The 62,261-nt window shown below is 28.6% G+C and overlaps 2 protein-coding genes and 1 pseudogene across 2 annotated transcripts; 1 reads left to right on the top strand and 2 right to left on the bottom strand.

Annotated features, from left to right (window-relative positions):
• The first annotated feature begins 6,632 nt into the window (after positions 1–6,632).
• LOC129295869 (glucan endo-1,3-beta-glucosidase-like) lies at positions 6,633–10,124 on the top strand (annotated as a pseudogene).
• Positions 10,125–27,038: 16,914 nt separating this feature from the next.
• On the bottom strand, positions 27,039–28,760 carry LOC129295870 (uclacyanin-3-like). Its single transcript, XM_054934458.1, is given in 3 exon segments — positions 27,039–27,354; positions 27,356–27,611; positions 28,474–28,760. Coding segments are annotated over 3 exon segments (552 nt in total). The 5' UTR covers positions 28,637–28,760; the 3' UTR covers positions 27,039–27,221.
• Positions 28,761–47,685: 18,925 nt separating this feature from the next.
• LOC129295868 (probable dolichyl pyrophosphate Glc1Man9GlcNAc2 alpha-1,3-glucosyltransferase) lies at positions 47,686–57,753 on the bottom strand. Its single transcript, XM_054934457.1, has 4 exons — positions 56,713–57,753; positions 54,133–54,339; positions 52,011–52,248; positions 47,686–48,269 (listed from the first exon to the last, which is right to left on the bottom strand). The coding sequence occupies exons 1-4, from the start codon at positions 57,463–57,465 to the stop codon at positions 47,851–47,853; spliced, it is 1,617 nt and encodes a 538-aa protein (XP_054790432.1). The 5' UTR covers positions 57,466–57,753; the 3' UTR covers positions 47,686–47,850.
• Positions 57,754–62,261: the final 4,508 nt, after the last annotated feature.

A 62,261-nucleotide genomic window follows, 5' to 3' on the forward strand; every position in this document is an offset into this window, starting at 1 on the left:
TATAAGCTTAGCAAACTATTAGCGATTAGCCTGCTTCAAACCATAAAGAGACTTTTAAAGTTTGCAAACAATATTGGGTGATGGAGAAACAAAACCAGGAGGAAGAGCCATATAAACCTCCTTATCCAAAGTATCATGAAGGAAGGCATTATTGACATCTAACTGCTCTAAGAGCTAAGAGTTGGTAGCTGCTAATGCCAAAACTAAACAAATTATGGTTAGTTTAGCTACAAGTGAAAGTGTCAAAGTAGTCAATCCCCTCAATTTATGTATAACCTTTAGTGACCAAACAGGCTTTATACTTGTCAAGAGAACTATCATCCTTAAACTTCTTTTAAACACCCATTTACAACCAATGGGATGTTTGCCTATGGGAGTTCAATCAGGATCCATATACTATTTTGCTTGAAGGAAAAAATTTCAACCAGCATAGCTTTCCTCCATTCAAGATATTTCACTACTTGATTATATATCTTGGGCTCAAAGGAAGCAAAAACAAAGAGAACAAAGTGTTTGTAAGAATGAACAAGTAAGAGGACAAAAGATAAGGGATAATAGACAATTAGACTAAAGGAAGAAGATGGTGTTGAGGCAAGGAGTGAACAATGATAATTATGCAAGTAGGAAAGAGGGTTATGGGATAGAGAAGAGTGACGTAAAGGTAATGAAGAAGGGACATCAGCAAAAGAATGATCCACAAAGGTAGGAAAAATGTGAGTTGAAGAATTTAGAGTGACAAAAATAAAAAAAGTAGAGAAGGATTGAATGTAAAAAGATCAAGATAATCAAGTAAAGGTGTACATTGTGGCAAAGAAAAGTCAGCAAAAGGAGATGAAAAGTGGAAGATGGAGAAAAAGGAAATTTGGCTTCATAGAAAATGACATGCCAAGTAATAAAAATATCGAAAGAATGTAAATCAAGATATACAAAACCCTTGTGCTAAGGTGAAAGCAAGAAAAATGCATTTCCTAGCTCAGTGATAAAATTTAGCGCGATGAGAGACAGAAGTAAAAGCAAAACAAAGAGAATCAAAGACATAAAAATTAGAACAATCAGTGAACGCATTATGAAAAAGTTCAAAAGGTGTTTGCTGTCACAAAACAGGGGTGGGAAGATGATTAATGATGTGAACCGCATGTAAAATGGCATAAGACTAATAAGCTAAAGGTAAATGACTTTGAAACAATAAAGCTCGAGCAACATTAATAATATGCTGGTGTTTACATTCCACAACACTATTTTGTTCAGGCATTTTAACACAAGTTATTTGATGAAAAATGCCTTTTGAATTAAAGAAGAATTTATGAGGAATTCAGGACCACTATCTAAGCAAATTATTTTTACAACAAAAGAAAATTGATTTTCCACAAAATAGAATGAGGTGCTCCAAATAAATTCTAGTTTTAAATTTTAATTTCATTAAAATGACCCAAGGAGAGAGAGAGAGAGAGTAATCATTAAAAACAGTCAAAAAATAATGATGGCTATAAATAGAAGTGATATCAAATAGACCCTAAATATCAAAACATGTAAAAGTTCAAGAGGACGAGTAGTATGGGAAACACTAACAGGAAATGGCAATTTCTTTGTTGGGCAAAATGATACATCGCAACTTTTATTTAAGGTAGGTTAAAAGGGATTGAGGATGATTTCTAACCTAGAATACTAATAGTAGCAGAGGAGGCATGTCCTAACCTAAGATGCCACAAATCAGAAAAATATACAGATTTAGAATGTAAAGTAACAAAGAAAACTGAAGAAGGTGGATGAGAACCTACTGCATGATCTTGAAGAACATAAAGACCATTCTAAACCTCAGCTATACCAATCATTCTTCCAAGAGACCAAGACTTGAATGAAACAAAGAGTGCTATTAAGGATTAAGAGAAACAGTGAAGGTGAAAAATAAGTTTAGAAAGAGAAATCAAATGATAGTCAATTTGAGAAATAAACAAAACATTAGTAAGATAAAAAATAAGAGAAAAGATAAATGGTTATAGAATGAAACATAAAAATAAGAAATCAAATGATCGGTCATGCTACTATTAATGATCCAGGCAGATGGAAGGCATTTAGAGGAAAGTATGTGAGATATACATGGTGTAATGTTGTAAAAGAAGCATTGAGAGAAGGAGTGGAAGGAGAGGCAGCACAACATTAACTTGTGCCAAAGGAGTTGATGAAAGTAGTAGGTGCAAGGGTTTTCACAAGAGTGAGAAGCTTGTTGTATTGATCTCAAGTGAACGTCAAAGAAGCAAAAGAAGATGAAGACTGAGCAGTTCTATTAGTAGGTACAAAAGCATCTAGAGTAGTCATAATGGTAGAAGGCAAAACAATGGGTTCAAGTGCCATAAGGTTCCAAAGGCACCAAATAAAGCAAAGAGGGAAGATAATAACAAAGATATTTCACTGGCTCTAACAGCATAATACAATTTATGAAAATAATGACTTATATTATTAATTTCAATGAGATATATTTATATAAAGGAAAAGGATCTATCAAGGTCTATCAGAAAATAAAACAAAGATCTATAAAAAATAATAAGAGAAAATAAAATAGTTATGAACACTATATTTTATCCATACATATTTTACATTTAAAAAAAAAAATTATAAAATCAACCAAAAAATGAACTTTTAATAACAAAAAATCTTTGTTTAATAGGGTTTAATTTTCTTCTTTGTTAGTTAGGATTTTGTTTCTTAGAGTTTGTTAAAAAACAACCAAAAATATAAAAATACAAAAAACAAAATCAATCTTTTTAGGATTATATTTTGAAAAAAATTAATAATAACATAAAGAAGATAAATAAATTTAATTGGTCTTCAAAAAAAAATTAAAAAAAATCTTTCTTAAATCTTGAAAAATATCTTCCAAATTATTCCAACCAATCAAAAATATTGAGAATCAACTTTTGAGATCTAACTATTTTCAAATTTCTCTCCTTAAATCTTATTGTTTTCCATTTAAAAATATATAAATATTTGTTTAAATCCAAAATTAGATTTTTAAATCCCTTAATCTAATTTTAAAAAAGTAATTAATAAAAAATAATAATAAGTATAATGGGCTGTGGTGAAATACTGTATAATAAGTATAATGGGCTGGATAAAACACACAGCATTTCACCACAGCCCAAAAGGGGTCTTTGGCCAGAGCAGAGCAGTAAGGAAAAAGAGCAGACCAGAGGCACGATGAGAAGACATAAAGAGCAACCCTAAAGGGGCTTTTCGACTAGACACAGATGAAGAAAAAGGAGAAGAGAGAAATGAGAGAGAGAGAGAGCAGACGCAGCACATGAGTAAGGTGAGCCACACATGAAAGCAAATGAAGGTAGAAGGAGAAACCCAGGACAAAAAGCAGAAAGCAAACATAGAGCAAGCAACACATGACAGAGAGACACACACACGACAGTCACACAAGTAGAGGAAGGAAGAGTAAACACGACGATACAGCAGAGAAGAAGGAAAAAAGCACAAGATAGAGATAGATATCAAACATTGAAGCATGTGGAGCGAAATTAGGTGAATCGGTGAGTAATCATAACCATCCTTTCTACTCTATATAAAAAGACTGAACCGAGAGCTTAAAGGGAGGGAGAGCTTTGAAGATTTTTTGACTAGTATGGAAGAGAGACAGAGGGTCTGAGAACAAGAACGGATTCAAAGGGAAAGAGAGACCGAGAGCTAGAGGGGAAAGATCTAAAAAATTTATAGGGGAGAGACAAGAGCTTGAGAGGATTTGGGAACCGAAAGGATGATTTCTGAGAGAAGACCAAAAGTTTAAAGAAAATCATTTGCTTCTGAGATTTGAGAGTGATATGGGCTGAAGCAGAGGAGGCAACCTAAGGCTGATCAAATCAAGAGTTTGAAAGTGAAAAAGATACCCATTTTGATATAGTTATTTTAATGTTCATCAAAGTTTTATTGTGGCATTGCTTCTAGCTTACTGTTGTATGAACAAGGATGGATCATATGCTCTATTTGTATGATCCGATTGCCTTGCTATGTGGTAGATGAAATTTAACCTCTAATTATGTTTCTGATTATGATTAAGGGATTATTTCATAGTCCAATAGCTAGTAAGTTGTTGAAGAGCTTCTAAAATTTCAATTAAAAGTGTTGCCTAGAATTGCCTAACTTTGCGTTATTGTGTGGTTGAATGTGCAGTCTAGAGGAAATCATCTCTAGTTTAGATGCTGTGTATTTAGGTTCTTGTTGCAGTATGTAGTTTGACACTAAATATTGAATTTTGTTACTTTATTTTTTTAAAAAAATTGAATGGCTTCTTTTGTTTAGTTTGATAGAACTTTTTGTTTTAGATCATGATATAGGTTAATCTTGATGATGGTGAGAATTATATGTGATTGTTTGAATAATAGAGACTCAAAGCTATCATAGGTTTGGCTGTGTTTCAAGATCTTGTTTGGGGCTGTTTATTTAAACATCTTAAATATGCTCCAACATGTATTTATTTGCTTACACAAATGAGATTGATTTAGTTATGATACTTTTCCATAATGTTTTTGGTTCTAACATTTGTAAAATTGTTGAGATTGTTAGGCTAAGTGATAAGTTAGATTAAGTTTGTCTTTTAGCATAAAGGAATATTGATCAATCTAAGTCTGATTTCTATTTCTTTTGTTCTCAAAATCATACACTATTTTGCGTTTAATTTTCATTTGAGATTAACTGAGTAATTGTTGAAGATAATTTTAGTTTTAAATAACATCATTTTCATATTGATTTTAAATGTGTGGCTTAAATGAACAATTTTTTATTATTTTTCAAATATAATTATAATCAATTAAAAATTTGAATGGTATCATGAGAGATTTAAAGAAACTATGTAGATATTCAGCTTAATTGCCTCATTATGAAGGATAATAAGTCCTCACAGATGTCGTGGTTATTAACTTTATAATAAGTAAATAAATGAATGTTGTAAATAATAATATAATAAATGCTTGTTTTTCTTTAATTGTTAATTAATTAAATTAAAGTATTTAAATTAAATTATACTTAGATGGTTAGATCCTCTTGTCACGTGAGATTAAACAAAAATTTCCACAAACATTTAGAATAATCATTTTATCGTGAGAGTTAATAAGACTCTGCTAGTATAATAATAATAATTTTTTATCATACTTTTTGTCATGAGTGATAAAAGTCCTTGTTGGCACATTGACTAAATTTTAATGTATAAAAAATTTAAAATAAAATATTTTGTAAATAATTTAAGATTTCATATCGTAAGAAAAATATAGATTTTTAAAAGGTATTAAGGTCATTCAAATGTTTATGAGTGACCATAAGTCTCCATAGGCACATTGAAAACTTTCTTTTTAAAAAAAAAAATACTCTTCCATGTTGACAAAGTGAATCTTCAAAATAAAAAAAAGGTATAATAACGAAAACATTTTTAAAATATAAAAAATGGGAGCAAGAAAGTAAAACTAAATTATCTTTACAAATTAAAACACACCAACCTGTATTTTAGGAAATTGATTTATTTGCAATTGATAAGTTATTTTTAAAAAAGAATGACTTTGATCCCTATAAAAAGGTACTTAGGCCTCAAAAGTTAATTTGAATCAAGTCCCCTTGTAATTAAATAAATATTTTCTTTATTTGCATTTTATACACAATTGAATAGGAGTTAAAATAAATGACCATATGATTTTCACACAACAAGTTTAAGGTAATCGCTCTCACAAACGGATATTGTGGGATGCCTAACACCTTCCTTACATATAATCGACCCCTAAACCCATATCATTTTTCACAAACCATCCTTTTGATCATTTTCTTTTAAAGGTTTCTCAAAATTTTTCCTTAAAATTTTGGTGGCGACTCCTTTAATTCCTTGCAGCTCACATGTGCCATTCGCGTCCCATTTTCAAGTGCGACAATAATTATAACTATCCTAACTATAACTATATAGAATAATATATATAATCAAAAATGTAATATTGCCCTTTGTTATCTTACTCTTGTTATTTTACTTATTTTTTATAATAATAAAATTAAAAGTAGAAATTATTTGAAGTGTTGATGAATAAAAAATAGTATTTAATTTTTTAAAAATAAGAAAATAACATATAAAATATGAACCATGCAAATTAAAGTTAGATAATAATATAAATTTCATAACAATCAGCTTCTAATTTAAACTTGTTTCCTTTTTTTAATCCTTGAGTAGTTGTATGTCACAAATCACAGTTATACAAAGTATAATAACCAAAAGTAAATTTATGGTATGCGCACAAGGAAGTTTGAAAATATATTAATGCATATTATAATTTTAACAAAAAACAAACAAACAATTATCAGGCATTTATTTAAATAGTAACATGGTCTTAACTCTATCTTTGTGGGTATGTGTTATTTTTGTTCCATATCATATCATATTAAGGTCTTTATTTTTCAGCAGACTATTTAATGCCATTATTGTGACACTAATTAATCCTCCCTCTCTTGAAAAACAATGGAATTTAATGCGTATTAGTCAACAGTCAACTAATCTTGTGTGTTTGTGTGTATAGACACCCATATCATCAAAGCCAAAGTGAGAAAACGGATCGCAAAGTGTGCTTATTTTATTGCTGAAAGAAAAAATGAACTCAATGATCATGGATTCATATTGGGGGATCGGATTCATGTTTGTAACAGCAGCTTCACTCTTTGCAATTCTTATGCCTATCTCTGTTGGTAAGTTTCATTAACACACACACACACACACATTCTATATTCCATCTGAACCACAATATAAGGAATCTTCTAAAAACATTATTTCTGCTTCAAAATATAGGATATTGGTAACTTTTATAATTATTTTTTTGAATATACTCTTACATTATTTACTACTTTTTTTGAAAAAAATGATGCATTGAAATTTTAATACTACTTCCTCCATTTCAAATTATAGGGCACTTTTAAAGGAATTTTTTCATCTTTAAAATGTAAAACACTTTGCATAAATTAAAATTTTATTAAATGCACTAATTTTAATATTACCGTTTCTCTATTTATAATTAATTTCTATCCCTTCTCTTTTCAATATATTAAATGATGAATATTTTTTAAAGTTTATATTTTTATTTTGGAAAAATAAGGCCGTTAAATGTATTTAATGAGGTTTTGATATGTGAGATTTTGCCTAAAAGTATCTTATAATTTGAGACGGAGAGAATATTATCAAAGCATTTATAAATTATGTAATTTTTTTTAGGAGATTAAGATTTTAACTAACATTTTTTGATAATGGTGAATTAGTTACTAATGCCTTATATTTTGGTTCAGAGAAGTGTGTGTGTTTCTCGAACTAATATTATTATTTATTAATCTCGATCATTCATACCCATAGATTGTATGCCAGTTTGGTTTAGTTTAAAAATGTAAGAAAGTTCTATGAAATTTGACCTAGATGATATGATTTTCTTCACGATAAAACAACCATCATATAGTTAATTCATGTATTTTTCCTGGTGAGACATATAGTATGCCAGTGACGACATAATTTCGGGTGTATAATTTCTTTAAATTTTGAATTATATGCTGATAATAACTTAAAATCATATGTGTACGTTTTTTAATCGAAAACAAGGTAAGGCCAAAACAATATTTCTATTAGAAATAATACGAGGGGATAATAATTTTTTTTAACCAAAAGGGGATAATAAATATTTAAAGTATGGGAAAATGATATTAAAATTTCTTTGAATTATCTAAATAACATTTTGATGCCTCAAAATGCTATAATTTTCTTGAAGTTTTTAGAAACTTTTTTATCATTAAGGAAGTAATATAAAAGACCAAATTGCCCTTGATTGAAATAAAAATCTCAAGCCTTAGAACAAACACTTGTCAATTACTATTGAATTCTTACAATTTTAGAAAGAAAGTTGTGAATATTAGAATAAAATGTGTGAATGATAATTGACATTTGCAACATTTACAGGAATATCAAAATTTTAGATGCAAACTTGCAAATTGATGTTAAATTCTTGCAAATTTAATAGAAAAAGTTGTGAATCTTAAAACAAAACTTGCGAATGAAAATTCATATTTGTAACACTTGAAGAATATCAGAAGTTCAAATACAAACTTACAAATTGCTGGTAAATTCTTGTGATTTTAAGAAGAAAAATTGTCAATTTTAGAACAAAACTTGCAAGTCAAGAGTGCAACGTATCTGTTTCAAGGCTTAGGGTTTTTATTTAAATCAAGATCAATTTAATTTTTTATATTAATTATTTAATGACAAAAAAGTCCCTATAGATTTTAAAGGAATTATGACATTTTAAGGAATTAAAATATCATTTATATAATCCTTAAAGTATCTCAATACAACCAGTTTAGGAGCTCATGAGGAGGCTCCAAACTGAAACAATGCATCTCTGATTTGTGCATGTCATCCATGCGTAGGGGCCATGCCAATCTCTGATATCGCTCAATACCATGACCAGCACCTATATTTCACATGTTGTTAGCAAAATAATAGATGATAGGTTAATTTGTGCCAGGAAGTTATGTGCGAGTTTAAATAAGGGTATTCAATATCAAGTCTCCAAGTTTTAATAATGTTTGTGTGCAATTAAGTTTATACAAACATGCATCCTAATTAATGAGCACAAATTTTTTCTTCTCTTTCAATTAATGAAATGTGTATTTCCTCTTATTTACTTTTAATTTAAATACCATTAAATGAGACACATTTGTTCTCTAATTCAAATTAATTAAACACAAGGTGGCATCGGCGTAAATTATGGTCGTGTAGCAGACAATCTTCCACCTCCAGCACAAGTGATAGCCCTTTACAAGAGATGTGGCATTCAATCAATTCGTCTCTTTGATCCAAGCCATGAAGTAATGGAAGCCCTAAGAGGCTCAAACCTTAGAGTAAGCCTCGGAGTTCCAAATGATGACCTTCAACTCCTAGCTTCAAGCCTAGCAGCGGCCAAGCAATGGGTGAGCGTCAACGTGGCACCATACAAAAATGATGTCAGCATCCAGTGGATTACCGTAGGGAATGAGATCATCCCAGGACCTCAAGCCACATTAGTCACCCAAGCCATGCAAAACCTCCACAATGCCTTGATCTCCTTAATAGGCCCAACAAGCGATATCAGAGTTACCACAGCAATCTCCATGGCTGGTCTCAGAAATGGATACCCTCCATCAAACGGTGTGTTTGCAGATGAGATTGTGGAAGTGATGAGAAGCGTATCAAGTTTTCTCGCTCAAACAGGTTAAACTTTTTTTATATTAATATACTTTACTAAAATAGCTAAAATCATTTAGTTACACATACCCTAAGTTTTATACTTCCTCCATTCTAAATTATAAAACACTTTTAGAGAAGATTGAATATCCAAAAGATTAGGCATTTTTCCAATAATGATGCTTTTTCAATATCACTCTTTTCCTTATATTCCATCTCTTTAATATTCTTTCATAAATGAAGTATTAAATGAAAGATTTCTTTAAAAGTTTATATTTTCCTTTTGAAAAAAATCAAGTTATAAAGTATATATATTTAATGAGTATTATTGATATGCGTGATTTTGTGTAAAGTATTTTATAATTTGAAATGGAAGGAGTATATTCTTAATTAATCCATCTACTAATTTTTAGATGTGAGACTTCTTTGACTTCTTTCTCTCTAATAAAACAGGCTCTCCTCTTATGATAAACACGTATCCTTACATGGCTTATGTATCAGACCCACAGCATATTTCCTTTGAGTATGCAACTTTTCAATCCTCAAGTCCTGTGGTGGATGGAAACCTGCAGTATTTTAGTTTGTTTGAAGCTATGGTTGATGTAATTAATGCAGCAATGGAGAAGATAGGATTTGGGAATGTGCCTATTTGGTGGGTGAGACAGGATGGCCTACAAAAGGGAATGAGCCATTTACAAGTATAGAGAAAGCTCAAATATATAACCAGAAGCTTTTAGGGTTTGTGCAGAGTGGCAAGGGTACACCAAGAAAGCTAGGACAAGGCGTGGATGCATTCATATTTGCCATGTTTAATGAGGACAAGAAGGAAGGCATTGTGGAGCAAAATTGGGGAATTTTTAATCCAAATATGAGTCCTATTTATCAGCTTTTTGGTTGTTGATTAGCATCTTGATCCATCATGATGAAATGATAAAGAAAGTTAAGTTTTTAGATTTTTTTTTTGTAGATTGTGTTATAACAACATAAACTATATTCTATAATCATCAATGTTGCATGCATTGACATTAAATTTGTCTTGGGACTAATTTTAAATTCAAATTGCGTAAGGGAAAAGAAAACAAAATCAGATAAATATGGATATTAAACTATTAATTTTTAATTTTTAAAATCAATTTTAAATTCACATATTTGGACTCAAGAATTTTGATAACATATAATTCATGTAAAATAAAACTCATAACCAGCTGCTTGATTATCCTAAGGATCATCCTTCCTTAACATTATCAGCATCATTGATATTAACAATATTCACTACCATCGTTGATATTAACAAGCCACCAATTCCTTACTTGCCAATTTTTATAATCATGATATATAACTCACTATACGAGAATCTTCGCTGAGCGAAAAACTAAGAACTATCTCTATGAAACCTCCTCTATGATTTATATATATATATATATATATATGATGTATTGTTCATTTTACATATATTGTGTTGGGGGCTTTTTGTTGGCTTAAGGTTTGTGAAGAAATCACTTCTGATTTGATTGTATAGAAATATTAGATGTTGTGTTTTTGGGCATCTTTGAATTTTTAGCCTGGTATGAGATTGGTGTGTGCGTGTATGATGTAATATTCATTATATATACAGAATGGACCATTTTTTTTCTTGTTATTAAATAATATGATGATTATTAAGTATGGGCTTCATATTTTTTAATCTTTTTGACATGGTATCAAAGTCAAGTTATTTCTTTTGCAATTCCAAAATGATTTTTAGAATGGATAATTCAAGTAGATCGAGTTCAATTCGAGCTAGCTCAAATAGACCTAAATTTATAGAAAAAGGTCGAAAGGCTAAGCTTAGCCCTAACTGCTTCAAGCTTCAAGCCTATTGAAGGCAAAGCATATTGAGAAGATAAAAAGGTATCTGTACTCGAATTCAAGTTTCATGTAGCAGAGGAATTGAACAATTATATTGGACTTCCAAATTCCAATACCAAGTGCACATATATCCTCTTTTGTTCTCTCTTTCTACATTCGCACCCTCAATTATTTGCCTTTGAGATTTGAATCTGAAGGAGGTAGAGCCTTAGAGAGGAGGCTGGGTCGTTAGCTGTAGATGAAAGGAAATGAACAAGGAAGATAGAGATTCAAATCTGATATGAGCTCGTGATTGTGGATTCTTTGTTCTTGTCTTCTTGATCTTATTTAAACGAAACATGGCTATGTGCATGGGTCTAATGCCAAGCAAAGAAGAAGGAAGAAAAACAACGACGAAGCTCGAATCTGAAGGAAGGTCAAGTTTGCCAAGAAAGAGCAAAAAGAAGAATGAAAGCAAAGTGACTATGAACTGTCATGTGAATGGATTGAGCGAAGAGTGACTACGTGTGTGAAGTGCGATGAAGGTTAAAACTTGAAACCATGACAAGTATGAACCAAGGTTCCCTCTTAGTTCCTTTCCTTTTCATTAATTATATTTTTTAAAAAGAGTATTCAGCCTTATTCGGGCAACCTGAATCAACCCAAAGTATCAAGAATTTCTTAAATTTTTAAGCTCAGCTTTAAAATTTTTCAAGTTAATCCAAATTGATTAACTAATAATGTTGTGGAGTCAAAGATGGGTTTCTTCGGGAGTATGCTTCTAGGGCTTAGTCCCCAATTGATTAACTAATATCTTTTATCATTATGAAGAAAATGTTCAAGGAGAAATTGTTGTTTCCTCAAGTTTCCCCTGATTCAGATGATTGACCTTCTAATTGAGAATGTAGAGAAAGGTGCTTTAATTAGGCTAGAACATATCATAGTGGAGCAAAACATTTCTGAGTTGGCGAAGTCAAATATCAAACTACAAGTGCATCCGAGGGTCATGGAAGATTTAAATGACCAAGCTCTTTTAAAATTTCAAGGATGATTGTGTAAGAATTGAAAAGAGATGTATCAGTCGAATATCAATTTGCCACGAACAAGGTGTGGATGATCATTATTAAATGATATGATGCATCTTAAGTATGTGCTTCATATCATTTAGTCTTTTTCACATATTGTTAAAGCCAAGTTCCTTCTCTTACAGTTCCAAAAAATAAAAATTCATATTGTTGTGGAGTCAAAGACTGGGTGACGACAGTTTCTTTAGGAGCATGCTTCTAGGGCTCAGTCCCTAGTTGATTAAATAATATTTTTTTTATTGTACATATGTTCACGGAGAAATGATTTTTTTTTCTTAGATTTCACTAGCTAGCAAAAACATCAACACATCCCCTGATTTAAATGACTAACACTCTTACTCCTTCTCTGTCAGTGGCCTAACAAGGTTTGGTTTGCCTCAACACTTGGCCTAAAATTTGATAGCTCCAATGTGCTATGCCTTGATTAATAGTTCCTTGATTTTTGTTCAAATCCTATGACTAATGATTGGCACTCAGCTCCTTTTGTTATGACCTGCAGGTATATTTGGAAAAATAAGTGTGCTCATTACTTTGATAAAGTCCCTCTTCGGCCTCTAGAAACTTCCAAACATGCTAAGGATGCTCTTCTTGAATTTTGGTCCGTCAATGGTTGGTGCAATGCTACTAAACGAGATCACAGCCAATGCATGGAAGTGGTTCGAAAGGAAAACTAGAAACCACCTAATATAGGTATAGTGATATGCAACTTTGATGCGTCTTACCATGCTGATTCTAGCACTATAGGTATTCGGATCATTTTCAAAAACTATCATTGTATTCTTCTTGCTATATCCAGAGAAAGAATTTGTGCCACTTCACCATCCATGAGTGAAGTTTTTGCACTTTCCAAAGCTCTTTCCCTTGCTGGACAATATGGTTTCCAGATAATTACATTTGAATCAGATTATAAAGTCCTAGTAGATGCAATCAATTTTGGTCACACTTGCCTAGAATGGCCTTGTGCTATCCTTTTTGTTCAAGGCTTCCTTTTGGATAATAATACTTGGTCCATTTTTTGGATCCCTAAAACTGCTAATTTAGCTAGTAATTGGTTAGCTAAAGAATGTTTCAAGAAGTGTACCCTTTCGGGTGGAATTTTTCTCTCCCTCCCCCTTTTTCTGACTTGCTTTCTTTAGACTCTATGACTTGTTCTAATGTAATTACTTAATCTTTAATGAATTTTCTTTCTAGTCAAAAAAAAAAAAATGACTGACCCTCTTTATTGAAAATGAAAACAAAGACGCTTTGATTAGTCAAATTTTTTATTTAAAATATCTAGGACAATTGCCAAAATTTAGTAGAAAAGTAGATTATCATTAATGGCAAATAGGTTTCTATAATGACCCTAAATTTTAAATTTAAATTAAATTAAATTTTTTCTCAATTAATATTTTATTTAAATTAGTTTTATAGCAAGTGGAGGAGTGGTAGTTTAGAAAAACTTATGCTAATAACTTGCTTGAAGGTCTAGACTTAGAATTTCACTGAACAAAAGTTTGATTTTATTTTGTCTTAAATTATAAAAAAACTTTGTGTCTTTTCTTGTAATTTTTTCTTGTGTCATTTCTTGTAGTTTTCCCAATTTTTCTTTTTGTTCAGATCTATTGCGTGAAACAGAGCATTCCCTTTCGGTTTATTTTCTTCATTCTCTTCACCGACATAAGCTCATTTGATTCTTCACCGTTGGTCTGCGTTTCTGTTCCTCACTGTCAACTGCCCTTTTCACTGTCATGAATCATCCGCCACCTTTCTCCCGCCAGCGTCGATCTGCCTTGGTGAAGTGGAGTTGTTGGATTTTCTGTTCTTGCTTGCCCTTGCTTCATTTATGATCTTCTCTTGCTTCATCGTCGGCATGTATGGTGTCTGAGTGTGTGAGCTTCAATTTCTTTTCCTTCCTAGCTGCTGGAAGTTGCATGGGTGTATGTGGTAAGCTTATTCTTTTCCTCACTTGACGGATGCATTCTTTTTCCTCTTTGAGCTGCTGTGATTGTTGAAGGAGGGAGCTGTAATTTTATTTTAATTGTTTCAGCTGGCTGTTAGTGAAGGAAGAAGCTTGTTGAATGAGTCTATATATATTTAAATTTTTAATTGAAGATGTTCATTTTAGTGTGCGTTTGGTTTTCAGTTTATTAAAAGTTCATTTGATGAAAATTCATTTGGTGAAAGTCAGTTTAGTGAAAGTCAATTATTGTAACGAAATTTGTGTTTGGATATATTTTTTCAAAAGTTAGTTTGATGCATTGAAAGTTGTTTGGTTTATAATAGTGAAATGTGCTTTTGAATGTACAGTTACCAAAAAGGACATTAATTTATAATTTTTATTATACATATGTAATACATTTAAAATATTTAAAAAATGTAATAAATATTTTAAATAACATAAATTTTGATCTATAATGCTAAAAATTTAATTTCTAGTTATTTGTATTTTTTAATTTGTACTTTTAAAAGATGTAATAAAGATTTATAATTTTTATTATACATTAATGCTAAAAATTAACATGATTAAGTACTCAATTTATAATACTAAAAAAATTAATATCTAATTATTATTATTAAAATAAGAATTATATTTTTAATGAATTAACTATTTTTTTAAATAAAAGAATAAGAGATTAAACTTAGGGTAGTATAGTCAAATAATATATTACTTTTTAAATTCACTTTTCAAAAGTTTCAAATAGTTATGTTTTAGAAATTCACTTTCAGTTACTGTTTGAATATACTTTCAAGATGTGCTTTTCTGTAAAATATTCTACACAAACAACTTTCAACTTTCTGAAAGTAAAATTTTGCTCTCTGAACGTGAAACGGAGGAAAACCAAACAGATCTTTAATTGCTCTCAAGTGTGATTCAAACGTTTGATTGGTATTTATTTTGAGATATTTTATGTTTTTAATAATGCTTGAGTAGTGTTTGAAAGTTTGACTTAGGAATTTACTGATGATGAAAAGTTGAAATGGATATATGTGAATTGATTTTGTGGTGAGCAAATGAAAATGCTCTATTTGTTTAATGTTTATGAGAAGAGTGATATATTAATCAATTAACATAATTTAATTTGAAATTTACTAATGGGAAGGAGGAAATTATATTCAGAACTAAGAGATTTTGTTAATGTTAAAAAAAACTTTAAGAAATTACATTTGAGTTTGAAAGTGAGGTTATTCATTTTATATCAAGGTGCTTGTTTCTTAACTTCACTTGGAATGTCTGTGGAGTGTTCATTGAAATAATTAAGAAAGATCTTTTATTATTTTAGTTGGGTTATTGTTAAGTTAATAATATGATAAGGAAGTTGTTAGTTGAACATGTATAGTTGTGATATTATTTGAAATTAATTTGAATGTCAATAATTGTTTGAAAACTTGTTAGAGTAAAAAGAACTTTGTTAATCGTTGATGATTAGGATATTAAAACACTTACTTATTTATATTAAGAAAAGAATGAATAAGTAATTTTTGAATTGTGATTAATTTATTAGGAAAATTAATGGCACCCTTGTAAGTGAGAAATTGAAGTGAAGCAAGTTTTAGAGTTATTGAAAAAAAATTCAGGTAAGTGGGTAGTGTTCCAAATAATTTCTTGCAATGTGTTTATAAAAATTTTTTATTTAAATTTTTATGTTATTTCTTTATAAATTGTATAAATTCTTTGGTTAATCCTATTTTTATTATATATACTATTCTTCTTACTTACCTCACTTTTATATTAATTGGTTCATTATAAAATATGTTTTATATTTATTAAGAATTATGCTATTGTTAAGGAATATTTGAATCCAGTACATCATTAATCGATTATTTATTCTAAGTATTTTTTGTGGTTTAAATTTTATAATTTATATGGCAGTGGTTAACACGATGACTCGTGCATGGAAAAAAATTAAAAATAAAATTTGATAGTTGAGTATTATATTTTAAAAGAAATGATTTTAAATGAATATCTCAACTCCATGCACGCTTGATTTAATTATGGAGATTGAGTTCAAAATGCTGGATGTTAACGACAGTTTCGTTAGCTCTTAGCACATCATGATACATCTAACTAGCAAGGTGCATTGAAGATGCTAGTCTCGTGTGCTGGCCAACACACGTAGAATAGAGGATGTAGTTTCATGGATATAATCCACACTTGTTATTCGTGAGCTTTATGCTTGTACTTATTTTTCGTGATTTCTTACCACGCCAGATATGTTACTTACCATCGTAGATTGTGTGTTCACGTTTATTAATCATTTTGATTAAGTCTTGCTGAAGAAGAGATTTTGAAAATATTTTCTTTAAATTTGATCTCAGGAAGCAAATTGCTATTTTTTTTTTTTACTATGTGAATTTTATATTGAGTGATACACACACACCAAGATCTTTAAGCATGTGTAAAGATTTAATAATTTAGAATTTAAAATTTTAATAATTTTATTTGTATTTATGTATTTTTTTGTTTATACTATTTTCAATTGATTATTTTAATAAATTTATAATTAGTTTATTGATTGTTTTTCCATTGTTTCCTTTGACTATGAATTGCGATGCCACTCACTAGAAAAATTTTCTTTGGTCTTAGATATTGAAATTGACCATACACCTCCTACTGATCACTGAGCGACACAATTTTTAAAAAAAAAACCGTGAAAGTATGTATTAGTTACTTTTGATGTAAATATTTTTTTATTATTAGATGTTAAGTTAGCACTCCACATATATTGTAGTTAGATCCTAGTCTTATTTTATTATTAGAAAATATGCTGGTATGGAGCTAAGCTCCTTTCTGGTTTGGTTGACAGGTTTTATCATTGTAGAAATATTCAGTGGTCCTAATTACAGGAAAAATTTTACCAAAATTTCTACAGAATGGTTAAAACTTTATAAATTTTAAATTTGGATGTAAATTTATATTGTTATTTTGAATTAATTAGTTAATTATAACTTATAAAATGTGAGTCTATCTCATATTTCGTGCCGGTCACACCCTCAATATCGGGATGTGACAAATTCCTTTCAAACCTTTACCAATTTGCAATGAACAAGGCATGGGTTATCATTATTAAACAATATGATATATATTAAGTATGAGCTTCATATTTTTTTTTAGTCTTTTTGACATGGCATTAGTCAGGTTCATTCTTTTACAATTCCAAATTTTATGTTCATATTGCTATAGAGTCAAAGATGGGGTGATGGTAATTTCTTTAGAAGCATACTTCTAGACTCAATCCCCAATTGATTAACAAATACTTTTATCTTAATCAGAAGGAGTGAATGGAGAACATGTTCATAGAGAAATGGTTGTTTCCTCAGGTTTCACTAATGAAATCATCGGCCCACCCCCTGATTCAGATGATTGACCTTCTAATTGAGGATGCAGACAAAGGTGCTTTGATTAGGCTAGAATATATCATAATGGAGCAAAACATTTCTGAGATGGCATAGTCTAATGCCTAACAACAAGCGTGTTTTAGGGTCATGGATTGAGTAGAGAGGTAGATCAACTATATGTTACTTAATAAACTAGAAGGCTTACTAATTACTTAGAAGTCAACAATAACCTACTATTTCAATATCATCTACAGAAGATGTGTAATATCCACCTTAATATTGTCAAATAATCACCACAATTTAACATACAATAGTAATTAGGAGTCATTAAGTTCATAAACTTACCTTAATAATAGCACGATTTAATAATATAACATAAAATCTTTGAAAATATTTGAAATTCCTAAAACCCTTAAAAATTATATTCAAACTCAAAACAATAAGTTTTTATGCACAATGAAAGCAATTGAGAATGTAAAATTATAATACATAAGAAAATAAGGGGTAAAAAGTTCTTTGTCATAAGACATCTTTTGGAACGATTGATAATATTCAATATAAAACATTTGATGATATATTATGGGTAAAATTTGAACTTATTAATGTAATATTTTCTTTGATATACTCTTCTTATTTAAACTCATTAACTATGAGAGAGAAATAATACAAATTTAAAATTTTTCTTAAATATGAGTAAAATTAAAAGTTTAGTCTATTTAATGACTTAACCACATTTTATTAATTTCAATAAGTAGTTAGATTTGTCATATAATAAAAACTAGATATGGAATATTTTGCAAAATATAAGATTTTTTTTTTGTTATCTACAAATATCCTCCTGTTAAAACTAATCTTCTTAAAAACATTATTGGATAAAATATAAGATTTAGGACTAAGGAATTTGGGCCCAACATGATGTTACCTACTTAGCTCTCCAAAAGAAAAAAATCGAAAAAGAAGTATGGGCTTAGTCTATCTCAACCATTAAGCCCTAGGATGGCTGGCCCTATTTAAAAAGAAAAAGAAAAAGACAAGAAAGAAAGAAAGAAATAGAAAAGAAAAGTTTAAAGTTTCAAACCCTAAATCCAATTTTCCTCTCTGCCCCCTTCCCCTATCTCAACAATGCTTGGTGAAACTAAATTTGGGAAAAATTATTGATGGAAAAAAAAATCCTATTCATGATGTTTTTTGGTTGCAAGGGTGTGCCAAAGGAATACATCCTCAAAAGGTGAGATGTTTTTAACTTCTAAATCAAATAGTGAGTTTTTTGAGTCCTTTATCACAATTTTTCTAAATACAAGTGCTTAAAAGTAAAGGAAATGAAAGACTAAAAATGGGAAAACATGCAAGACTTGCATGACAAGAGTAGCTATGTTATTGATAACAATAAAAAGGAAATTACAACAAAAACAAAAGATGGAAAATTGAAAGGAAAAGTGCTAACGCTATTGTTACTATTATGTTAGGAGCTGGTGCTCTATAGATTGCTAGAGAACTTTAGCGCTCTCTATTGGATGAATGGTTCGCTAAGGGCATTGTGTCGAATTTACTAAATGATAAAAGGAATTGCGCTAGGCAAAGTAAAGAATGACATCAATGTTTTTATACTAAGCAAGTAGACTTTAACTTGTTTAAAGAAATTGTCTGAAGAAATATGTGTAGAGTTGTGTGTAGAGTTGTATGTAGAAACATATGTGTTATGATTTTCCTTTTATAGGTATAAAGTGACAGTTTTCTTCATATTTCATATTTCACTTTTTTAGGATCATTAGTTGTTGTTTTCTCCATGACTTCCTTAGCTCTTACTTTTTTGAAATGGTGCATTGTTTGACCAAATGTTCCCTCCAACCACATTTTTTTTAGAAGCTTTAGGTTAGCTTTAGGCCAAAATACACTTTTTAGTCCAAATAGTTAGGCTTGATACCAAGATTAGATTTTATCCCAAACAATTCTTTTTGCCTCAAGTTATAAAATATTTTTTTGATAAAGTTTCACATACCAATAAATATTATTAAATACATTTGAGAGCGATAAATGTTGATTAGCCTTGCTTGTAAAATGGAGGGCTAATTTTCTGGGTGACAAATATGATTATTGAAGGGAAAGTTTGCAAACTCCGATTTGTTAGTGTGATTTGCATCACAAGTATTTCAACCATTTTGAGGTCTATGTTATGGAGATTGACAGTTAAGTATCAAAATATTAATAACAGTTAAATTAGATTTTGGTAATTTTTTTTAAAAGTAAGTTAAAAATATTAATCTAAATAATTGTAAATTTAAGAGCTTTAATCATAAATAAATATGTAAGTATCAAATATAATTCTTATATTGTAACATAAATTTTTATTTATAACTATTTAAATTGATATTTATGAATCATGTTTTAGAAAAAAATTTTAAATGTTTAACTATCATTAATTTAATTTTTTAAAATCTAGCTGTGATTCTCCCTATATGGTTGGACTTATGACTTATGAATTAATAGGGTTGGACGTAATTTTTTATGATTATTCTAAGCATAATTTTTCTTATTATATTTCAATTAAAATATTATAAACATATAATTTAATTAACAAGTATTTAGTTACATGTAGGAATTATATATAGTTATATTTATCATGCTTTGGTTAAAGAAATAATATATTTATAATGTATTAAAAAATATATAAAATGTACTTTCTGCCTCAATTTATAAAATTTTTTTACAGAGATTCGATGTCCTTAAATATAGATACTTTTGTCAAAAATAATTTCTTATTAATGATATTTTTTTAATATTATCATTAATATATATTCTCTCACTTTAATATCCTTTCATAAATAAAGTATTAAATAAATAAAATTTTTAAAAGCTTATATTTTATTTTTAAAAAATAAGATTATAAATTATATTTAATAAATTTTATTTGTACGTTTGATTTTATTTAAAAATATAAGAATGAGATAGTATCATTTTTATTTGTATAGTGTTAGAGATTCTATTGATTTATTTAAGTGAAATTATGATGGGGAATGTGGGTTGGCCCTCAAAACTTACCACGAGAAAATCTCAACCCAACAAAAAAATTACTAGCCCAACCCAGTGTAATTTTCTTCAGCTTGAGGTGGGCTAACCTATATAGGTCATGTTGACTTACAGTTTCAGCTTTATATAAAATCCTGAAATCGCATAATAGTATTGCATTAATGGATTAGTTTCTATTAAGTAATAATTAATGTTGCTATTGATATTGCATTAATGGACTAGCCCTCATAAGTCACAATTCAGCACACTTATGAATTATGATGCTGCTATTAAGTACTCCCTCTGTTCCAAATTACTATAAGATAACTTTGATTTATTATCTCAAAATATAAGATAATTTTACAAAAATAAAGTTTCATTAATTATATTTTTCTAATATTATTTTTCAAATAAAGGGAGATAATTGAGATGATTGTAGTTTAATGATTAAGAGCATCTTTGATTTCTATTTTCAAAAACTGTTTTCTGCTTTTAAAAACAAAATTTAAAAAAAAAACTTGTTTTGGATTAGTGTTTTTAGATTAATTGTTTTCAAAAATGTTCTCTTTTTTGTTTTAAAAATAAAAAATGAAAACATCTCAAATTTATTTTTATTTTTTTCCAAAATGCACTACATTTAATTTTTTTAAAACTATTGTTAGCTTGATCAATTTTAAACATAAATCACCACCATTAATCGCCAACTACAATCACGATCAATGTATTTTTTTTAATTCTAAAACTGTCATTACTTTTATTTTTTTATTTGAAAAACAATTATGAAACTGTATTAAAATACAGCTTTTAAAAATAAAAAATAAAAAAAACCAAATAGGCCTTAAGAGTGTTTGTGAAAATTTAAATTGATAATAATAATTATAATAATGGAATTGCTCTGAAACTTTTTAGGGGAAAAAAAAAAAGTCTTCAACTTTCTCTATGTGTAATAGTTTGTATCGTGAAATTGTTATAATTATTAAAAATATTTCGTTAGTTATCTCATGTCATTCCGAAAGTATTAAAAGTACCAAAAAAGTTTTTTTATTTTTTTAAAAAAAGCAAAACAAAAGGGCACTATATAAATATCCAAACAAAGAAGTCTTGTGAAATCTCATTTCCATTGTGGCACTTCATGGGACAATTGCACCAAAGACTCCTAGTTTTTTGAAAAAAAAAAAAAATCATACCTAAAGTCAAATACATTTTGAATTGTTCATGCAGGCGGAGCATGTTTCCTCTTGAAAAGATCTATTTTTTTTAAGTATACAAATTTTTCATGTATATATACAATACAATATTCATAAAAAAAACATAACAAGGTCTATAAACCATACAATATCCATTTATTATACATAATTCATATGCTTAAGTTGAATAATAATATATAAATTTTTTAGATGTATATATACCATAATATCCATAAAGGAAATTACAAACTCCATATGAGAATAAAGTAATGTTCATTTATTATATATAATTCGTGTGGTTAAGATGAATAATAATATGCAAATTTTTTAAATATATAAACAACACAATGTCTGTAAAAAACATGACAAAATTCACACATAAACAAAACAATATATGTTTATTATACAAAATTTGTTTGGTTAAGGATAAATGTATCTTTTTACAAATAAATATATTTGCATTTGGGGGTTTTTATGTTTATAAAAAAACTCAAAATATATTGGACCTTAAGTATCATTTTTTCCATTCTGAAGATATTGGGTGCTATTCTACCTATTTTTTAATGCTAAGATTTTGGTTATTTGTCATATACTAAAAAAATTTAAAAAAATTTACGAGTGCAAAAAAAAAAAAAAAAATCAGTCCATGGAAAAATACAGCCTCAACGCGCTGCTTGCATTGACCTTCTCTCAACAACTCATGACTTTAAGCATAGATTATAAATACCAATTATTTTTTTAAGGCAGGTGGGTTGGTGGAAGAGATAATGAATGTGATTATTTAATAATATATTATTATTGAGGATTACTTTTCTAAACTTTTATACTTTTTATTTTTTAATTAGTTTCTTCCCAATCAATGGATACATTAAATAAAATAATTTGCCAGGTGTGCTCTGTATCAAATAAATTATACATCATATCTCAATTGTTCTTTAATCCCCTCGCTTCCAGAGGCACATGTTGGTTGGCTTAAATTATCCTTTTTGTGATGTTTGAAACTTGTTTTTCAAAAAGTAACGTGCCGGTTAAAGAATACAAAATCATTTTCAAAATTTAATATATGTTTGATAATATCATAATAATGTTGTTATCAATTTATAAATTTACACCGAATACATAATTATTGTATAGTGTGTTTTGTTTGTACATTACGTCGTAACTGAAACGTGACAAGTCAAACGTCAAAGAATCTTCTCTTAATCTCCTTTTTTTTTTTTAATTGTGGGAACAAGTTTCTAGTAATCTAAATCATCTGTAAATTATTTTTCAAGTCACATGTAAAGTGATTTTGACATTTTACACTTGAAACAATAGATTAACGTTTAGGAAGTTTTTTGCATAATTAAAAAATTTTATAGGAATATATTGTTAATTTTTTTGGGAAAAATACTCCCTCTATCTTTATACAAGCAAAATCACATTTCTCAATAGGTATTTATTGCAAACTTTTCAAATTATTTATCAAAATTTTATCATTCATAACCATAAAAAATAATTAATGAAGGCTTGATTAACACAATTAATAAAGAGTATTGTAGTTTAATTTTTTTATTTTCAGGCATAATTAATATAATTAATTAATTTTTTAAATTGTGTGATACATTTTTTTTTCCTAAGTGCAAGGATATATAATAAAACCTGAATAAAGTGTTAAGACTTAAATTTATGTTTTTTTTTTTCCTCATACCAAGAGAAAGTTATTTGTTGGGCAAAAGGAGAGGCAGCGAGTTAGTTGTGTATCACCTGAAAATTGTGCGTGATTTGCTTAATTTATACGTTTTTAGTTATATTAAAATTACATGATATTCCCTTTAATCTTATTTACAAGTTATTTTCAACATTTTTATCAAAACTAAAGAAAATATTAAATTTTACTAACTTTGTTTAAAAATTCAAAATTTTTTAACTTCATTCCTATTAAATATCCCTATTTTAAAATAAAATAATTTAGAATTTAATAAGCTTTCTAATATTTAATAAGGGCAAAATGATTAAGATGAATATAATAATCATTGAAGTGCCTTATAAATAAAACTAAAATAAACACACACACTCTCCATCCTATAAATAAAACTAGAAGAGTATCTTTTTTAAAATACACTTTATTCTAGATTTTCATTGTGATAAAAAATGGGTAAAAGAGTTATTAATTACCCTTAAACATTATCTCAAAGTTTGATTATTGGATGCATGTATGGAAACCACCATTTGGAAGAGGACAACTCTTTAAATAGTGCTCAAATTTTTTGATTGATTAGTCTCATGGTTGCCAACATGATACATTTAAAAACTAAAAAAAATGGATATAAAAGAGTTTTTGATTAAAAGATAATAAGTTAAGAAAATAAAATTAAAGTAAAACATAACACAACATGTTTCTGTCTGCAAAAGAAATTAGAGATACATGTATAATTTTTTAAGAAAAATTATTTTTTTCGTAAGAAAATTTTAAGTGAGTTGAGTTTTGAGAGTTCATTAGAGTTAAAGCATATTTATAAATTCAAAGAGTGTTAATAAAAATATTTAAAATGCCAACAAGATCTTTATACTAATAATGAGATTTAATCAAGTTATAGGTTAAGTCTTTACTAACTAGATTAATCTTTGATCTAATGAATAGATTAAATAAAAAAACTAGGGAGAATAGCATTCAAGGACATGAGAAGAAAGTTTTTTGTAGGCAAAAACCAATAACAAGTTCATATTTTTATTTTAATAATAATTAATTATATATTAATTTTCATATGTAAATAACTTTTTTATCAAATCTTTGGACGTGATTCTCCCAAAAAAATGACATTGATTATAGTGGAAGAAAATATAATTGCTCAAGCATGGGATATTGAATTTGAATTTGTGTGAATATAGAATATATATATGATATTAAAGGATATGTTTTCAATTGGGTTCGGGAATGCTCGTATCCAACTTAATTTGATAAATATATAAAAAGGGCTCAAAAAAGATTGGAGATATATGTATTATTTTTTTTTAGAAAATTAATATTAATTTTTGTTTGCAAAAAAGATTCGAATGAGGAAAAAGACGAGATATATTAAGCTTCTTTGACCCATTGAATGATGTGACCTGCTTTAGAAGATAGACACCAAAAGAATCCAAAAAAGAGGAGTCGTTGTCGCTGGCTTAGCCACCACGGAGAGTCATTTTAACATATTTTCTTTCAAAATTTATTAAAAATTAAAGATGGGGTTGGTGAGAATAAATCGCTAAATTGGACTTTCGCATTTCTACATTGAATTGAAAACAAATAAAAGATTATAATTATTTCATTATTTTTGGTGTAGTAAAATATATTAACTTTGTAGATATATATAAATCATTCATATCATAGGATTGGAGCAAACTAAACCTCTGAACTTAGTTTACTTTATAGTTTATACCTAAAGGGTAGGAATCCAATACTTCATCATTTATTAAGGAGCAAGAACAAGCTATCACCAATACCATTTTAGGGAGAATGATAATAAAATTTTAAGAAATTAAATTAATGATAATTAAATTTCTAACAAAATTTTATGAAAAATGGATTGTAAATATCGATTTTAAAATATATAAACAGGAATTTGGATTGTGAACTGAAAATTATATTTATAATTTAAATATCTAATTTACAATTGAAACTCTTGAATTTATGATTATTTAAATTGATATTTATAAATTATTTTTTAGAAAATTTTATTAATGATTAAATTATTATTAATTTAATCTTTTGAGAGTTAAATGTGATTTTCCCTATTCTAAGTTGGCATGTTTTATTTATTTATTTTGTTAAAGTATAAATTTAATTATTTAATTTTATACAGCATTTGATTTTAATCTATTAATTTTATAGAGTACTTTTTAATCTTTAATCCTGTTAGTTTTATTTCAATAAATTTTTATATTATATTTTTAAATATTGATAAAATATTCTCGGATGTTGACATAATAAGTTTAATTTTTTTAAAATAATAATAATTGATATAAAAAATAATTAATTGAAATTAACAAAGTTAAGATTAAAAAAATTAAAAAGATATTTTATAAAAATTAAACGATCAAATTAAAACCTTATATAAAATTAAAAAATTAAAAGCGTACTTTAACAACAACAAAAAAGTAAGCAGGTGAGAGAATATAAATTTAATTTACATGTGGTTCACATCTTATTATTTTTGGGTGAATTAAGATGAATGACATTCACATTCTTCCACACCAATAATTAAATTGATTTGGAATCGCTATGATTTATCAATTTGAATGAATTAACATCCATTAGAAAAAGACCAGAAAGAACTATAATGAAGCGTCAATCTGGACAAAGCTTGTGAATCAAAGTCCTCTTTTTGATAATGAGATGATTCAAAGCACCAAGTCTTTTATTGATAATAAAGTAGGAATGAATGAGTCAAGTGCATGTTACTTTCTCAAAAACAAACAAAGAAATGAGAATTCGCCACGTCACTTGAGCTGTACGGTGGACCCCCCAAGTACAGATGTAGCAATACTGTTGGTTTTGATTTTGATCCTATTGAGTAGGTGCACGTTTGGCTTACAAAAAATGCTTGTCTGAACCTAATGGTTTAGAATTAGTTTTTTTTAATACCTTCAAATATAGTGAATGAAAAAAAAAAAAATCTTCATAAGAAATTCAAAGAATCTGACTTGATTCAATTCAAGTAATATTATAAGTCTCATAAACAGAATGATATATATTGGGGGGGGGGAAATCTGAGCAACCGAATAAAGTACAGAAATTAAGCATAAAATAATAAAATTGGACATCAATATAATTTTTTAAAAAAATAAATAAAGTATGGGTATAACCGTAAAAAACAGTATAAATTATTTTTAATATTCTATATTTTGAATCAATTAAGATTTATGGCTTATATTAAGATCTAGATAGAGCAAAGTACAGAAATTAAGTATTGAATAATAAAATTTGACATCAATAAAGTTGATTTAGTTGATAAAAACTAACTTCATATCTCAAAAAAAAAAATTATAAATATTCCCGTAATGCTTTCAATATTATATAATATGTTCTAATTTAAGGACCCCTCAGAATTTAATTAACCAAAACTGTTCATGACAAGGGAAAAAAAAACTAAAACAGAATTAATGTTTTATTATGTTACAAGATATACATTATTTTTGTTAAAAGGAAAATATAAAAGGCTCAACTTTGAATGGGGCAATAACATGGAGTGAAAGAGAAGATTATATATATATATATATATATATAAATACATTACTTTGAGGTTACGCTAGTTGGTGTTATATTTTATGATTTTTTTAGTTAATTTAAAAAATGCAATTTTTATGATACAACTACTATATAGTTTAAGCATAAATAAAAATAAGATTAATTACCAATTCACCATAAAAATCTGAACAAAATTTATTCACTTAAATTTAAAAAGATATAACATATGTCAACATCAAATCTAACTTCCTCATTGAATACAAATCACACAAATCCAAACAAACAAAGAACATGATGATCATGAACATCATCATCACCATCATATAATTAAAACAACCACAAAAAATAGCACTGCCTCTTTCCTAGCACATGAAAGCCAACATCAACAATGACACGACCAATGATCCCATCAAGCTCCCAAAGCCACCGGCAGCCCCGCTGCTCGAAGGCGGGGGCGAGGTAGTTGTTGAAGAGTTGGTGGATGGAGTAGACGGTTGTTGATGGGGAATTCGGGGTCGACGGGGTGGCCGGACTGGTGGGGGTGGAGGCGGCGGCAACTACATCGATGGCAAGCTTCATGCCAGAGCCACAATGGCCTGGAGTAGGGCAAATGAAGTACATTTTGCCTGCTGAAGACAAAGCAATTTTTGTGTTTCCACCACTATAAGTCTTGAGGGCATTGCCAGTACTGCAGCTATTGTAGTCATTTTCATTAACTATGTCCACTCCATGGCTGGTGTCATATGTGAAAACTGTTTGCCAAAATAAATCAATATGATTGGTTAGCTTGGTGTCCTTGAAAACAAAAATTAATTAAATACTTACCAATAATTTCTCAAGAGGAGAAAATTTGCACATAAAAAAATATAAAAAATAGAAAAGTATGATTGTGAATTGTGCATAAAGTATGCAAGGAATCAAACGAATCATTTATGTGTTGATTAAAATTATAAAGAAACTTTAGTTGTAGATGTCAATATACAATGTAAATATAATTTGAAAGAAAATAAAGTGAATTTTTTCTTTAAAAAAAAAGAATTTAAGGGGTTAGAAAGTTAAAAGTTCTGAGTGTATGAAGCTAATAACTCAAATCAATGGAAAAACACAGGAAAACAGAGTATAACACAAACCACAAAAACAGAGTAGGTAACGCGTTTGGTATGAAAACGACTCTCCTTCATAAGAGTAAGCACAATTTTTTTAAAAAAAAAAAAATTCAAACTGTAATGTTGACATGTGATTTAATTGTTCTTATAATGCCAGTTAATACAGTCAAACAGGACAAGAAAATATATTTAAAAAATAATTTTTCATGTAACAATATCAACTATCAACACTAATTCAGTTCTCAGACTCATTTGGGGTAATAAATAAGGCAAGTTATTCTCTTTTTTAAAAAAAAAAAATCCTACAAAACTTAGGTTTACCATCACCCACCTAGACTAATTTGAACTTTCGTTGTATAAGACTGTTATTATAAACAGCAGCCTCATAGATATTTTGAAGATGTTTTTGGTATTTTTATTTAATGTAATTGCACATTTCAGAATGCAAATTCAAGATCTTAGAATTAGTTGATTCAAACAGTATAGAAGGGTATAGTGGGAAACTCACCAAGATTGTCACCAACAGTGAAGGTTTGTCCAGAGGCCCAAGAGGCATAATTCCCAGAAAGCCCCCAGCCAGCGTTGCCTCCAACGGTATGGTCTGTTCCATACACAAAAGGAACAACCAGAAGAAGAAGCAGAGCCATCAAAGAAGAAGAAGAAGCAGCCATGACTGATCTCTCTGTTTCTTCTTTTTCTCAGAGAATCACAACAGCCTAATTACTTTCTAGCTTGGAGGAAGAAGAAGAAAGAATGTTGAAGATGATGATGATGAAGATGATGTGTTGGCTTGGTTGAGAAAGCTAAGAGAGGGTATATATAGATGAACTGGACTACCTACTCCCACTAATGTGTTGTTTAATCTCTTGTGCCCACTTTGTTAATTAAATTTAATAAATTATTGAGAATAAATAATAAAATAATAAAGTAGTGAGTAGTTATAATAATTTGACGTAGTGGTGGTAGTCCAGTTTGGCATGTCCCTAGTCCCCACCTAAAGCATTGGGAATGAGATGTATCGTTGCCTTTATTTGACTTGAAAATTTTATTAGATAATGAAGAAAGCAAGTTGCTTTATATACGTGTGTGTGTGGGTGTGTGTGTGTGTGTGTGTATAGAACAAGTAAAATTATTAATTATTAATTAATTAATTGTCAATATTATGAGTTCTTAAGTTGACTTACAATTATGCCATTGGCCGCCATGCCCTGCTCTTCTCGCAAGCTTGGAGTTGTGGAAAATAAAGATCACCAAAATATATTCTTTTTGGGGATAAATTATTTTGCATTTTCTAGTAATGTTGTTATTCATATTAACTAGTTCTAGACATTAGTCAGGTTAGATTTTTTTTTTTTTGGGGATTATATACAGGTAGTTTTTATGTTGGAAACAATTGTTGAGATAACATTAGACATTAGACATGGGCACCTTTTTTAATAGATTATATTTTATGAAAAGTTAATTATTTAATTTCTATAATTTTGACTTAGTTACAACTCAATTACTAAACCTTAACTTGTTTTAACCTTATTTTTATAGTTTTGACTTAGTTGCAACTCAATTTTTATAATTTTAATTATTTAAAATATTTATCCCTACATTTTAAAAATAAAATTATAAATATTAAAATTATTAAGAAATTTAGAAATCATTATTTTAAATTACCAAAACTGTATCATTATAAAGATTCTTTAAAATTTTTTAAAATATAAAAACTATATTTTAAATTATTAAAATGATAAAAATGAATTACTATTGAGTTAAAACTATAAAATTTTGATTGCCTTGAGTTAAAATTCAGAAAACTATTATAATTAAATCAAATTTATATAAATTAAATGACTAATTTTTGCTATTTTTATTGATGTGATTCTAAAGTAAATTCTTTTATCTAGAAGATTTGAATTCGAACACTTGCTTATGGGTATGGACCATGGAGTATTGAATGTTATCGTCATATTAACGTCAACAAAATGTGTGTTGATTCCTTTGACCCACAAAAAGTTATGTGAAAGGCTCCGAGTTTGAATTTATGTGATGATTCTTTCTAGAGAAGGCAATAACTAACACATGTATATATTCCACACTGTAAAGACACCAATGAAAATGATATATATATATATATTATATATCTCTTAACTAATCTACCCGTTCTCGTCAATTTGAGTACGTAATTGAGATCTTCATTATTATTTTTTTCTTCAAGTCTGAAGCATTTATTGCTATTGACAAAAACATGAAGTTTTCGGAGAACTGTACTGTGTCTTCTCAAATTAGTTGGGGCATTGTGATTTTTTTATGACAACATTTCGGAGCCTAATCAGCATCCAAATGTGGGGGTTTTTAATGGGAGAATGACTCCGAGGGCCCTAGAGAAGAATAAAAAAACAAAAAGAAAAATAATATATAAATTTTAAGAGAATCAATTAATTCAAATGAGATTCTAAGTGTCATACTATAGAAATTTGCAGATTCGGCTCTCAATTTTATAATTTTATTGTGTTGAATTTATAACTTGTGTTCCAAAATTTAATAGGAGAAACAAAATTTATTCAACTATATTAAAATTTTAAAAATAAATTACAAATTTATCACAATAAAATTATAAAATTAAAAGACGAACTTATAAATTTTAAAATTTAACACTTGAAACATAATTTAAATTAATTGGTTCATTTGAGACCTATATGTCATTCTCCAAAAAAAATAAATAAAATAAGTAATGATAATTCAAAATAACCAAATATTCATCTATAAACAAACTCAAGTTCACTGATTCACTTGTGTATAATCAATTGTTTTGAACTTCACTATTTTTTCCCCACCCAAGAGCCCTTATTGCCATTCTCCTTTTATTGTATTACTTAGGTGTCTTCTTATAAAAAGAAGGTATAGTCAGACATTAAATATAAATATATCTTTTAATAGGAATTTAAATATTAATTTATCACGATGTGAGGGATTAACATATTCTGTCGGATATAAGTCCTATTAATTAATTTTTTATTATTTATAGATATTCTTTTATTAAAGATAATTCTATTAAAATATAATCATACATTAAATATAAACATATCTTTTAATAAAACTTCAAACTTTAATTCATGTTCTTTTCTCTCTAACTTTCCGTTGTTGGTAACATGCTTTCTTTTTTTCCCGTTCTTAATGATTTAATTTTGGAAGTTTTTCCAGGAGGGAATGATGTAGTAGATTCATTTGTATGTAGGCCTGGGCACAATGCCAGTCAAGCCAACATGGTCAAAGCTCCAGGGGTCAGTTTGGGTGTGCCACCCAAACTCCAAACCTGGACATGAGAAAAAGTTATATATGAAAAAATTATATTATATATATATATCATATCTTTTCCTTTCCTAACATTTTTTTCACTTTATTTTTCAACTGTCATGTGTTTGCCATTTCCCCATTCACCTAATTCTGGATGTCTTCCTCTGGAATATAAATTTTTTTTTGTTTTTATGTACATTTTTACCTTTATAATATAATTTCTTTTGAATTAAAAAATGTCACAAATAATATTATATAAAACGGAATTATATTTTATTTTCTCTCTTATATTTCTAATATATATATATATAAGGAAATTATTAGTAATTACATTTTAAAAACAACACTTTCTTATAATAGTAATTAACATTAAAACCTTCACTTGAAGAATTATTTCTTATCAAATCATCTCTGATTACGGAACAAAAAAAAAGATTATTTTTTCCGCCACTAAACCTGACAAAGCCCAAAATTAAACTATTATCAATGTTTTAAAACTTGGATCGAACGTCAAACCAAAAAGAGTAATGGGTTACTATTTACATAATTCAACCGGTTAGACTGGCAGTCGAACGTGTGATATAAAATTAAATAAAAATAACATTTGTATATACAAATATATAAATAAAACATTAATTTGTTAATGGCGTTCAGGATCTTGACACCAAAGGCTATATGCTTGGACCACTGGAGCTGACGGCAAAGGCATGTCAGCACAAACTCACTATCTTAAAGCAAAATGTTGGAGCTAGAGGCATGCTGTTATGTCATAACTCACAAGCCGTCAATCTTAATGCCAAAAGTAGAGTCGGGAATAAGAGTCGAACTTGAAGGGCCACCCGTTTAAGCTCATTTTTATAAGGTCAAGCTTAAAAAATTGACATTTTTAAGGAAATCAGGCTTTCAAGCTAGGCCTTGATAGGCTCTGAAAAAACGGGCTCGGACTCGAGTGGCTCTTTTAGGCCCATTTTTATTTTTTCCTTAAAAAATAAAATATTTTTAATTTTTAAATTGAATTTAAACTTTAGAATATATATTTATACTTTAAAATTAGAATTTTATTATTTATTTTTAATTTTTAAACATTATAAATTGTATTTTTAAAAAATATATAAAATATTATAATTAACAATTTTAATGTTTAAAACTTCCAAAAAATAAAAAAAATAATAAGAGTTTATGGGCCTGGCCTAAGCCTTTTATATAAGGGCCGAGTTTTAAAAAATGAAGCATTTTAAGAAAAACGGGTTTAAGGACTTATAGACCAAGCTCATAAGGGCTGAGCCTGCCTGTTTTCCAATTCTAGCCAAAGGTTGAATTATTAGAGTTGGATGTATAGGCCGAAGGAGGGATTACAGATTAAGCATGGACCGTGGAGAAGAGATTAAAGATTAAAAAAGAGAACTAAAGATTAGAGAAGAGAAATCGCAAATTTAAATGATTGAGCCAAAAAAAAAATTTTTTAGGCTTTGGACTGGCTTTCTAGTTTTTGGGTTAGCTATGATTTTTTTAAAATTATCCGAGTCAACTTGATCCAAACGTCCAAATGCTTTAAATGATTGAATCAAGCTATTGTGTTGAATGGTTGATGGTTGAACTGTTCAATCCAAATTTCAAAACATTTCTACTAATCATTCATCAACCATGCTTAAATTCCTCTCATATCTTTAATCAAATGATATAGTAAAATTTGTTGAATTATCACAGTAGAACTACAATGATTTACAAAGAAAATCACTGTATTCTATAGCGATCTTATTTTAAAAACACATTGTTAAAATAATTTAATTAGTCTAATTAGAGTCCATTCATGTTAATTGGGTTTCAGTTTTTTTCTATTTTTCATTGTATCTTCATACATGTTTTTCAGGTATTTTTCAGTGTTTTAGGCCTAATAGCCTATTATGAATCATGGGCTTAAGTTATTCATTAGATTTTTCTAAAAGAGTCATAATATGATTGTTATTCTTACTTGGAGTCAAAGACTTTCCTTATAAATTAAATAACTCTCTATTGAATTTAAGAGCGAACATGAATTGATTAATATAATTTTGAATGTCATTCAAATTTGTGAAACTATTTTGATTAGGGTTGTTTTCTATGAGACACACTATGAAATTTCACATTATTGTCAGCTATGGTTCTATTGCCCATCATTCTTCTGTTCAATTCAATCTCAATTCACATTAGCTAGTGTATAAAATGTTGATATGTTTTGAGTTGGGAGAAAAATAAAAACACAATGGGGAATGCAATTAATACTCAAGCATTGACTCATATGTATATAGATGAACAAATTGGACTTAGGCAAGCCAAAGACCACAATACAGCTTTTATGAGATCAAAATATAAATGTGGTGATTATGTTGGATTTCGAAGATGGAAAGTTGAAGGATGGGTTTACTCCTTCTCTCATGTATGTTCATCTATATATAAGCCTAGGTTCATGGATTCATATGTATATAGATTAACATTAAGTTATTTTGAGCTTTACTATTTTTTCCCCCCATTTGGGAGCCCTCATTGCTATTCTTCCTTTTTTTTTAATTACTTAGATATCTTTTTACTAGAAAATATTTTGTTTAACATGCGATCAGGCATTAAATATAAGCATGTCTTTCAATGAAAATTTAAATTTTAATTTATTTCAATGTGAGGGACTATCATGTTTTACTATATTGTTAGTTTCTTTTTTTTTTTTGTTGCTTATATATATCTTTCTCGTCAAAGTAATTTTATTCAAGACAATATCATATTTTATATATATATATATATATATATATATTTAAATTTTAATTCATTACAAGAAACTAGTTCCTTTCACTTAATTATTTAATTTTCAGAGTTTTTCCACGTGGGAATGACGTAGTAAATTCGTTTGTATGTCCGCCAAGGCACAATGCCAGTCAAGCCAATACGGTCAAAAAGGGGTCAGTTTGGGTGTGCTAACCAAACTCCAAAGCTGAACACAAGAAAATATTACATATAAAAATTATATATATATATATATATATAAAAAGGAAAGGAAAATAATATATATATATATAAAGGAAAGGAAAATAATATATATATAATATATATATTACTTCACTTTTTCCGCTTTCATGTGTTTCCCATTCCCCCATTCACCCAATTCTGAATGTCTTCCTCTGGAATTTAAATTTCTTTATGGTTTTTATGTACTTTTTCACCTTTATGATACAATTTCTTGAGATAAGGAAATTATATTTATTTCCTCAATTATAGTTATATATAATATATATATATATATATATAAGGAAATCATTAGTAATCACATTTTAAAAATAACACTTTCTTTCATGAGATATAATGGTAATTAACATGAAAACTTTCGCTTGAATAATTATTTCTTATCAAATTATGCCTGACTATGCATTAAAAAAAAAGAGTAATTTTTCCGCCACTAAATCTGACAAAGCCAGAAATTAAACTACTAATCATTCATGGACCATGCTTAAATGCGTTCCATGTCTTTAATCAAATAATATAATAAAATCCGTTGAATTATCACAGTAGATCTACAATGATTTACAAAGAAAGATCACTGTAATTTACAGTGATTTTATTTTAAAAATTCGTTAAAAAATTAAAGACTGCAGCAGTAAATGCTACAGAAAATTTTAGTTGGTCATGAAATATGTCTTATATTTTTAAGGATTAATATACAATTTGGACTTGAATTATAAATACATGGGTGATTTGAATTTTAAACTTTTAAAAGATGCATTTTGAATCATAAACAATTAAAATTAGGACGGTTTCTCTGTATTGTTAACTTTTAACAAATGTCTGTCAAATTCATTTGGAGAAAATTATACTTTAGGCTCCAATTTGACAAAAGTTGGTTGAAAATTAACGGTAGAGGCAAAATTGCTCCAACTTTAATTGTTTAGGGTTTATAATGTACCTTTTTAAAAATTTAGGGTTCAAATTGTCTCTATACTTATAGTTCATGATCCAAATTACATAATAACCTTTCTATATTTTTAAAAATGCACTCTAATTAATAATAATTCAACAGTAATGAAAAAATATATATTTTGCATATTATATCAATTTTTAAAATTTTTTTGAAAGAGTGTGTAAGTTTTTTTATTTGAATTGATCGATGAAAGTGAAAATTTATAAAACAAAACCAAATGCTTTTATGATAAATAAAAAAATAGAAAAAAAATTATACGAAGAGGAATCTATTCTAAATTTTTTTCCTAATAAAGAATGATAATGTTTTTTTCACAAATGTTATCATGAGATTTTATTACGTGAAAGAACAAATAGAAAAAAAATATGAAAGTGCACTTATAGTGAAAGATTATGTTACGTTCCTATTGCTATCATTGATGGCCTACCAAAACCCCACCCAGCAAGAACAAAAATAGTCAATTTGACATTGTCTCATTCATACCTACTTTCATAATCTCCACCAAAAATTACTTTACTCATTATTACAATTTATAGCCTTTTTTTATATAGTTTCATTATCATCATCATTATTATTTATCTTTTTTTATTTGTTCTTCTTATATCTTGAGAAATTTATAATATTACTATGGATTAATATGTAATTTGAATCTTAAACTACAGGTCTACGGGCGATTTGAATACTAAACTTTTAAAAAGATGTATTATGAACTCTAAACAATTAAAATTAGAGAATTTCATCCCTATCATTAATTTTCAGCAAACGTTCATTAAATTGGGGCCTAAAATGCAATATTTTTCAAATGAATTTGACGGACATTTGTTGAAAGTTAACGATAGGGCGAAATTACTCTAACTTTAATTGTTTAGGGTTTAAAATGCACCTTTTTAAAGTTTAGAATTCAAATCACCCTGAACCTATAGTTCAAGATTTAAATTTCATATTAACCCTATTTTTAAAGAGAAAGAATATTTATATTTAAATATAATTGGGATATCAAATTCTAAAATAAAAGAAATTATTGCTTATACTTTTATAAAAATAATCTATTTTATATTTCTATAACGTAATTGCTATAAAAAATTGCATTGTCCAAAAATAAAAAAAATATAGTTCTTTATAATTTAATTATATAATCATTTATGTTGACATATAATTATTTATACATTGAGAAAAAATATATTTATTTTCATTATGATAGTTATTTATTTTTAACTACTTGTACAATTCTATTTCATATTTTACACACAAATACATGATAAAATTATCAAATTAATATTTACTCAATATTTAAATTTAATTATTTTTTATGGTATGCTTATTTAAAAAAAATGGAAGGATGAACTTGATTTATAAATAATTGGGAAAGGGAGGTTGTATAAAATCTTACGATTAAAGTACAGGGTGTAAAATCAACTTTATAAAATCAATATTTAAAACACAGGTATAATTGTTATGCGTATTTTTTGTATTTTTTTTTTTGCCAACTTTTTTAAGTCTGTTTATGTTGGGTTATTCACCCTTAATAGACTAGGTCCAATATAAGCCCATAGAACTTTATTGGTATAATGAGAAAGTAAGGGTTTTTATTAGTATAAGTTTTGCAAAATTAAAAAACCACATCTACATCCCTTGAGACCTAAGTATAGTTGGAAATTGTAATGCAAAGATAATAATATACCTATTAAAAATACATTATATCAATCAAGTAATTCACAATTAATTTATCAGTAATTTACAACTATCACTTCAATTTTGTACAAGTATAACTTCACAAGAAAATTGCAAAATTAAAAAATGAATTTGTAAATTCTCAAAGTTTGTCACTTTAGAATCTAATTTAAATTTATTGGTTCATTTGAGATTTCTCTGTCATTCTCTCAATAAAAAGTAATGATAATTCAGAACAATTGAAAGTTTATCTATATATAAGCCCAAGTTCATCGATTCACCTGTGTATAGATAAACATTTTGTTGTTTTGAGCTTCACTACTTTTTTCTAATCTGCCATTCTCCTTTTTTTTTTAAAAAATTACTTAGGTGTCTTTTTACTAAAAAAAATATTTTGTTTAAGGTATATTTAGACATTAAATATAAGTATATTTTTTATTAAGAATTTAAATATTAATTTGTCTCTATGCAAGGGACTAACCTGTTTTGCTAGATTGAAGTTTTATTAGTTAATTTTTTTATTGTTCATATATATTTTTTTATTAAAAATAATTTTATTTAAGATACAGTTATATATTAAATATAAATATATTTTTTAACAGGAATTCAAAGTTTAATTCAAATCAAGAAGCTAGTTCTTTTCTTTGTACCTATCTGTTGTTGGTACCATACTTTCTCTTTTCCTGTTTTTAATTATTTAATTTTGGTAGTTTTTCCAGAAGGGAATGATGTAGTAATTTCATTTGTATGTACGCCTGGACACAATGCCAGTCAAGCCAATATGGTCAAAAAGGGGGGAGTCGGCTTGCCTCTCATTTGAGACAAAAAAAAAAAAAATTGTAACGTCCGGATTTAATTTGAGTAATTTAAATTTAATATTTTTATTTTTTATTTATATTTTAAATTAAAAAATTTATAAAAATTGTAAAAAATTTTTAATAAATATACTAATCTGAAAGTTCATATTTAATATAGATACTTTAAATTTAATATAAAAAATTTAAGTTAACTTTTTAAATATATTCTGGATAGTGTAAATATATTTTAAACAGAACAATAAATTTATTAAAATAATTTAATATTAATTTTAGACCATCTATATTAAATTTGGACTGTCATATTGATAGATATATTTATTAAAAAATTTATAATTTTATATATTTTTATTTAAAATATAAATAAAAAATATAAATAAAAAAATAAATCTAAACAATTTAAATTAAATCTGAAAGGTCTAAATTTTTTTTATTTTAAAAGAGAGGTAGGGGAGATTTCTCTTAAAAGAGAGAGAGGTTGAATCCAAAAAGGGGTCACATTGGGTGCGCCACCCAAACTCCAAGCCTGAACATGAGAAAATATTATATATAAAAATTATATATATATATATAATATCTTTTCCTTTCCTAAAATTTTTTTCACTTTACTTTTTCTACTTTCATGTGTTTCCCATTCACCGATTCCTAATTCTGGATGTTTTCCTTTGAAATTTTATTTTCTTTATGGTTTGTATGTACATTTTTACCTTTATAATATAATTATAAAATATAAAACGGAATTATATTGTATTTCCTCAATTATAATTATATAATATACATATAAGCAAATTAGTAGTAATTACATTTTAGAGTTAAGGGTCATTTTTGCCTTTCAATTTTACTCAAAAGGTCACTGGAGAGTGAAGATCTTAAACTCAATTATGAATTAATTTTATCTCTTAACTTTAAAAATTCTCTCTTTTATCACCTTGTCGTTTTCTCATAGACCTACATTTCATTTTGTAATATTTTTTTATTATAAAGTATTTGAGTTGCAGGTGTCCGTTGACCTTTCGAATAAAAGTTGAGCAATAAAGATGACCCTTAACCAGATAAAAATATTAAAAAAATATGAGACTCACTAATGACTAACGACGTTTAGTGTTTTTAATATTAGGAGGATGAAGGAGGGAATCTTCAACATTGAGGAACAGAATTGACTTATAGTTAAGAAAAGACACTTCATAAAATTAAATGACCAAAATGAAATTTCATGTAAAGTTAAGGGATTAAAGGTGTATTTTAACCTTTTTTTTTCCTTTTTATAAATAACTAAGTAAACTAATATGAATTAATTATCCAGTCTATATATTTAGAACCAAAAGGAGTAATATTTAACATTACCCCGCAATATGGACCTAATCAACTGATGTCACCGTCTCAAGAAACCTAAGAAGAAGCTAGGTTTGTCATGTTACAAAATTGGTCTGTAAATTTAAAGCTTTGCTTATAGAGAAGGCAAATCGTTGTATTAATCTTTTAGTTAGGAAGGGTGATAATGAAAATAAGGTTTTTTATATCTTTAATCAACGTCACATTGTTGAATTGTTGTACTAAAGTGGTGGCAGTTTTTATGTGTGTGATCTTTATAAGGAAGCATATTCTTTTGAATATGTCTGGTTTCATTCGAAAGAGTATTGCAGGCCTTACAACTCTCTCTCTCTCTCTCTCTTCTCTCTCTCTCTATTCCATCATCCAGTACCCTGAGAAACGTAGGAGGCTAGGAGCATTACTACCATTAATTTGAACTCCTATTATGTGGAGTGGCAGAATCAGGACCCATGTCAGGGGTGCAGAATAATTTAAAAAGAATTATTTAATATATTTTAAAAATAATTATATATTTTATAATTATCTTCTATTTATTGTCTGTTATTAAAATATTCTTTTCATATAAGTCACTATGTTTATTATATTATTTATATATAAAAATATATAATAATTAACCAGATTTAAAGAAATTAAATAAATAAGTGTATTCTTTTCTAAAAATCATATTAGAGTTTTGAATTTAGTAAATTTATAATTAAATTTAAATTAAAACACTCACTAAAAAAGGCCTAGAGTTTAAAGGGTTCAAAATTTTGTAGTTAGAAAAGATAAATTGACAAAATATCTATTACTCATCTATAATTTCTTTCAAGTTGAGGGGGTGCATATGCCCCCCTCAAGTGTACTTGGCTCTGCCATTGCGTGGGAATATTATTATCAATGGTAGTCTCGCGATATACTTGAAGATACTTTTAATATATTTATTTAATATAATTGCATATTTTAGAATTCAAACTTAAAATTTTAAAATAAATTGATTCAACTTCCTTAATTAGTTAAACTGATTGTCCATTAGCAAAACTCTACAACACATGAGAAAACATATCCAGTTGATTGGTGAAAGATAAAAACCGTTTGAGAATTACCAAATTCCCTACCCAAGGATGAGTTCCTATTGGGCATTATGCCAAATTAGGCTTTCGTGAGCTAGAATCTGAGGTAAATTTTTTTTTTTTAGTAAAAATCTGGGATAAACTTTATTGTTGATATGAATTTGTTATGAAAATATTTTATAATCAATTTGTTATAAATTTTGTTCATATTGATGTTTTGAAGGCAAAAATTAGAGGAAATGACAAATAATGATTTAAAAGATAATAATTTGAAGATCTCAAATTATTTAAATGACATGAAATGATCATGGATTTAAGGAAGTTCGTTGTAAATTTAAATAGTTTCAGAAATTTATGCATCATCATTTGTGAATTTTAAAGATGGTTACTTATAAATTTTCAGTTCACTTGCAAATGTATAAAAAATTAGTTGCAAATGAAAAAAAATAGTCTTATAAAAAACAGTCAATGGAAGGTCATGAATTTTAGAAAAAAATGTGAATTTAATAATAGTCACTTGTGAATTTATAAAAAATCAGTTGTAAAAAAAATTCAAAAATATAAGAAGCTCGTAAATCATATATTTACAATTAAAATTATTCATAGATTTAGAAGTTATTGTTTTTAATTCACAAGTAAATATGTATTTATTTATTTAGTTATCTAAGATATACAAATATGTATATTTATTATCGTCTATCTATTCACAAGAACTTCCCATGGATTCAAGCGTGAACTTTAAATTTTTAAGTAACATGCACAACACTTTCTATAAGTTCTCATAAATTTTAAGTATTTTTGCTAAAACTAATAAAGTACTCATGTAATGCGCGGGTTTTATACTATCGTTTTATAAATAGGTCTAAAATAATAACTTGTAAAAGATATTTTATTCATATATTGTCATATACGCAGTGGAGCTGTATAATTATAATCATTAACATTATATGTACATATTAAAGTAAATTAAATGGTAAAAACTAAATGCATATTGTGTAAATGGATAAGATAGGAGGTAAATTAATAAAATTTCATAATTATTTAAATCAAATTATCAAGATATCTTTATAGTAACATTAAGAGTTATATCTCTATAGTGACTATCTTCATCAAGAACTAATATTTTTGGACTCTCCATGCTTTGAACATGAGAAACAACAACATATAATTGGTTATTGGTGAAAAACATACGAATTATGTGCAAACCAATATGATAAGGGATTAAATTCTAGCTCTTATTAATGGGCATTGCAAAAGCTAACATAATGAGAAACTGCTCCCTTCTCATAATAAATGACCCTAAATCAGATAGACACATAGCAATATCTTGTATATATATTTTCATCTTTATAGTTGATCCAGACATTTATTGAGCTTCAATAACATGTTTTCTAACTCGTGTAACTATAAGACGTGTACTATTGCACAACCCATAAATTTATCAATGTTTTGATTTGCATTAAAATTGGGGCACTCATTTTAAGTCTTATTTTATAATTCAGGAGGCTTAACATTGTAATTCAATTTAGAAAATGTGTAGAGTGCAAGTCATGAAGTAAATTCATATCTCGAAAATGTTTAATAACTCAAATTCATATCTCCAAAATGTTTAATAACTCTATCAAAGCTCATGTATACAACTTTCTTTCAAAAAGCAAAGATAACATGTACTTGTTTACTTCTTCAATCACAACCTACATAAGAGCTAATATAACCCTATTTTTAGGATCTTAATATCCATAAATCCTTCATTAGCTCCCGCAGTAGTTTCATTACCAATTAAGATAATCTAATCAATAAAATTCTAAAGAGTGCTAATAGATACTCTATTATTGTTTCTATAAGTCTCATGTATATTGTTATTGTCAAATATTGGCAGTTGTTCAAAAACAAAAAGTTAATGGTTACAAAAATAATATCTTCCTTTCACTCACCTAGAATAACATGAAGGCTTGAAGTCTCCACTAAACATAACAACTTTTTCTCCGAAAGGAAAATCACCAGCTAATAGGCTACTTAACTTTAGAATATCCTTTAGGCATATGTTAAGAGCTTCAAGACAAAACTCATGTGCCATTAGAGCCTCATCTCATAAGATCAATGATATATAAACTAATAATTTAGCCAAATTGCTGCTATGTTTCACGCTACGTATAGTGTCTTCATTCTTAGAAAGAGGAATACAAAATTTGAGTAAGTCGTATTGCCTTCGGGTAGGCTATCTCGCTTAATGCTATATTCAGAACTATTTTACTTCTAGATCTTAATGAAGCAAAAGTGTCCTCCAAACATACATCTTCCCAACACCACCATATCCATACATGAAAAAAAAATCTCCTTCATTAAATTCAACGGCATCATCGTAAATCTTCTTTTTTCTCAAAAGTTAGGGTTTTAAAGCAATCTTATCAATTCATCATATAATGCAACCCTATCATAATTAGTTCATTTCTTATTAATTTGTTTTCACTTGCATCCAAACTTGACATGTCAAGTAAAAGTATAAGCTCATAATCTCTGAGACTTTTCCCATTAGATTGTAGTATTTTCTCAATTTCAATTAGAACTGATAATATTAGTCTAGCCCATGGGTCGAACCTTGCCAAAAAGTGACAGGTTAGTTTGTATAATTTGGAGCTCGATTAAATGTTGGCTAGTCATAGCTTGCACCATTTAACTAGAGCCCACCAACCTGCGAGCTAGCTTGCTTATAATTTTTTTGTTTAATTATTCAATCCTTCCTCTTCCAATTTTATCATTTTATTTCAACACTTTATTAAAGTAATCTTTCTTATTTAATTAGTATAATATATAACTAGAATGAAATGGTAGCCAATACCATTTATTTTAATTAGAGTAAAATCTCCATTTTACTAAAATTACACAAACTTTCCTTTTGATTTTAAAACCTACATTTTAATCTAATTGTTAAACCCGTTAGGAATATTCAATTAAAAAATTTTAAAATATTTTAATTTTTTAATTTTTTAAATATATTAAAAACCTAAAAGCACTAATTTGCCCTTGTAATGTATTTGCATATTCTCTCCCCTTCTCAGTTAAGGAACTTTAAATAATTAAATGTGAAAATTTTGAAATAAGTAATTTAAAAATTTTGTGATCAAACTAATAAAATTTAAAAAAATAAGCATAAATTCTACTAATTAATTATTCTCATTATGCATTACTTCCCTACTTCATTAAGCTTTTTGTATATACATGTTTAAAATATTATTTTAGACAATTGTGTATTTATATTTTAAAAAAATAATTGAATAAATAAGTTTTCAAAACTAAAAAGTTTAAAATATGATTAAAATGTTTAAAATATATATGCATTAGACTTTTTTTAGATATATTGAATGATTGCTAGATAACATTTGCATTTAAATAAAATATTTTTTAATTAATATATGATCAAACAGTTAATTAACAATTGGGTGAATGGAAATTAAAATTTTAAAATAGAAAGGAGGTTTTGTTTTAAAAACCATTAATTCTAGAAAAGGTTTTATTTGTTTAAAAAATAAAAAGGATGTATATTTAATCAAGTAAATCAGAAAAGAAGTCAATGTATTCATTATTAATTATTTAATTATTATAAATATAAGATTGACAATATTTTCTAATCATCATATACTAAAATTTTAATTTATCTAGCTTACATTTTAAAATTTAAACTTAAATGCTTTTTATTAAGAACTTAAAGTCGTTTTTATTATAACTACATTATATTGGAATTCAATAGTTGAAATATATGACCATATTATTAATTATCTTACTCAAATGAGCATTGTCAAAATTTTAAATACTCGTCAAACTTTATGATCGTTTGGGAGAATTATTTTACCATAAATGCTTTTAAAGATAATTTTTTGTTCATTCAATTGGTTGATATATTTTTCACTTTTAACTTATTTTAATAACATATTTGAATTTCAAATCTCAATATTTATTAATTAAATAAAATATTAGTTAATTAAAATATCATTAAATTAATTAATACTATTTTTAATAAGCAAATACAAAATAAATTATTTAATTGGAAATATGAGTATTTTTAGATTTCAAACTTTACACTAGAAACAATCAATATCTTAACCTTATGAGAATATTGAATTGTATGAAAGTTCATCAAATTTCAATATTTCTCAATAATTTGAGTTTTAAAAATTTAAATATAGATGAAGATGGATAAAAAATATCTTCCTGCAACCATCATCCTTTTGTTTTGTATACATAAATACTTAAAAATAAGTTTAAACATATTCACAAATTAATAATCAAACTTGATTTTCAAAGTACAAAATCATTGGAAGAATATTAAAATAAAATCTTACATTTATATAAATTAGTCATACAAAAAAGACTTGATAATTTTACAAAATTAATTAAAAGGTTAAATGATAAATTTACTCTTGAACTATAGGTCCAAAAGTATATGATATTTTAAATTTATTTTTTTGTGCAATATCCTTCTTCAATCTTTAGTGTAATATTACCCTAAAATTAATTAATGATAACTTTAATTATTAGTTGACTAAAAATTACCTCAAAATTATAGAAAAGAGACCAAGAAAAATTTTTTGATCCTTTCGTGTCTTTATTTATCCTTGTCTATTTTTGGATATTTTTATAATTTCTTGTTCAACTAATATTTAAAGTTAATTTTTATTAACATTTAAAGTGACATTGCCCTTTAACCCTTAATTAAATTCGTAAGTGTGAAAAGAAAATAATAAGCAATACCACTTATTTGTAATAGTATAATATCTAAATGGGAGGAAAATTTAATTTGAATTTGATAATTTTATTTAAATTATAGATCTTCATGCCCATATTTATTGAACTTTTGAAATTCAAATAGAATTTTTTAGATTTATGAAATTATATTAAATATTATCAACCATATATTTTTTTGAACTTGGACAGATCTAAAAAAGGAATACATTAATTTAGAATACTCAAAAAGAAACACATGTTATAATTTAAAATATACACAAAATTACATGTGGCATTCAAATGACTGTATATTAATATAATTATTGCTCAGTCAATTTAATAACTTTCACACAATCTCTCACTAAAAAATTTTATACATGAGATTAATTTAAATAATTGAAATAACTTTCAAAATTTGAATTATATTTAGTTAGTATAAATAATTATTATGAGTAACTTTTAAATTCAAAATTTAAAATTGAATGTATCTTTAAAATTCAAGTCAATATATTTTCAAATTAAATTAGATAAAATTTGGTTACATAAAATAAGATGTAATCCATCAATGTAAATATTTGAAATCATATTTTAAAGTAAATTTAGATATATATTGCGACCACCCTTCTAATTTATTTATAAATATTTAAAAATTTAACTTGAATCTATTACAAACTAACACAAAGCCTAACTTCTTAAGCACAAAATCATGTAAGAAATGCACATAAAGCTATTAATATAAGTTGGCTTGACTTTTATAAGCTTGACCATTAAGGACTCAAGCTCATAAACTAACTTTTCTTGAAATAAGTATTTTTTTCAAATTTAACATTTATTGATAGAGAATGTAGGGATAAGCTCGAAGGCTCGTATAATTTTTTTATTTTTTAAAAATAAAAAAATCATACTAATATATATATATATATAATAAAAAAATATAATTTTAAACAAAAATTCACGTTTAAAAAATAAAATAAAACAAATTAAATTGAAAATACTTTTCAAAATTGGTTAAAAAATAATTAAATTTAAAAATAATATATTGTAATATCTAAAACAAAAATATAAATAAAAAATTTAAAAATATTAATTGATTACAATTAATATTTATATTTAAATTGATTTATATAATATATTTTTTTATTTTATAAAAAATCCAAATTTATATAATTTCGTATCCATTTACATTGATTAAAATAAATAGGTTTATATATTTATAATTTTCGTATCCATTCACATTTATTCATTAAATTTGAATTTCAATATATTTGCATATATATATTTGATCATATGAACCTAAATTTTCAACATATCTTTAGAGTAGATAAAAACTTTAAATAGATAGATATTAATTTGAATTCAAATATAATGAGATTTGAATTTCAAATAGGTAAAAAATTTATATATATATATATATATATATCTAAAAATTAATAAGTCATCCCACACCTAACTGCAAACCTGAATTACATATTATATATATATATATATATTAAAAATTAATAATTAGTCAAACCTTAATTCCGAAGCACGAAATCGCAGGAAAGATTTCGAAGCATAGAATTGCAGCAAACCTAAAAATAGACACATGGCATTTTCTCATAACTTTTAACCCTACTTTTATATATATAATGATTTATAATTGATTATTATTAAATTTATGAATAATGATGCATAAATTTATGAAATTATCTATGAATTTCACTGTTTTTCCTTTGATTTGCAAGGATATTTCTTAACGGCAAAACAAAATTGATTTTTCTTAAATTCATAAGTACCCTTCTATGGGTTTAAATTATTCATTTGGTAATAAGGAAAATTTTAAATTTATTTATTTTTAAATTATAAATAAAAATCACGACTTGTTTCAAAGTTTTCGAATGTATTTGAATAACTCATTTTTAATTTTGTGAAATACTTTCTCACATTTGAGATGTATGATGTTGTTTGGGGAAAAAAATAAAAAAATGAAAATGCATTCTAAAAATACTTGAAAATGTTATTAAAAATGGATTTGGTGAATGTAAAATGATGGAGCTTTTGAAAAGTAAAATGTTATTTGATTATATTACTCTAAATTTAATATCCTATTCTTTTATTTTAAAAATAGCTAATTCATTGAAAATATAATTATCATTTAAATAATAAAAATTAGATGTCAAGTTTTTAACATTATAAATTGCACAGTTAATCATGTTAATTTTTAACATTAATACATAATAAAAATTACAAATATTTATCACATTTTTTTAAAAGTACAAATTAAAAAAATTACAAATAATTAAAAATCAAGTTTATAGCATTATAAATCAAATTAAAATTTTTATCACACTTTTTAAATATTTTAAATATATTTATTTGTGTAATAAAAATTACAAATTATCATAAATTAATGTTTTTTTAATAATTGTATATTCAAAAACATATTTTATTATCATAATCCAAATAACTTTTAATTTATCAAAGTAATTTTTAAAAAATATATTTAAATACAATTTTCATCACAACAACTGACTTTCATTGAATTGTCTTTTAATAAATGAATTTTCGGCAAAATAAAAACCAAACACGCACTTTAATTGTTATTAATATTTTCAATACGTCCTTATTTGTGATTTTCCTAAAGAATTAAAACATCAAAATAGGAAGGAACAAAAGACAAATGACCCCAATATAAGGGTAAATAAAATTACTTCATGAGATTGTACCCAGAAAACAGAAAAGAAATTACTTCGCGAGACACAAGATAAATGGCGTTCAATTGCTTTACTACATGTACCAACCCAAACTAGTTTAGCATAAAGCTAAGGTCACAACTTAAGAATACTGGTCCAATAATATTTCGAGTTAGGCACCGAGCTGGCTAATGTTAAACCTGATCGACTAATGCTAAACTGTCCAACTGCAACAAAACAATGACATCAATTTGATTTATGAAAAAGTTCGTCAGCAAACCGAGTATAAATCCTCTGCAATCACAAATTGATCGCATATATACACTACCAAAATTGTCTCAATCTCTAGATGCATGATTGTGCATAATTATGGAAAATCCAATTTACAAAACTTCATGGGGACTGAACTATGAATTGTAACTGCCAAATCCACGAGTACATGATACCAAAAGCACAATATACAGATATTAACATAAGAGGTAGGAAGGGAAGTTTATCACCCAAAAATAGAGGGTGCAAAAATTTCCCCCAAATCTCGACAACCACAAGACCTACCAAGTAACTCTTCTCAATCCACCCAATCAAACTCACTCTCTTCTCTGCAGCTACACCAGGACTACCTTTAGACCCAGCATGATTATTTGTTTTCTTTGCATTAACTGCAGGTGCTCTTGATGCTTCATTATCATTATCATCAGAAAATTGCGCTAAAAATCCTGACCACATCAAAATGGAGTGCAATAGAAGCAAAAGAATTTTGATCGGATATTCTTGTGCCTCAAATAGTAGTGGGAATATCGAATAGCAGGATACTGCACATGAAACAAATAACCCAAGTGAACTTCAGAAAAAAGATAAAGCATATGCATTCATGTCCAAATGATATGCCAAGCAATTTTTGCATGGCTGTCAACTAATTATGCTGTGTCCAAGTAAATGCAAATATTTAATAGCGAATGGAAAATTCATGGCCATGTCAATGATGCAATGTATTGCCAGGGTTATCGACTAGATGTTGAAGTTGAGTATCTGGATATTCTTCCAAATGAATTGAAAGGTGTCCTCTTAAAAGATTTCAGTCAAATAGCAGCAAGTATCTAGCTAGCCTCCTGCACGTTTTTTATGGCCTTTGTACTCCAAATAAAATGCAATGTGTCAACACGTTTTTGTGATGTTACTTTTATGAAGATGATCCTTATCATTCCTCGTATTCAATTCAGAGGGGGGATTGGAGTGAATTTTAGACTACCAATACAACAAATAATGAAATGCTTGAACTTGAACCAGTGGTAGGTCCAACAGAGAAAAAAGGTGTCATTGATGGTAGTGAGCAAGTAACTATTAAGAAAGTGAAGTGGCTAAAGACTTGGATCTTGCAGTAAGGAAGAAGCCTAGGGAGCCTAGAGCTTGCACAAAACATCTATAGAAAGATTTGTTTCTTATCAAGCCCTTTCCTCAAAGTACTACGCTTTTGTCTCTCATGTTGATAGCGTTTCGATACCAAGTAATATTGATGAGGCCATGGCTGTTCCTAGGTAGAGACAAGCAATTTTGGAGGAAATGGAGGCCCTTGAAAAGAATGGCACCTTGGTCACCGCTGATCTTCCTAAAGGAAAGAAGCCAGTTGGCTACAAATGGGTATTTACACCTGAAAACAAGGCAGATGGAGCCTTGACAAATACAAGGCCAGACTTGTTGCAAAAGGATTCTCCCAAATCTATGGGATGGACTATACTGAAACATTTGCACCATTTGCCAAACTAAATATATAGTTAGAATTTTGTCTCTGGCTAGTAATCTTGACTCGCCCTTACATCAACTGGACATAAATGTCTTCTTGAATGGTGAACTCAAGGAGGAGGTTTACATGAAATTTCCTACAGAGTTCCTCGGAAAGAAACTGAATCAAGTGTGCAAGTTGAAGAATTTCAGTCCCCTCGAGCATGGTTTGAGAGACTCACTCATGGTTTGAAGAAGTAGGGATATACTCAGGGACAGAGTGATCATACTTTTGTTCTGTAAGCATCAGAGTGGTAAGATAGCTATCTTGGCTGTCTATGTTGATGATATTGTATTTACAGGAGATGATACAAAAGAGATTGAGCATATTAAGGCTGCAATGGCCCAAGAATTCTACATAAAAGACCTTGGGGAGATGAAATACTTCCTTGCGATGGAGATTGCGAGATCAAAGAAGAGAATTTACATTTATCAGAGGAAGTACAATCTAGATCTTTTGAAGGAAAATGGTATGTAGGCCAAGCAATACTCCCATACGAGCTGACAAGATCAGTGATGAAGAGGCTCTTGGCAAAGCAATGGATGTAGGGAGATACCAACAGATGGTGGGAAAGTTAATATACCTTTCTCACGCTCGACCTGATATTGCTTTTACAGTAAATGTAGTCAATCAGTACTTTCATGATCTGAGGCAAAAACACTTAGATGAAGTCTATAGGATTCTCAGGTACTTGAAATAACTCGACCTGACATTGCTTTTGCAGTAAGTGTAGTCAGTCAGCATTTTCATAATCCAAGGCAAAAACAATTAGGTGAAGTCTAAATATTCTCAGGTACTTGAAAGTGTCTCCAGGAAAAGGCCTCTTGTTTAAGAATCTGGCAAACGGAATGTGGAAACTTTTATAGATGCAGACTAGACAAGTCACCAAGATGATAGAAAATCCACATCTAGATATTGCACTTATGTTTGGGGCAATCTTGTCACCTAGAGAAGAAGCAAAGTGTGACTGCAAGGAGCAGCGCAAAAGCAAAGTTTAGAACAGTTGCACTTGGGATTTGTGAAGGTACATGGCTTAAGAGAGTGCTTGAAGAATTGAAGAAAAGTGTGAACTTGCCGGTCAAACTTTATTCAGATAGTATGCTTGCCATTAACATATCACGTAGAGCATGTTTGGATAAGCAAAACGTGCATCCAAACCTTAGGTTGAGTCCAGAAGTAAATTGAAGCCAATTCTTTTTGTTTGGGTAACTTTCATCATTAAAGCACTTCCTATCCCAACCCAAGGTTTTCCCAAAAGCTACTTGAATTAGCTTTGGTAGTGCAGTGCGTTGCCTTGCTTTGGTTTATCCCCCCCCCTCTCTGCGCCTTTAATCTGTCTTTGCCAGTCACTGTTGTATTTTTTGTAAAGTTGGATCAATTTAAGATTTTTTTTTTTAAATCTCCTTTTCTCTATGCCTATCAAATTTATCAATTTATTTTAAATTTTTTATTCTACCTTTTTTTAAAAAAATTGTGATATGAAATTTAATACTTTTAAAAAAATCAAATTAGTCACAAATATATATACATATACATACATACATACATACATACATATATATATATATATATCATAATTTCATGTCCTTTTTAAAAATTAAGATTTTTTTTTATCAATGTATTTTATATTTTTAATCTACTTTTTTAAAAAAATGTAATTGCAATTTTAAGCAGAATATTTTTTCCTAAAAACATCAAATTAGTCACAAAATTATATACAAAAAAACCCATGTCCATTTTTATTATTATATATCTCAACTAGCTTTTGAATCAAATCATCTAAACAAATTTTAGTTTATTCAACTAATTTCTAAAAAAAAATATCCAGACATAAATCACATTACAGTTATAAACTTTTCTCATAACCTCAATTTGTAACCTCAGGTCAAAATTTTTTAATCTAAACACATCTGTAATCCAGTTCAACGTCATAGGATTTAGCATTTGAGATTGACATGCACTTCATAAGAGAGAAGATAGATTATGGCATAATTCGACTAGTCTACATTCCTTCCAAAGAAGGAATGGCAGATATTGATAGGTACTTAAGTAGGATGGGGAACCCTACCTTAAAAGCTAGCTGTTGAAGTGGGAGAACTAACCCACTTATATACCCCATTGAGCATCCCATACTACTCAATGTGGGACTTGGTATCCCATACTACTAAGTCTTTATCATTCTCACAAAAGGACTAGCTCAACACAAGTTTTAATACTTCATTGGCAAGCCAGACATGATTAACATTTATGATTCAACTTGAAGGGGAGTGCAGAAACATCTTTGTAAATGTTTATATTTATCAAGGATATAATCTATTAGAATTTGTTTTTTATTTCCTGCACATTATTTATTTCTTTTCAACATCACGGGTCACAGTTGTATATATCCCCCTTTGCTGATTCAACAAATTAAATCAATCGATTCCCTCAATTCCTCTGCAAATTTTAATTTTAATACTATGTACAAAGAGTCTATTCATGTAACCATGTCCAAGCTTCAAGTCCAAAGGACTCTATACGAGAGCAGCATGTTAGAGACTACAGAGAAAACTACACAGCCTTCGTTAAATAGCTTAAGATGGAGTAGGAGTGGCCTTTGACGGTATTGGAAGCATTTACAATTGATAAATAACTATAGACAACTAGACACACATATTCCACCAAAAAGTGTTTGATATTACTTTTGACTTTACTTATTCATGATTTTTCTTCGGTTAAAAAAGAGGGGTGAATTTTCAAGATCTGGGAAACAAATTAACATAAACAAGCATACCTATTGACAGCAAAAAGTAATGCCTAGCATCGTCCAGAGTTTGCACTGCAACAAATGCAAGAGGTATGACAAAATGGAGTGATGCCTTCTCATGCACATGCCACCCAAAAACAAAACCACACGTGTAAGCATAGGCTATCCATCTGGTAATCATCTGCTGCGAGGGTTTCTTCCAAGCCTTGATAAGACAAGGAGATAAAGCAAGCACAACCATTGTAAGGGTTAACAAGGGGGTGACCTGCAGATTGTTTGGACTGGTTAACTAAAAAAATGAATACTTCAATGATACCAAAATTGAATGATTAAAGCTCAGCTACACTCATTAAAACAACTTAACCATCCCTTTTAACATACATGCAAAACCACCAGTCTCAACCAATAATGTCAGTTGAATTGAGCTGCAGCATTTGAAAAGTTACGATGACTAAAACGTAGACAATGTGTTCGAGAATAGAAATTCAACAAAGAAATGAAGGGTAAATTTGTGGCAGACTTAAACAAGTAGCTTAAGCTATTTTGGTAAAACAGAAAAGTTCATGCATACGCATATACTAAAGTTGGCATGGTATCAAGACACTTAAAAAAGGCCTAACCGTCCTAAGATCTGGGACCTGTAATAAAATTTTAAGAAAAAAAGGTAGCACTCGAGGAATCCGAGGTTCAAGAGTACTAGCCCATGCAATGAAGAAAAATAAAGGAGGGCCACCAAGACTTAAAGAACACAAGCCTGGGCCCCTAAACGATAACTAGACTAGGGGGAAAAACAACAGAAACCAATTACATTTGAGAGACAGCACTGGGGAATGAAAGTTCGATGAAACAATGAAGGGTATATAAGCTTTGAAAAAACATAACTCAGTAGCTTATGTTATTTCAGTGAAACAGACAAGGCCATGCATAAGCTCATACTAAAGCCAACAAAAATGCTAATATCAAAAAATCTTCTACCAATTCCAACCAATCAAATCACCTTAATGTTTACAAACATTGCATGCTAAAGTTGGACTGATGCTGATGTTATGTTACTATCTAATGCTGTGCTGGTTTATGTGTGACCTAAAGTCTGGTCGGAATGGTTTACCATAACTAAATCAATTTACTAATCAGCCCATATGCTTGAAGATTTGTTTTCCAAACCTTCAGTCAAGAAGCATAATTCTCAGCTTGGAGAATCACTAAAATAGAGCTGCCAAAATGGATCAAACCACCAAAATAAATGGGCATGTCATCACATTGGCCACACATGCGTGCTCATCATGCTGGCCGTGGTTAAGTGGGCCCACCAACATGACCCTAGGTTGACCCTTTTGTTTAATCATTCCTAGGAATTTAAAAAAACGCCAGATGATATTTCAACTTTTAGTTCAAGAACTAACCTTCAAGACAAGATTCATAAGCCCTAGATGAAGTTTGAAGAATTTCATTACTTACTTTATTTTGTTTTAGTTGGATGACAAAACTTGAGCTAGTTAAGTAAGTTTTTTGTTTGATTGCAATGAATGGTACCTTTTTAATTTTTTGGCACTAGGTAAGGTCAGAGTATCTAACCTATTCAAATAAATGGGTTGATAAATCTTGACCTGTTTAACCCGTAACTCAAACAGCAGAAGGGTGTCTCATCTTCCTTACTCTTCATTTCCCTCCTTTTCCCCTAATTACCGTTAGATCAAAGTTTAAACAGTTCTGATTTAATATTTGATAAAATCATCATTTTAATTTTACTTAAAAATATGTAAATATATTTGAACTATTAAAATTTGATCTAAAAAACTTAGAATTATAATTTTTTTATATATTTTATATAAAATACAATATTAATTTTATCAAATATTAAATGTCAACCGTTGAAAGGCTTTGATCTAATGGTGATGAAAGGAAAATGAGGGAAATGGAGAGTAAGGGAAAAGGGTGGTCCACTTTATCATCTCTACCTTTACTCGCCTCCTCCATCCCGGCCACCTCCCAGTCCTAAATAACCACAGAAAGCTAAATGTAGATAGCAACTAAAGTCAATAATTTATTTTGATGCAAGCACATAATCAGCTAGCTGATGATGACAACATATACATGCATGCATTTTTTCTCCTGGATTGCAGCCAAATTTTACTCACTTAGAGCATACCTGAGGTAATACAGAAAATGGCGAGGAATCCCCTACAAGCCCACCAGTGAATGAAGCTGCTGGTGTTGGGATTTTGAAACCAACTTTTCTGAGCATGAATGAGAGCCCTTTGTCTAATATGATATAAAATACCCAGAAGTTGGGGGCCCAATATGCATGACAAAGCCCCCTGCCAAATGGAAACAGTCTGTGGAAGATTTGATGTATCTGCATTTTAACATCTGAATAATCATTAAGAAAACCAAATGGAAGGAAAAAATGTACATGTAATTGGGTTGAGTGAAGTTAACACAGTCTTTTCTACCTAGAATTGAGTGCAGTAAATAGTAAATACAGTCTTCCTCACTTGGGTTAAAAAGGTGCTTATTTCCAATTGGTAAACAGTAAAAATAGCAGCAGAATTCTTCTTAAAGACCAGCAATGCATAGTATCAATTACTGAAGCTTCATCTTGACAGTTAAAGAGCCTTATTTATTTTAGATTGGTTGTTTGCTGCCTTTTCTGGTTCACAGAACTGGCTAAATTAAACTCCATCTATATTTATAGCTGGTCCTAAGTCTGGATAAAGGAGGAAGGTTATGTTGGACCCTCAATAACCAACATAAAATTTTGTTAAATCTCACATGGATATGGACATGGAACTGGTTATCTTAATGAGTTTTTGTGGTCCACTAGACCACCTCCGTTTATGTCCTACAATTTACCATTCCACTTGGTGATCAGTATCTTGCTACTGGTCAAGCAATGAAGAAGATAACATACCAGAATGCTACATTTTCATTCCTAATTATACAAGCTAAAATGTTGCAAGACAAAGCCTTGCAGACATCTCTTTTTCCTTCCCCCCCCCCCCGCCTCTTTATTGGTAGGCATCTTAACAAGCATGTGAGAAAGAGAAGTGATCTTGGTAAATTTCAATAGATCAGTAAACGATCCAGGCCAGATTAACATGCAACTCTGTTCCAAAGATCAAGAGACATGAAGTCTGTGGAAACCTAAATTCTGTTACTTGACCTATAAAATCAAAAATCAAGAGAAATGAAAAAAAAAATAATATAAGGACCAAATAATATCCAATATATATTGACCAATAAGATAATTCTGATGTCTGGCTACTCAAAAGGCAGAAATAAAATTGAATTACCCATGTTGTAAGATCACAATTTTTTTAAAAAAACAAAAATCCTCAATGTAATATTTTCCAAGGCTGTAACAAGGATTCAGAGCCCTTTCAAGTTTCAACTTCAAAGCTTAAACTGTTAAGGGAATGTTCATGAATGGTTTAATTTAACATTACTTCTATCGCACCTTCTAACTTGAAAGCCCTTTGGGCTTTAAGTGTAGGTAAAACACAAGCCACCACACCTTGTGCTAAAAGCTAATTTTAATTGAGACAAAAAGTGGCAGCCAGAATTTCTAGCCAATTGATCAGAAACTCTAATATGATATTGAAGAACAGAAAGAGGGGAGAAGGTTTTAGGATGAAATATGGTTTTCAACCTGCGTATAAAAAGGATTGAGAGGAATTACACACATAATCCAAGAGGGACAAAACATAAATGTAACTTTTTAGGTATTTGTGGGCAATACCTACAAGATAGGGTCTTTCAAAAAATGTCCTCCACTTGCTATTTTATATGGAAAACTTGATAACAAATGCCTAATGAACTTCCCCTATGTTTTTTTCTTCCCAAAACCAAAATATAATCCTAAGATCATTCCACAAAAAATAATGATAATAATAATAATAATAAATTGCAGAATCTTATCCTACCTTGATCATCTCTCCAATAGCCGGTTTGGCCGAACATACTTGGGGAAAGAAGTTGCTTATTTTTTTCAAAAAAGAACTTATAACTTTATGGGATGTTTGCTTTGAAGAGGGGGAAAATGGTAAGCAGCTTTAAGGTAGAAGCAAGTTTTTTGTTGTGGGAAGGAAGTAAGAAGTTGGACCTTCATTTTTGAAACAAAAGAAAAAAGTTAAAATTCACAAGACAGAAATACCCCTAAAATTATTAATTTCCATATTACATTATTAACATTTTCCCTCATTAACTACTCTCTCCTATTCCCATTATCTTTATATATTTACTTTAACATCAAAGGCATGCCCTTCATAGCAATTTGAAAGTGCTTATCAAATGATTTTGCTAAACATAAACTTATTCTATTGTGCAATGCCTTTTATGAGATAGTATTTTGGGGGGAAAGAAAAAGGAAACACTTTCATAAAATGTAAAAAATCTATGGTAATCACGATAGGCTCTAATATTGACCCAAGTCCAAACTTCTAATCTCTTTCCTTTTCAATCACAAATAACTCTCTTTAATGTAGAAAGTTATTAACAATAAAAATTTCTTCACCAGGCCAACAATTCTTAGTCTCTACTTCTCTTGTATGGAGCAATTAAATTAAATTACATTAATCTGCCACTAAAATTCCACAAAGATCAGTAATTCAACGAAACATTCTCTATATTCTTCCAAAACTTGTCAATAGTCCTAAATTGGCCAACGCAATGATTTATGTGGGATACAAAATCAGCATAGATAAATTCAAGATGTAGAAGATCTAATTACCTGCCCAAGGTAGAAAAAAGGCCCAAATGCAGCTGCTATGACTGCTATAACCACAGCTCCCAAAAACAAGAGACGACTAATGCTTTTAAGCTTTCCACCCCAGCAATAGTGCCTCAACAAATAAATGAAATAAACTGGTGCTGCCACAAGAAATAAATGCTTAAAGCACACAAGAGCAGAAAAAACAAAACCACCCAACACATCCCTCCTTTCCTCCAAATATGAAGTTGAAATCAACAAAATCCCAATGAGAAATCCATTGTACTGAAAATGCATATGGTCCACTATAAATAGCATTGGCGACCAAATGACCAGTAAACAGATCAACTTTTTCCTTCTTGAATCCAGATTCTTAGTCATTCTATAAACCCCAAAGAGAAGACACAAATCAGACAGTATTACAGTGGCTCTTTGGAAATAAATCACCGTGTTTGAGCTATAATTCAGCCCCTCCTGAAGATGCACAATTTTCCCATCCACCAGGTTAGCAAAAATAGACAGGAAGCGTTCAAAATATGCAAAAAACGGAGGGTAGTCAAGAGTCCATGAACTTGTCTCATCAAAGTACCATTGTGAGAGTGGAAGAGAGTGAGTCAAGGCCATCCAGTTGCGATGGACCTCAAAGTCAGTGCTACGATAGGAAGGGAAAAGAAGAACTTTTATGCAGGCAGCTACAAGAAAGAACCACCAGAGAGTCATTTTGGAGCCGCAAGAATTTTGAACTTTTTTAAGGCTTGGCTTCTGTTCTCCCATGATAAAAACTGCAACTGATTAAGGGAAACAAGGAATTACGACGTCGAGGAACTAGATTCGGCTTGCCTTCGTTAACGAAGCAATGGAGCAGCACTCACAGGAGCCCAATCTAGTCTTGGTTGCCCCAATTCGAAGTCGAAATCCAAGGTTAATCCATCCCTTCGCGTTCAATCCCCGGCTTGGTCATACGGAATCACGCAGTCGCTGAGCCAGAACATTGGCGGGTAAAAAAGGGAAAATTACGTTGAAACTCCAAATAAGAGACTTGTTTCCAAATAATAGACTCGAGAATTTAAAAATTACAATCAAATCCCTTAAAGCGGGATGTAATTTAACTTTGGGTGAGAAGGGATGAAGGTACGTAAATCTCAACCAGAGCCATCTTAAAAACATCTCCACATGTCCAAGATCTTCAACTGAATATCATGGTTCAATTATTAAAATGCCCTTAATTTCCTTAAAAATGGGGCAAACTGGTCAATTACGCAAAGGGGTTACTGAAGGGAAGTTTTGAACTTATGATTCCTTGATTCTTCAAAACACGAGACTGTTAAATTAACACATTCTTTAAAATTTAGAGAAAATTAGTTTAATGGCTTTAAAAAAATACAACTCTCATAAATTATGGATTAAATTTTTAAATATTTTTAAATATGGCTCATTCATAAAATTAATTAGATGTATTTTTTTTGTATCGTCAAAATAAATTTATGATTAAAACATAATATATTTGATTTAATTAATATTTAGCTGATTGAATCTTTTATTTTTATCATCAAAAATCGTATTGTGCATGCTCCCTCTCTGATTTATCATCTCTGAATATTTTTTTCATTAGATTTTTGGATCTGATTTTCTTGAATCATCATATTCATCTCTCGTACAATGGTTTTGTTTATCAAAATTTTTTATCTAATTTTCCTGGATCACCATCTTCATTGCAGAGCTTTTCCTCTCTTTTTCTCTCTGTTCTTCCCAGAAATTATGAAGAGGACATTAGACATTGAAAAGAAAATTCCATTACTAATATGCGATATTATATCATTGATATACAACTGTATATATATGATAAACAAATTAGTAAGTTTTAACTGATATAACTTATATGTTAGTGATATATAATAGTATATCACTGATATATTATCGTAGATCAACATAATCAAACAATTAAATATAAACTTATTTATAATTGATATACAGTCGTATATCAATAATATAGTGTCGCAGATCAGTAACACAAAAAACACATAATTATTTTCTTAAAATAGATCAAACAAAATCTCAACAAACCCTTGCTTGAATTTTAATTTTTGTAACAAAGTCTGATCGGACTTCCTCACCCTGGATCTGTAGCTTTAATATGGCTTTATGTAGAAGCTGCAGTTTCAGACTTCCTTACCTTGCATTTTTTATTTTCAACCTAAATGTAGCTTCCAGTCTACCTCACCTCGTCTCGCATTCCTGTGGTCTCCTGGCTAAATCTTTAACTCTGTTTATCCATTGGTTTGAGCTGTTTCATTGCCTACTGTCAGTTTCTTCGTCGTCGTGACTGAAAGTACAGTGTCGTCTCCACATCTTTGAGCGGGTGAAAGAAAACCCAGTGTGAAAAAGGGAAATCAAGATATTGTGATGTTTAAGGGTAATTTTGTCTTTTGTATCAAAGGTAAATTAGAAAACGGCCATTATCTTAATTTAGAAAAAGGTGAGTTATTAGTTTTATTTAATCATATATTATTGGCTAAATTTGCTAAAGCCCTTAAAATTTATAATGCAAAATAAAATATATTATAAATTTTGTTTAGAAGCATTTTTTTGAAAGGTGCTAGTTCAAAAACATTGTTAATTCCCTATTGTGAAATTATTAATATCTAAACAAGTCGATTTTCAAATGTCAACTTCTTTAATGATTATTGATAAGTTATATTCAAACATTAACAAATTGTAATTTGAATTTTGATAAGTTATTATTTGACAAGTTTTATTGAACTGACAATATTCACAAGAGATTGTTGGAATTTTAACAACTTAATTATGGACAATTGACAACACTACTTCAAAATTAACAACACTCATGACTTAGAAACTAAAATTACTTTATGTATGTATGTATGTATGTATGTTGGCATAAGGGAAAACGTAACTTTTAGTTCTTATACTTTACTTGTATTTACTATTAATCTGTTGTAATTTTTTTTCGATGTTTTAGGTCTCTATATTTATTTTTATTATTTTTTGTCCCTCTATGAACAAAGTATAGGGATCTTGAAAGGATCCAAAACAAATAAAAAATAAAAGTATAAAGACCTAAAACACTGAGAAACAAAAAATATAGGAACAAAAAGCAAAATGTGAGTAAAATATAGGAACCAAAAGTTATATTTACCCTTAATATAATATTGACACCTTGTTAATATTCATGAAACAAGTTGTAAAAATCAAACATGGTGGTTTGATAACTTCTTTTTTGAATATTGATTAGTTATATTTCATATTGACAAGTTTTAGTTTGAATTTTGACAAGTTATTATTTGACGGGTTATTGAATTGGCAATATAACTACCAACAAGTGGCTATTCAAATTTTAACAACTTAAATATAGAGAATTGATAACTACACTTTCAAAATTAACAATACTAATGGAAAAGCTTGGAAACTAATTTATGATTAATATATATTATTTGATTTAGCATGATAATGACAACTTGTCAATATTTAAGAAACAAGTTGTAAAAAAAAAACAAGTTGGTCATTTAAATTGACAAGTCATATTTAATATTAATAAATTGTACTTTGAATTTTGATAAGTTGTTATTTGACAAGTTGTTAAATGGACAATATAAATATTGATAAGTGGATATTCAAATTTTAACAACTTCACTACAAGAAATTGGCAACTCGTTAAGAACTAGAAATTTTCATGAACAAGCTTTAAAATTTATAATATATATACATATATGTATATGTATGTATATATGTAAATTTGCATTATTATATTTTAAAGGTCTGTTTGTTCTAGGGGTGTTTAAGATGGACCCGTCCTAATCAGCCTAAACTCGTCTCGATATGTCCTGATCAGATCGGGACAGGTTAATCTCGGCCCAAAAAAATCAAGATGAGACTTCTATAGGATGGGACAAAAAAAGGAATGGGACAAGATAGGACTCGGGCTCACTATCGGGACGTCCCATCCCGTCTTGTTTATAATAGTTTTATTTTTTTTTTTTTTTTGAAATTGTACATATCACTACCTTACAACCTCAATCCGCAACCTTCGAATTTAATAATCATATTCCTATAATCTCACTTCCCCCTTTCTCTACCTATCGATGGGCATAGCTGCGACACTTTCCTTCCATTTCACGAGTTCCAATTTTCACAATTCCACCATGGCTTCACACAAGATGCAAGTCAGGCGACCATCCACGCCATCAGCACCTACACCAATCAAGTAAGTCATAGTTCTAGTCTTACAGTCTTAAGTTCTTCTCCTCTCTACCTTAGCTCCTTTTCACGATTGAGGCTATCGGCGTGACGCCTCCTTTTCATCTCTACCTCAAATCTCCTTCCTTCTCGATCTAGCTTTCATTTTTGTTTGTCACCCATCTAAGTTGCAGGTCTGTTTCATCGCCCTACCTCCCTTTTTATATTATTATAGGGCTGAACCCATGTCTAATGAACTTAAAAGGCATAAACTCAGCTTGCCTGCACTCATTCTATTTATGTATTACCCACACGAGCTCTTTGTCATTTGATATTTAATTGTTTGCATGCACCCACTCTCTTAATTCCTATATATTCTTCATCTCCCTAAATCACTCCACTTAATATGATCATTCCATCCTAGAAGAATAGATTATAACATACATACATACATACATACATACATATATATATATATATATTTATTATAATTAATTGGCTTCCTTTTGTGTGTATATATGGTTTTATGGTTGATATGTAGTAGTACAGTATATATGAAAATTAAATTAAAGTGGATCTTAAAAGCTAGCAATGAATATGGATAGAGGTAAGACATATAATATATACTATATATAGGAGTAGATGGTGGACATGTAACATAGCCCTCGTTATATATAGCTAATAAACAGATGGATGCATAATTTTGTGAACAAAATATGGGCTGGGGTTAGGACATGATGTATGTATAAAATTAACATGTTAATCAAATGACCAAGACCTTCTTTGTTTGAGTTTATGCTTGATTATTGTTGCCTATATTGCTGTAGTTGAGTTTTTAATCTTATCCTATGCTTATTGGGTTTATCTACATTAGCAATGAGGTATTACCTTTAAAGAAAATAATTTTTATTTACATTATGTGATCAATTTGAGGCTTCATGTTAAGTATTGATTTAAAGAAGTTAGCATTTTAGATAGTACCTTTTATAATTTGCTTTGTATTTGTAGTATTGATTTATTCTAAAAGATCTTTTATAATTGAATTATAAAATTTAATTAAGTTCGTCATGACTCGAGACGTCCCAATCCTGTCCCGATCCTGTCCCAACTCCTTTCGGGATGGGAAGGGACACGGGATAAAAATTGAGTCTCTATCATTTTTCAGGATAGGTCACGGGATAGAGGTGTCCCGGTCCCGTCCCGTCTCAATGAACACCCTTAGTTTGTTCAATATTTTAATGTGTTTTGGGAACTAAAGGATCATGGATTCAGTCTCTTCATAAGGAAGAGAGACGCACGCACACAAGCAGGTCAATACTGGATTCAAACATAGGACCTCTTCCAAGAGAGAAAGATAACGTTGATGTTAGGATAAT

The sequence above is a fragment of the Prosopis cineraria genome, unplaced genomic scaffold (assembly GCF_029017545.1).
Source record: "Prosopis cineraria cultivar Desert tree isolate PC_DT_omini unplaced genomic scaffold, ASM2901754v1 PC206, whole genome shotgun sequence".
NCBI classification, from domain to species: domain Eukaryota; kingdom Viridiplantae; phylum Streptophyta; class Magnoliopsida; order Fabales; family Fabaceae; genus Prosopis; species Prosopis cineraria.

Excerpts from the sequence above, each read along its gene's own strand:
- LOC129295868 (XM_054934457.1), bottom strand. The coding sequence starts at position 57,465 with ATGGGAGAACAGAAGCCAAGCCTTAAAAAAGTTCAAAATTCTTGCGGC. Across the intron at positions 54,340-56,712 it reads CTTTTTTCTACCTTGGGCAG|ATACATCAAATCTTCCACAG; the intron begins GTAATTAGATCT and ends GTTAAAATGCAG. Across the intron at positions 52,249-54,132 it reads CATTTTCTGTATTACCTCAG|GTCACCCCCTTGTTAACCCT; the intron begins GTATGCTCTAAG and ends AACAATCTGCAG.